Source organism: Nicotiana tabacum, chromosome 3 (genome assembly GCF_000715075.1).
Source record: "Nicotiana tabacum cultivar K326 chromosome 3, ASM71507v2, whole genome shotgun sequence".
Classification (NCBI taxonomy): domain Eukaryota; kingdom Viridiplantae; phylum Streptophyta; class Magnoliopsida; order Solanales; family Solanaceae; genus Nicotiana; species Nicotiana tabacum.
This window is the reverse complement of record NC_134082.1, coordinates 203,987,599-204,059,687: the sequence shown is the minus strand read 5'-3', so window position 1 is coordinate 204,059,687 and position 72,089 is coordinate 203,987,599. Positions and strand designations below refer to the sequence as shown.

The following is a 72,089-nucleotide window of genomic DNA, read 5'->3' as shown; positions in this document are numbered from 1 at the left end:
ATAACAATTCCTTTTCAATTGTAGCTAATCCATTGTATCTCTTTTGAGACTTTGTCGAAATATAAAAAAATAACGGATTTTAAATATAAAAATAATAAAAGGTTAGGACAATAGAACCTAATTGACTAATTCAATTGATAAGTTAATACCACAATTACTTTTTGCTATTTCTATGCTTAAAATTTGAAGAAAAACAAAAAAAACACAAATTTCTATATTCAGTATATGTAGAAAAAAGTGGAACATAAATCTTACTGCCTTCGGATTTTGTTCCACCAAGAAGAATGACAAGAGTACTGTCGGGCGTGTCTGGAAAGCAGCCCATGACAGTACTCGTGTGTTTTTGACTGAAGGGAGTAAGAAATTTATCATAAACACTTCTCACAACTTGATGAAAAAGGTAAAACACATAAAATAATGTGAGAGTATAGTTGTAATTGTAAGAATATAAATATGAAAAGAAAAAAAAAATCAATCCCAAAAAAGTTCACCTTAGCAATGTCCAAAAGTCTCATGCCTTTCTTGGTCGGACCAACCCAATCGACGATTTCCGATAAGTCTTTCGGCATTGGAAGAGGTACAAATATTTTTTTTGTAGGCCTATGGAAGGTTCTCCACCTTAACGACAGAAAATAGGATTGATCAAATTCTATTGAATCTGATTCATAGTGATCATTTATCAAAGAATGACTCTGGCTATTAATTTTCTCGATCAACTAACCGAACTCTTGAAGACAAGGAAAAAGACTGATTCACAAAGTGGATCATCTGATCTTGAAATAGGTCATCCCAACTATCCCGATCTTTTATCTGTTCAATTCTTCAGGTATTTGAATCATACGATTCTAAGGAGCATCTGTACGTGGCTTTTTAATTCCGTCCCAAATAACGTTCAAGACTTCCGAGGTGAAAAATGACTTTTATCCCCTAAGTATGCTAATGGTCAACATCAGTAATAAAGTAAAGCTCTTTTTCCTTTTTCATAAAAATACTGTACTTTTTATATTATAACTCAATATTTTCTAATTTTTTTTACATAAACCTAAATTACTAAAAAGCGGGTTCTCCAAACTTTAAGGGCCTAAAGCCCTTGCTTCACCCGCTTGGGCCTTTAGTCGCCTCTGATATAAGACTATAAATTATGTCGGAGGTTATATGTTATTTTATGCGGGATAAATATGAAATAAGAATGGAAATATTAATAATACATGAATGAAAATAACTGAAATAACAAGACCGAACATCATAATAAGTGAAGTAACTTTTATTTTGTTTGAAAAGTAAATACATATTGTTAAATATATTAATTTCCAATACATCAAACCAAACATCTAACCAAATTAATTAATATTTGAATTATTATTTTGCACTATTAAATCTTGCATTATTAATCCTCGGATAACTGATCCTCCATAATTTGTATTTAAGCCAAACGACAGCTTATTGTTTGTATTAGATGGAAGAAATTCTTTTCGATGAGAAAAAACAGATATTTGACAAACTATACAATGTGGCCCAAAAGAAGAAAAAAACGAAATGTAAAGCCTAAATTGTCCTTTAAATTTAATTTGAAGTTGCATTAAGAGCCCGTTTGGCTTAGCTTATTTAAAGTAGCTGACAAGCATTAGGTGCTGAAAAGTATTTTTAAGTGCTGAACCTGATTTAATAAATAAGCAGTTACGTGTTTGAATAAAAGTGTTGAAATTGATAATAAGTAGTTGAAGTGTTTGATTAAAAAGTGCTGATAAGCTTCTTTTTTATGTTAAAATGGCTTAAATGACCTTATAACTGTTCACACTACTAAAGGTGTCATTTTCTTCAAAATATGAGATTCTAGATAGATTCAAACTCAAAATAATCTATTTATCATGTTATTTCAAATACAAAAATGATTAGATAATATCATTTTTTTATAAATATAATTTATGTTATGATAAGTATACAGTCATAAATTAGAATGGAGGGAGTATAAATTAACAATAGTTAAAGAAAAAAAAAGCTTAAATAATGTACAAATGTTATGAAAATAATTATATTGTGGATGTTCATTTAGTACTCCGCTATAGATAATCTTCCGGAAGAAGATTATCCATTTAGTACTCTGTTGAAGTTTATCTGCAAGCAGCTGATGCAGGCAGGTTGCAAGCAACTCAATGAAATGATTTGCAACAGCTTCTTATTAAACAGGCAGGTTGCAAGCAGCTCATGCAGACAGCTGACAAGCAGCTGAAGAAAAGCCTCGCAGCTGTTTCCTGAAAAGCCTCGCAGCTGCTTCATTTCTTCTATAAATAGAGGAATTTTCAGTTCATTATGTACATCAGTTTGGAAGTTCAATAATATATCAATCTCTCTCCCTATACTTGTCTTTGATTTATTTACTTTACAGTCTTTATTTTATAACACATTATCAGCACGTGACTCTGTCATCTCGAGCAAATACTTTGAAAATATCAAAGGTACGAACTTTCTTTTTGTAAATAATGTCAAATCTTTCTAAACGTGAATTTGTAGTATTGGATATATCGGGCAAAAGCAACGTGTCTTGGGTGCTTGATGCTGAAATTCATCTTGATATGATGGGTCTAGCAGACACCATCAAAGATAAGTTATGCGTTTTACTTGCTATGTGTGCTACTGCCATTAAAATAAAATAAAAAAGGTACTTAGGAGCCTAGTAAGTGAGCCATAATCACTGGACGAGATTCTGGAGCATTTTATGAATTTTAAAACACTATAATTTGTATATCTTTATGTTCCGTTTTTTACTTACTCGTTTTCGAATTAAGATTTTAATTTTACTCCAGAAGAGTAATATTGCATAGGAAACTATAAAGTGGATGACATTGTTAGATCCACTTATACTCCAGCAGAGTTTGCAAGAAATATACAACCACCAGAAGTGGTTATGTTTCGTATATCTCATTGTAACTAAATTTTTGTTAACCACCCGAAGTGGTATATGCCTATGACCACCAGAAGTGATAATTTAGGATTTCTATGGTTACAATTGAAGATAAGCTAGAGAAATATTCTCTATAGTACATGCATTCCCCGATTTGCTCTTGAAGTAGCATTATCGTAAAAGAGCTTCTAAGACATCACACGATTTGGTGTGATTAATGCACGTTCTGATAATTATGTTCCGTTCCCTGAAGGATGAGAACTTTTGATAAATGTTAATCCATTCCCTGAAGTGAATGTAATAATATTAATAAAGCTCGTAAATATGAACGCGCTTTTGATGTAAATGTATTACAATTCACCTCCAGAAGAGGTAATGTGATTGAGAGAATATATACTCAATTTTTCGTATTTTAAATTTGCTCCTGAAAAAGTAACACAATTGAAATTTTCTCCTGAAGCAGGAAAATATTATGAAACTGTGTCTTTCTGTGCTTAAACAAAATAATAAGCTATTCAAAATTATTTTTGAATCACATTTTCATTCCCTGAAGTGAATGAAGAAATACCACAACTTACCTCCTGGAGAGGTAGAATAACAAAGGATATAAATCTTATTTTTGTGGCATAAAGATCATTGTCACACGTACCCGTTGTACGTAAAATATCTTGGAATATTTATTAAATATCATTCCAAGGCAAAAGCATTCTTATAGAATGTTTTCTACTACAACCACATTAATATGTGTTGGTTAGTTACCGAGTTTCCCGAAGGAAATAACAACTCGTGTATCTTTCCCTGAAGGATGTAATGACTATATGGTTACCGTTTTGATATACAATATTCAGATGTTAATGACATTTCTCCCTGAAGGAGACATTTGTCACAAAGTTGGTGGATACCAAAAGTGTCTAAGCAATATTTGATAGTACAAAATGTATCAACAACTCCTGAAGAGCTAACTGTTTGTCTAGAAGACACATGACACCAGTAATGTCCGATAAATATTAGATTGTGGATAATAAATGAAGTCTCTCGAAGAACTTACATACAAATATGTGAATTATTATATGACTATGGCCAAAACATATGTTGTAGTAAACCTGAAGTTTACTAATACAAATGACAATCATACTGAGACTAAAAATGATTGGAAGATTGAAAATCTTCTTGTTTCCACAATCATAGGGGGTAAAATAATATGTATGTGAGAAGTTACCCGCCTTATTTTTCAGTTTGTACTATATCATGTATCTTAATAAACCAGAAGTTTACTAATACAAAAGTAGCCACAGTAAATCAGAAGTTTACTAATGCAAAAGTTTATGTCATAGTAAACCAGAAGTTTACTAAGAGATAGCGCATGCCATGATAAACTTGAAGTTTTCATTTGCCATTTTTAAATGAGCTATTTGAGAATTCAGATAAGCATATACTGAAGAACTAGAAAATTCTTCAAGAATTCTCATGTGTTGCTTGTTCTCATAATAAATTGATTATACCAGCTAAAGTTGGGACTAAGACCCCTGATTCTGAAATATATAAAAGGTGAATATGGGCCCGTTCACCTATCATGTGAACCACTTATAGATGCATATATAAGATGGTTACATGTGTGTTCATTGTCAACCTGCAGTTTGGCATTTGAAAATGTTTTTCTCAACTAAGAGCAAAACTTTCAGATTATGAAATCAAGACAGTACATCATGATATGTTGGTTTGCATCCAAGCTGGTTTAGTATCGAATACCTCTTATTAATGGTTAAACCATTGCTTATTAGAACAAAGCTTCATATGTTGGTCTAAGATTTTCTAAATTGCATATAACAGCACTTGTATGCATCAGACCAACAATATATGATAAGTTCTCCCATCACAATTGGTTTAGGATCAGAAACCAAATATTTTTACTATCTTTTAATGTGTGGTATATGATTAATTTCTCTACCACAATGCACAAAGATATGTTTCCCAAAGAAGATTGGGAATATATGTTAGTTTTCTAACATTTGGGGGATGGAATAAACAGCTGAAAATATGCTATATGAATCGAATTATCATTAATATGATCCTCACTTAGAAGATAATTCAAGTCAAATGCCAGAAGCAGTTGTTGATCCAAAATCAAATATCATATTTCAGCTGCAAATGCTCCTATTAAAATTAAAGTCCCTGAAGGATGGAGTTTACTGTACGCATGAAGCATGGTAGACCAATCGGTTCCAAAGGTAACAATCCTTTAAAAGGATAGGAGCAAATGATCAAAATGATCATAATAAGGAGGAAATAAGCTCTAGAAGAGCTCACGACATAACATTTCATGAAACTCCAGAAGAAGTTCAGATACCTGAATATAAAGAAAGTGATGAGATCTCAACAAGTTATGTCGCTTGCGAACCGATACAAAATGATCGTCGACGATATATTTGATACAATATAGTGCACAATACTATAAAATATTGTGAGGATTGGACCAGTAGTCCAGACACCTGAAGATGTCATGCCATTTAAATGCGAGTCATAACCTATATGACTCATTTGATCAAATCTCTATAAAGATCCCTGAATGATTTAAAATGCTTGAAGCATATTCAAAATCTCATGAAATATACTCAATCAGATTACAAAGATCTTTGTACTGTTTAAAGCAATCTGGGCGTATGTGGTATTATCGCCTCAGTGAATATTTGCTGAAAGAAAGTTATATAAGTGATGTTATTTGTCCATGTATAAAGAAAATGGATTCAGAATTTGTTATACTTCTTGTTTATGTTGATGACATAAATCTTGTTGGAACTCCAGAAGAGATCCAAAAGACAATTGAATATCTTAAGAAAGAATTTGAGATAGAAAGATCTTGGGAAGACAAAACTTTGTCTTGGTATGCAAATTGAACATTTAGCAGATGAGATCTTTATCCATCAATTTGCCTATTTAGCAAGAGTCTTAAAACGCTTTTACATGGATAAAGCACACCCATTGAGTACACCAATGGTTGTTCGATCACTTGAAGTGGATAAAGATTTGTTCCGACCTCCAGAAGAGGATGAGGAACTCCTTGGTCCCGAAGTACCCTATCTCAGTGCAATTGAAGTACTAGTGTATCTTGCTAATGCTACAAGGCCTGACACAACATTTTCTGTTAATTTACTAGCAAGATATAGTTCTTCTCTTACACGGATTAAGGATCCGGTCTTACCTCCAGAGAGAATGATGAACTCCGTTGTACATAAGCTTCCTGAAGAAGCTTATCCATATGGGACTCCGTCGTAAATATGGTTATCTATTTAGTACTGTATTGGAAATAAGCTTCTTGAAGAAGCTTATCATTTCGGTAGTCCGTTATGGATAAATTTTACCCCCGACAGAAGATTATCTATATCTGGTACAGTAGCAGCTTACAAGCAACTTACAAGAAGCTTACACAGCAGCTTACAAGCAGCTTACACATCAACTTACAGTAGCATCTTACACAACAGCTTCATTTCATTCGAGAAAAATATGGTTTGGAATGTGACAAAAGATCCACAATTTTCTACAAAGACAATGTTGCATGCATAGCCCAAATGAAGGGCGGATTTATAAAAGGAGATAGAACGAATCACATTTCACCAAAATTATTCTACACATATGATCTTCAGAAAAATGGTGACATTGCTGTGCAACAAATCCGTTTAAGTAACAATCCGTCAGATTTATTCACTAAATCTTTGCCAACTTCAACTTTTGAGAAGATGGTATACAAGATTGGAATGCGGAAACTCGAATATTTGAAACAAGGTTTTCATCAGGGGGAGTGAAAGTTTTTCCCATAGGGTTTTTCTTGTAAGGTTTTTAATGAGGCATCTAGAAATGCGTATTACTAAATATATGTACTCTTTTTCCTTCACTAGAATTTTTCCCACTAGGTTTTTTCTATTAAAGTTTTAACGAGGCACAATACCTTTTAATGAGCATCCAAGGGGGAGTGTTATGAAAATAATTATATTGTGGATGTTCATTTAATACTCCGCTATAGATAATCTTCTGGAAGAAGATTATTCATTTAGTACTCTGTTGAAGTTTATCTACAAGCAGCTGATGCAGACAGGTTGCAAGCAACTCAATGAAATGATTTGCAACAACTTCTTATTAAACAGGCAGGTTGCAAGCAGCTCATACAGACAACTGACAAGCAGCTGAAGAAAAGCCTAGCAGCTGCTTCCCGAAAAGCCTAGCAGCTGCTTCCTGAAAAGCCTCGCAACTGCTTCATTTCTTCTATAAATAGAGAAGTTTTCAGTTCATTGTATACATCAGTTTGAAAGTTCAATAATATATCAATCTCTCTCCCTATACTTATGTTTGATTTATTTACTTTACAGTTTTTATTTTATAACAACAAAATATTTGTAGAGAAGAAATAAGCACATAATAATGTGTATGGTTTGTGGCAAACAAGTGAAAATATACGACTAAGAGTAGGAATCTTTTACTTGAGGCTAACAGTTAATACACGTCACATAGGTATAACAATATACAAAAGACAAGTGAATTTTATTGCCTCAAATTGCCGACGGAAGTCTGATATAGAGAATTGCAGAGACAAGGGCTGTTTAGGTTTTGAACAACTAGGAGAGAGTGAAATTATACCAGGAGTTTTGTTTTAAAAGAAGTATTTTAGGGATAGAATAGTAAATATTTTAGTCAAATATAAAGTATTTATAAGTTGAAATTTGATAAGTCGGGGGAGACCTACTTATGGCTTTTGGTTTATTTTTGACTAAGCACTTGACTTATAAGCACTTTTAATTTTACCAAAGGCATAAATAAAACGGAAACTGCTTATAAGCTGATAACCGGCTTATATAAGCTTAGCCATATAAGCTGATTTATAGCCCGTTTGGCCAAGCTGCAAAAATCAGCTTATTTTGAGAAGTGTTTTTTTTTAAAAGTACTTTTGGTGAGAAGCTGTTCGTGTTTGACTAATTAGTTTAAAAAGCACTTCTGAGCAGCAATTAATGTTTGACCAAACTTTAAAAAATTGCTTCTAAGTGTATTTTTCTCAAAAGTATTTTTGGAGAGAAGCTACTTTTTTCTGCTTCTCCACAAAAGCACTTTTTTACTTCCAAAAGCTTGGCCAAATAAGTCTATTTTTGGCCAAAAGTACTTTTGACAAAAAAAAAAAAGAAAAATTTGGCCAAAAATAAGCTTGGCCAAATAGGCTATTAAACACCCTCTAAATTGCTCTATATATTCATCAAATTTGTCCAGCTATGATTCCTTCTTTTTGACGGTCTCTGAACACATGATCGATTCAGTGATCGCTACCCAGAAAAGAGGGGGCGAATTCGAAGTTTCAAGGCCATAATCTGCAGAGAGGAAGAGCTAAACTTCTGGGCAGGGATTAAACGATTCCTATTTCCCTCGAAATTTCCTACTCAGACGTTTGAATTTTTGCTGTGACAATGCAGATGAGGTCTTACTGGGTATAAAACTAGAAAATTAGTGGAGTAGTAGATCAGTTGAAGTAACCGCAAGTACACAGAGTGCTCATTCTTTCTTATTCTTTAGTTGGGGTTTTCGGTATGAAAGTATAGATTATATTCAATTTCAAATATATCTTGGACATTTTGTTTTAAATTGCATGTACTTTGGTCCGTTAAGAGCCGAAGCAACCTATTAGCAAAAATAGGAACCCAATCAAATGTGAAGAATCTCTTTCTGCAAATAAAACAGCAAATATTTCTGTTTTCCTTTGCCTTTATTCAATTTTGAATTGAGAAGCTGATAATTAACTTTCACTAGCATCTCATATTTCAAATGTTGCATTTTGTACATGAAACAGAGGAGAAAAATGTACATACTTCTACATTATGAAGAAAGAGAGCACAATAAACTTGAAAATTTACTTAGTAAATAGTTGTCTACAATGCCTTCTTGGTCTTATCTGCTGCTCTCTGGCTTCATCACTAATAATTTCTGTAATAAGGTCTTTATATATTAAGCGCTCGACATCCAAAATCAATGCTGGAATCTCAGTTTGACAATTTGTCCAATCTTCCGACTGATGCCTCATATCTGCATTTAGAATACTTATCAATTCATCGTCTTCAGAGTCCATGCTAATCTTCTTAGCATTAAGGTGGTCTACGTCTGACTTCAGTTCCCTCAGAAGCTGCTGTCCACAGAAACGATCTCGTCCCTGCAATAAACAGCTTTCTGAAGCTAGTTTGTGGACAAGGATCTCATCGACTGTGTCAAAGACATTCTTTCTGTGCATTTTCTGATTAAACTTTATCCGAGCACTGTTTTTACTGTGTCCATATTCTGGCATGCTGTGTTCCTCAGTCTGTTCCAGGATATGAAATAGCTTCGGATCGATCAGATGGCCGGATGATTGAAGCTGAATGGCCATGGATACAGAGTCCACGTCCTTGAGAATGCCAGATGCCAGTAGTACCTTAGTGATGTATCTGTGATCAGGATTATGATTGTGGCTGAAGGATTCAAGTCGGTCCATGTTTGCTTCTTGGTCGGAGTCCAGTAGTCTGAGCTGGTGAACCAGGTCCTTGATACGCTCTAATTTCTTCTGGTTGGTCTCAGTGCCATGATCTATCCTCGTGCTGTACAGTGAATGATCCTGGTAATCTAGGTACCATAACTCATCAGCAGCGTCCTCAACTGTTCAGGTGGAAAGGATATAAAAAGATTATTATTAGTCAAAGCCTGCTTGTACACCAAAATCAATCGTGACATAATTCAGCTATGGTTTGCATTTCTCTTCCATGCTTTGGGTACATCAACTTTATATGTATATGTGTGTTTGGTCCAGCTTCTCTTATACTTTAAAATAAAGGCAGATAAACATGTAGATTACCCTCGTAGTAGGAGCTTGTTCTTACTTGAGATGTGTGCATCATGTCACCATTATCTGTCCTATTCTGACTTAAAACTCACATTCCTTTTCTATTTCATTTAGATATTTACTCTTTGTAAGTATTTGAACACCTAAATAACTCTTTTAGTTGTATATTTTCCAATTAAGTTTAGCAAAAGCCTACAAATTTGTAGGAGTGTTAGAAGCCTTAGCCAAATTATGAAAGTAAATAAAAGATATTAACATGTTTCTGCGAACTAACTATTGCTGATGCAAGTTAGAGAAAGAAACAGTTCAGACTAGCTAATCAGTCTATTTGTTTTGAGCATTCACATTATCATGTTTCAACAAAGCACTTTGTTAGATTTTCCTTTTCCATTTTGTTCCAAGTGTGTTGTATTACTCTTGGGAACCATGCTTTATGTTCTCCTCTTAGTGTTTATTTCTGGACAGTCGTGATTGTTTGTAGTTGGCATCAAAGGCAGATGTTTTACAGAACTAATGGTACCCATACCTCTAAATGCAGTCGTCTTCTTCTTCACAGGAGATGGTGAATCTTCTTCATAGAATGTGGTATCAAGCACTGAGACAGGACTTGGTTGTTCAATTGTACCAATTGCAAGTTCAGCCATTGGTCTGTCTTCACTAAACCTCACCATGTCACTCTGGATCCAAGAAAAAGTGAAAGTCAGTAATTGGTCATGTGTAGGATAAACAGATATATATACATGAAGATAAGTCACTCACTTTGTCTTTGGCGTCCTCTAGTCTTTTAGCATTAACCTTAAAGGAAAGATTTCTGCTTGTGACTTCTCCCTCTGCATGTGAGCTCAAACTGTTGTTGCTTTCTGATTGCACAGAAGCTGCATCACCTTGCTCGCTGAAATTTCTTGTGCCGCTGCTGATTTCACTCAATTCCTCATCAACTCGGAGCAGATTGTTGGGTTTTGCTTGCTGTCTCCTTTTTGAAGAGCCTGGTTCTGTGGATTGCTTAATCGATTGCCTTCTGACCCTGCTGAATTCTGGTGATGTAGTGGTTGGACAAGATTGCTTCTTCTGTTGTGGTCTTGGACTTACAGTTCCAGAATTCCTTCCTAATGCAGGATAGCTTCCTTCCTTTTGTTGTCGTAATGTTGGGTTTGGCACTGCCCTTGATCTTCCTTCTTTTGTCTTCTTATCCAAGGAAGGAAGACGCCAACCAGAATCTCTGACATTGTTCGCTCTAGGTGTCACATCTTTCCAAGTTTTCTTGTCAGCTGTATCCTCCCTGGATTGTTTCAGAGTCATATTCAAAGATTCTGACCTTTTTGGTGGGCGAGTTCCCTTTATGGTTGGAGATAGCAGGTCGCATTGCTGCCTTTTCTGCACTATTTCCAAGTTCGCGTCAGAGTCTGCCTGCTCTTCTGTTTGGACCTCTAACCTTGCTTTTGTCTTCTGCATTGCTTCAAGAATCTGTTTCAGAGCTCTGAGATCCTTCCCAGATTTTCTAAACTCAAGTTCAGTTATCCTTTTCTCCATTTCGCCATAGACAGAGGAAGATAACTTTGGAGTTTTGACCGAAAGTTCCACATCTGTGTTTATTGCAGATGACTTGTGGGAGGTTCTGTTGGCCTCTTGTTGCCTCCAGGGAGCAGGTTCTAGTGGAAGCCGTGAAGTTGACGCTGCTCTCATGATTGAATTGGTAGATTTCATTCGTGGGGAGCTGAAATCCTTTTCATTAATCTGTGGTGACCGTGTGACTTGATTATTCTTGCTCTTTTCAGCTGTTTTCGTTGTTACGGAAACAGAATCATTGGCAGGGAAAGACTTAGGCGTCACTGTCTCGGTTTCATTTGAGGGAATGGAATTTGGAAAAGCTTCCAATCCCATCAGCTTTGCTACAACACTGGAAGATCTTTTATGATCTCCTAAAAGAAAATTTGATCTGGATTCAGAGGCAGAGCTCCTGAAGGACTGTTCTCTACTGTCCAGTGACAGTCTGGGAAGATCCTTTAGCCTTATCGAAGGACGCATCGCTTCTCTTGATTCTCTTTCATCGTAAGAGAAACGTGGATGATCTTTTGGTGCATGCTTTAGCAGACCAACTTTATCTTCTTTTGAATTGCAAGGTGCTTCACGAAACTTAGCAGTTACTTGCCTTGTTCCATCAGATGGCTTCACACAGTTTGACTGCTGAAATGGCCTCGGAGAATCTATGTGCTTCATCACATGGACTCTACCTTCCACTTTGGTGATGGTTTTTACAGATAAACTACGGGCTTCCCTGTGCATGGAGTCCTTAACAACATCCCGGAAATCAGGAGATTGTCGGCCAGAATGAGATGAAGAACTTGGCTGCTTGTATAACTGGATTTTCGAAGGAGTTTCTGGCAAGTTACTTTGACTGCAAGAAGGTTGCTCTTGTTGTGAACTTTTACTTTGTTCAAGTTTTGGGGAGGCTTTGGAAGACTCACTTGAGAGTGCAACTTTGCTCCTGCTGGCCACCTCCCTTTGAGTCTTTTCCTGTAGTTACCAATCAACCAATCACACTGAGTAAGTTTGTTTTGTTTGTTAGTCTTGTGATGTCTTAAGGAAATACTTAGTTCAAAATCTTACCTTAGGTGGTTGCATTGTACATTTGGGCTCCATCCTATCCGTGGCACCTTCAGGACACATCAACCAACTGTGAGATTTTCTAATTTAATTTAACTAAAGGGTCTAAATATATATGATTTATGAAAGTTTTATGAAGATAACAGTGTATGCGGAAAAGATTTTTGGTGATTCAAAAGATTTATAGCCTGTTTGGCCAAGCTTCTTTTTGGCCAAAAGCACTTTTGGCCAAAAATTGAGATGTTTGGCCAAACTTTTGGAAGGAAAAAAAGTGCTTTTGAGGAGAAGCAGAAGCAGTTTTGGAAAAGCAGAAAAAAATAGTTTCTCTCCAAAAGCACTTATACACTTAGAAACAGTTTTTTTCCAAAAGCACTTATACACTTAGAAACAGTTTTTTAAAGCTTGGCCAAACACTAATTGCTGCTCAGAAGTGCTTTTCAAACTAATTAGCCAAACACGAACTGATTCTCACCAAAAGTACTTTTGAGAAAAACACTTTTGAAAAAAAAACACTTCTCAAAATAAGCTGATTTTCGCATCTTGGCCAAACGAGCTATTAAGCTAGTGAAAGCGCACAAGTATAGTATTATGCTTCAGTAGGAGAAAATCCAAGCTTCTGTATGCTCGACTATTTTACTGAAGTGTAGTATATCTGTATGTGGATTAGTAAACACGAGATTATTTTAAATGTTTATGAAAGTATACAAGAGGGCCAAAAGAACCAGAATGCTGGTACGAGTAGTAAGGCAGTAAGCATATGTTAAAGGTAATTGCTTATCTTAAGCAGTCGATTCTGAACGTTAAGGTGGCGTTTATTTGAAGTTTTCCAAAACTTGAAATTTGCAAATTTAGTTTTTTAGTTTTTGAAAGAAGTATTTGTTTGACTTGTTTTCTGAAGACTTGAAAAAATGAGTCTGGAAATCTTAAATTGATTTATTTCATCTACTTTATTTTGCAAAAAGAAAGTGTAGAAGCATTTTCTTTGCAAAACTGAGTTCACAAACTTAGTTTTTTGAAAACTTCAAAGGAACACCAAGTATTGCTTTATTGATTCCTTGAGTAACTTCTTATACTTCCAGCCTTTTCAAACCAATGAAATATACTATCTTGGAAATGAAAATTTACTTTGTTTTTCCCTCTTTTATTCCTAGTTATATCCATAATTAGTGGTTTGCTATTGCTATACATCTCTTCTGGGGGGCAGGTCCTCAAATTTTACCCTGTTTACATATTTACACTTTTTCCTAAGATATTATTTTCCCTCGTCCCATGAAAAATGATAGGATTGGACAAATTATTCAATTTTTGGAAAATAAAATTTACAGATTCAGAAACTTCACAACTACTACAGATCACAATTCTTTATAACTACGAATATTCAGGAAATAATCTTAGTCACAGGAATTATAATTTGACAAAGACAGTTCTGCACAAGGAGCTTAGAAGGAGAACACAACAAAATTGACATAATTCAGGTATTGATTTATTCACTTGCAAGATTGCAGATTAGTGAGGGAAAAGTACCTGTGAGTAGCCTTTTGTGATTTTGACCATGGAGACGTCTGCCAGTGAGAAAATGGTGTCTATCGAACAACTGAAACAACCCATTCATGCATCCAATTTGCTTCTGTAGATCTTTTTGGTGGTCCTCTGTTATAGAAGATAGCATTCTTGCTGACATTTTTTGTTGCTTTTCTCAAAGCCCAAAAATGGGACAAATCATAAGGCCTTTTGCACTTCCTATAAACAAGAAGCAGAGGATGTTAAAGGAAAAACGTCCATATTTCAGCAAATTAACAAAAATGCTGTCTGGTAAGTTAAGATAATGATAAGTGCAGAAATGCAGGGTAAGGCTGCGTAAAATAGACCCTTGTGGTCCAGCTTTTCCCTGAACCCAGGATAGCGGGAGCTTAGTACACCGGCTGGCTTATTTTGTTATTTTCTTGCATGCATTCATATTTCATTTATTACATTTTACCGGTGAAAGACTCACCAGTGCTGCAGTAAACTTGGGGGAAAAAGGAAGCTTTTTCAGGCACAATGAGAACTTAGAGCAGTGTTGACAGAAAAATGTAAGTTTAAATTGAGAATAAATGCACAGCTGCAGAGTAGGAGTTAACTGGAGAAATCTCCAGACCCAAGAGGAGATGTTTTTGCACAGAACAAAATGTTAGAATGTTTCTTGCCTCAGAAAGACAATGTCCTGCTCATATAGAAAGAGGAGTGTGTGAAAGTTGTAAATGTTAGTAAAGAAAGTGGCATATGCAGTATATATATAAAATATAGAGGCAGCTCGTAGCTGGCTTTGAATGACAGAGAAGATGGCGGGCAGAGTGGGATAAAAGAGATAACTACTTAATTACATTAAGCTTGTGTTTACACCAAATCATATTCCTTCTAAACTATATGTAGTCACAAATTAAAATGAAAATATATATCTTATATCTATTAATTCGATATAAACATAAACATAAATAAATATTTAGACAGAAAGGGGGTGGGTTGGTCTGTCTAGTGTGGGGAGAGGTGGGTCATTTTCTACACACTTTCATGTGGACAAAATAATGAGTAGAGAGGTGGGACTCTGATGGAGGTTTTGTGGGGGGGGGGGGGAGGAGGAGGAGGAGGGGGTGGTGGATAGACTGGATCTATCTTTTTCAAGTCACTACTAGTTGTAATACATACATGGGCATGTGGAGTTTGTCAGATAAAATGCAAAGGAAGTGGATTTATGTACTGGCAATGCCTCCCTGAAGTCTAAAGTCCTGTTCAATCTTACTTAATTTGACCTTATTGCCCTCCAACTCTAGGAACATGATCATAATCATGATGCTGCCATATGGCATTGGCAGATAATGCTTTCAAATTTTTTTGTTGGGTTTTTCATTTATTAGTCTTAAATATATTTGTTGTTCAAATTATGGCTTGAGTTTTCACAGGCTGGCTCTGCCTAAATATGTCTATCATGTTTTTATTTGGCACTCACTTGTTTGCCTCGAAATATTCCTGCTATTAAGTGATTATTAAAATAGTTGAGGTGCGTACGAACTAAATTCAATACCCATTGTTAAAAAAAAAGGAGAACAAGAGGAAAAGGGTGCATTGGTTCCAGACATTCAATCGAGTGGCAAATTAATGGACAAAGGGCTTTGATATGGATGTTCATCTTTTGTGTACGAAGTTTTGCAATGATGGTTTCCTTGTTCCTTTTCATAGTATACATTTCTCTTCAATTTTCTTTTACCCCATTTACCAGAACTGCTACTATATCTAAGGTCCTGTGTCAATGGTTTCTACTTCCTATTGCTAAGGTAAAATTACCGCTGTAAAAGTTTTCATGAAAAACATTTTTCTATATTAACTTTTAGTAATCTTCACACGTTTAGTATAGTTTAACTGGTTACTGTAGGTTATTTATCATCTTTTCGGAGTTGCTCATCCACACTGGAATATTAAAAATTACTTACAGTAACTTTTAAATGATCGAATGATGCATTGTCATTAATAAGTTCAAAAGCTATTGTATTATTCTACGAATTTCAATTCAAAACTGTAAATGGCGCTTCTTTTTTTCTTTTTGCTTTAGTAAATTGGCGCTTATTTTAAAGAACCCAACAAAGACCAATTAATATTTTGCTTTGCCATAAGGTGGGGGAGAGAACGGATCAAAGGGGAATATTGACTATTGAGTGCAGTCAGTGCTTGGTTTAATTTCCCAATTATTTTTGTTTTCATAGTTCTTTGCTTCTTCTTGACTATAGACATAAATTTATTAGTTATTCGATTAAAAAAATTGAGGGGATTTTTTAACTCAATGAAATGAAGAAAGAAGTCGAAATAACCCCGTAAATGATAACTTATGCATTTTTTTCTAATAGTAAATTTCAAATCGAAAAAGTAATTTACCTCGGTATACGTAAATTTGTCATTTTTTTCTTTTCTAATTATGATGTCTAATTAATTTTTTTTTTCTATGTCCTGTGCGCATATGCGTTTGTTCAAGTAATGTACAATGTCCAAACAGTACTACTAGTCAAATTGGTACTGAGTGATTTATCACTCTTTGGTGCATTGACCACCAAAACTAGAGTTGCAGCTATTCTCCCCAGCTCTTGAAGCTGTTCTCATTCAACGTATAACACATAAAAAAACACCAAAATTCAATTTTCTATGTACTGCTTGTCCAAACAGCTGGGTCTTTGGATTGCTCTTTTTGCTTTGACCACTAAAACTAGAGTTACAGTTAGTGCTCTTGTTCTTATTGAAATTTCAAAGACAGACAAGAGCGTTACACTTCCACCAGAATTTACTAACTTGGTATCTAATTTAATGTACTGTTAGTAGTAAGTATTTATTAGCTGTTATAAACGCGTTACAGAAAAATCCAAAAGGTTAGATGGGTGTGGTACTATAGTCATATATACTATACTAGTCAGTAGTCAATTACGTACTACAAGGTTTCAGTTCCATAGCTACTATTTTCTCTAATCTTTACTTGGCTAGCTGGTGTCTGTACTACAAATTTTGTAGAATTGTCATATGCCTTTCCAACACATTTAATCCTTGTCGAGTTCAATATTTAAATGCTTCTGTGCCTTTGTCACCGCTGTCCTCTTCCTAAGACAGTGACACTCAATTCAGGTTGCAGCAATAGCGTAAAAAAGAATTTTTATAAGCGGCGTCAATATTTGAAAAGGTAAACAAATGAATAAATTACTGTAATGACAAGCGGTGTCTTTTTTTTATATTTATACCCAATATTTTTAATTTTATTTATTTATTATACATATAAATTATGAAAATAATTCGACGAAGCGGTGTCACGTCTCATCGCGACACATTTAACGGGAGATATTGGGTTCGAGCCGCAAAAATAAAATCACTCTTTGATAGAGACTAGAGAGTGTTTTAACCTTCTTAGTACGCATACGCTAGCTAGCACGAATTTGGATTGTTGGGTCAGTTAATTGTAAATATCGGATGCTTAAAACAAAACAAAAAAATCTACAATCTTGACTCTCTTTTTTTCTTCTGAAATTCGTATTTGGGATATGCATCCTCAATCATTCTGAGAAATTTTATATTAACTCCGGCTCAATTTGTGGGACAATATTATAGAATTAAAATTTGATGCCATTTAATTTTAAAATCAATGCATATTGGCACTGTTTTCTGTAATGCTCGATTAATTAATTCTTTATGTTACTTATTTTTAGACATTTATTTATTAGGGATATCAACTTGATAGTTAACCCATCCTTGTCTAGTTTTAATAACCAAATTATTTCCTTATGTTATATTTTCATCACCGCAACAGTTTCGTGTAAAATATGGTAAGTACGAAAAAATTCAAGATTATTGAAAAAGTTACGAAGTGAAGAAGATTTTAAAAGTGTTTCTTTTTTTGATTGGTAACTTAAGAGTTGGTTATACAACTTCCGCGTCTTCAAGCTGTATCACCAATTATTTTAAGAAGTTTTTTAAATTAATTAGGTCCACATAAACATAACGACCTATCTGTTTATATATACTATATACTACTAAACATGGTTAGTAGATATTTCGTGCATATTCTATATTTATTAATTTCATCCGTGCAAATTCAATTATATATGGTCGGTATAAGATTTGGGGTATTTTATACAGAATAATGGACCCCTGGTATATTCATTTTCATTATTATTTATAGCATAAGACTATAAAAGTTGTAACGGACCCTATTGAGAATTTCATTTTTGGATGTTAGTATAGCTTGATCTTATTAGTCTTTTAGCTTGGAGATAATATTGCAAAAGTACAATGCCGTGTAGTATTAATCTGTACCCAATAAAGCGAACTATTATTGTTAATTTTGAGGTCGTCAAACTATAATAATTGAAACATACATGATCATCTGCTTTTCTTTTTCTTGTCTTAACCACAATCATATATTCCAATTCCTGAATTGGTAATCTTTCATTTGTGGTGGGATTAATTGACAGCTTAACTGAAGATAGCATGACTCTTACCTATATTGTAACATGGCTGCATGTTCTGTTGTTCTGGAATTGTAGGGTTATCCCTCTTTTTAATTAAACCTAATTAAAACCAAGCCCAACCCCCTCAGGCTAATTAAAGAAAAAAACAAAATGCAGCTAGAGTACATTATGCGCAGTTAATATAGCACTATTTAGGTGTAACTAAGGTTCCAATTTCATTAGAAGGGATTCCAAATGGAGTTCGATTAAGTGCGCGTTTAGATATAAGAATTGTGAAATTCTGAAAAAAAGTTTAAAAAAAAAAAATTAAGTAAAAATGATATTTGAATATTAGAGTTATGCTTGGACATGAATTTAAATTTTTAAAAATTTCGAAATTCAACTTCAAGTGAAATTTAAAATTTTCATGATAAAACACTGATTCCGAAAAAAAGTTTTCAAAAAAAATGAAAAATTTTGTATGGCCGCGGCCCTAAATTTTCTTTGTTGGAAAATTATGCTATGTTCTAGCTAGTGTAGGAGTAAACAAGTATCAAAATTGTTTTAGATCGCTAGGTTCAAATTTCAGTTGTGGCATTCTTCTTTTCTTTTCTTTTTAAAATTTTTAATTTTCCTTATTAACATGCACGACTCTGCCACTTTCCAGAATTCACCACACTCCGAAAATGTTTCAAAGCAAAGTAGACAAAGAAAATTATAGCAAAATCCGTATACCTAATTTCTTGAAAAAATCGAAAACCTTCGTAACCACTCAAAGTTCAAAAGAAAGACACGAGCTGCTAGCTTTACCTAATATATATAAATGGAGGAAAATTATTTGAAGATGTTAGATAGATATGCATGTGCGTAATTAAGTGAGATATTGCTTTATGCATTGTTTGACTCAAAAGATATCAGAACCTTTTTTAATAAATCAATTAAAGAAAATAAAGGGGTAAATCTTAGTTAAATATAATAAATTCCAGATCAAAGAGCTAACAGAATAGATAGTAGATGAATAGATATAATCGATCTTATTGAAATTCTACATTGTGGCTCCCATCAATCGATGGGAGAGGTAGCTTTACATGTTTTTCTGTAGATTACTTCTTTCCTATGGAGATTACAAGAAGAGAGCTTGAGAGAGAGAAAGGGAAGGAGACCGCCCCCTATCGAGGGTTTTTCCCTACTATATATAGCCAAGGCATCCTTGTCATTTTGGTCTGACGCTCTCTTACACTAAGTATGCCTTGGTCGTTCTTTAGACATTGCTCCTTCTGACTCGACGGGTGTCAAGAACGGGATGTAGAGTGGGTCATGTTATCTTTTACTGCCCGATCACTTGGGCGGGACGTTGGTCAGCTCGGCCGTGACAGTCAAATTTTGACCAATACAGTTAGTCTCTCTGTCTGTCGGGGTCGTCCCCTATCGGGCCCGACAGACAGATCATGATTGCTACGAATTCGAGTGAAATCTGACTTCTCGTTCCTTAGTTGCATTACTTGGGTTTTAGGTGAGATGGCGGGGTTCTTTCCATACCCGTGGACTGTTGCGGCTGTTTTGGAACCGAAACGTCGTTTGGTATCAAAGCATTATTTCGTGGGTTACCGCCATTATGACACACGTTCCTGGGGAACTGAAACGTTTCATGCCCTATCAGGTTCGATTAACGACTCTTGGGTTTCATGCTTGGGTGATTTATGTTTCTTATAAATATAAGGAACTTATCATTCGATTGACACACTTCTTTGCCTTTTACTCGAAAGAATTCTGCAGATATACTTCCTTTCTGACACTCCAAGTTTTTGTTTGCCCTTAGTTAATTGAAAATTTTCATGATTTCTTTCCATTGTCTTTTTGCCGCATCATCTGGATAAAATGGCTGGTGATTCCTCTCGCATCGATCTCCCTGTCACAATTCCGACACCGAAAAATGCTGCTCAAGCTATTGGAGGGGTAGATGCGGTGGAAGAGGAGGAGGTACCGTCGATAGTTAAGATTTTGCCTCGCCCTGGGAGAGAATTGACCGGCTTAGCAGTCGCGTCGGGGCGAAGCCGGAGCATGTCCCTTTTGTTATGAGAGAAGAAGACATTGCAGAGTTGAAAACCAGATGGGGGATCCCCGGTTACATCGATATGTGACCAGTGGTAGGAAACGACATAGTTCATTTTGACCGTCCTGGGTACTGCGTATTTTACGCCTACTCCTTCCTTATTGGATACACACTTCCTCTCCCTCTCCTGGTGGTAGACTTCTGCCATTTTTATGAGGTATGCCCCACCCAACTTTCGCCGTACTTGTACAAGTTGTTCCTTATGTTGCTCAAGTTTGCGGAACTCGCCGGTCGTGAGATCACCTTGGATCACATGCTCAATATCTTTGCCCCTCAGCTCATCTGCGGCATGATGCTTCACATGCGTCCTCGGGGGTCGAAGAGTCTGGTGGTGAAAATAGACGACAGGGCTAACCGTCATTTTTATGAGAATTATTTCTATGTGCGGACTGAGCACATTGTGATGGATCCGACGGGGTTCCCTGAGAAATGGAACTTTGTACGTAAGTCTTATGCTTCTAAACCCTTTTATGTCTTTGCAGACGAGAAATTGCCTCCTCCACCTGTTGAAAGTATCCGTGAGTGGGTGAGCATTAGTCTCCCTCATACGGCCGGGGTTCGCACGTGGGCAGCCTTCAATGACAAGTACAGGCGCATGCCTCTTTCTGGTAAGATGTTGTTTCTGTTCGTCATTTTTCTCCTTTCCCTCTTTGTATTTAATTCCTCACGTGCTGCTTATCGGTATCAGGGAGGGCGCAGAGAGTGAGGGCTCCTCTGTTACCTTTCCAGCAACCAACCTCATCTACTCGCCCTATCGCGGTACCCACCGCCCGACCTTCGTCGAGGGTTGCTTCAGTTAAGTCTGCGACCGTGGTTACTCTTGCGGGGGCCGCTTCTCGGGCCGAAGTTCAAACCCGTATCGTTTGCCCGACAAGTGAATCTCCACCTACTGGGGAAGAAGAGGGGCCATCAAAACGATGGCGAGCGGAGTTCGAGACAGCTCCCCAATAGTGATTCATCTAGACGACTATCCTTCGACGGGATCCGGATAGGGGGTGTCGCCGTTCCCCCCATAGGGATGGATCCAGCCGTTTCCTCGGCTCAATCAGAGATTCCCACCATAAGCAACCTATCGTGGCAGAAGGTTAGATTTCTAGGGCCGTTATAGTAGTTTCGGATGCACCCTCGTCCTCCGCAGTTGGTCGTGCTTCCTCTTTAACTGTTGAAAGAGGAAAAGGCGTGGTGGTCGAAGATTATGAATCTGAATCAGACCTCCACCCTGATGATGTCAGGATGTTTGAGGAGGGCATTACCCACTCGGTAGTTTGTGCAGGAGGCCCGGCTCGTATTTTTGATATCCCTTCTAATGTCAATCTCCTGGGGAAGACGGCGGATCTGGTGCTGCAATTCAACATGCTATGCTCCGCATCCGAGAATGTGGCCCTTCGGACTGTTCCCGATGCTGACTTGATGGACAAGGTGGCCACTATGGGCTTAAGGGTATGTTACACTTTCTTTCACTTTTCCCTCGTATTTCTTGATGATAGGATTCTAACCCGTCTTTTCATTTTTCAGACATATATGGTAGAGGTGTATAGCATTCGCATGGCCAACATTCGGGCCCAGATTTTCTTGAAGATGCTGGAGAAATATCGTCGCTATCGCAACAAGTGTCGCTAGATGCATGAGCAGCTGAAGGCAAACCCCGATGATCGGGCTCTTGGTGAGGAGTTAAAGAAGAGGGACCAGGAATTGATGCAGGCTATCCGCGGCAAGAGTGTGCTTAAGGAGCAACTTCGAATAAAGGATGAGGAGCTCGAGTTGGGCAAGGGGGTCGCCGTAGAGTATGAGTATCTGCAGTAGAAATTGAGGTTGATGCAGTCGGAGATGGATCAGAACCTTATCAAGGTCGAGGCCTTAATCCGTCGTCATTCGATCGAGGTCGAACTTTTCTTTTTGGCGAAGGCACTTGGCCTTAAAGAGTGTTATTACGAACTTATCAAAATAGTAACCCATCGTCGTTCGATCGAGATTGAGCTCTTCTTTTTAGCGAAGGCCCTTGGCCTTAAAGGGTGTTATTTCGACTTATTGAAATGTTAACCCGTCGTCGTTCGATCGAGATCGAACTCTTCTTTTTGGCGAAGGCCCTTGGACTTAAAGGGTGTTATTTCGAACTTATCGAAATAGTAACTCTCCGTGAGTCCCAGTTTTTGGAGAATCAGATATCTTCTGGTGGAGTCCCAGTTCGTTTGACATTGCTTGCATCATAGGGTGCAACATCGGAGAATATGAAACGTTGTTGTTTCGCTTAGGTTCGTTCTGCACACACATTGTAGTTTCCTTGTCTGACTCCTGCCTTCCGGGTTTGAGGTGTCACCGGCGGGCGGTATTTCGGTTGTTTTGTAGTAGTTTCTCGTTCTTTAATTGAGACTTTTCTTTACTCGCTCGCCCACGCGGCATTTGTGTTCCTGCTTGAGCAAAGAGCAGAAGTTGAGTTAAAATGATACTTTCCTTACCCCCACCCGGTGGTTCGATGAAGGAGAGCAGGTTTGTAACGTTGTTCGTCTTATTTGGCATTCCGATGGTTGATGGGGCGAGGATTTCTAAATTCAGTGATTCTAATCGGCTCTCCCCCCTACTATGCATGCCTTTGTCCCGCGTGGGTTGGGTTTTGCCTTAGCGCTCTTTTCTGTGAGTAATCGTATTTCTTGTCTTTGATCTGGGAGACACTAGGAAATTTCACTAAGAAATTCCCATAGACGGCGCCAAATTGTTTGACCCAAAAGATATCGGAACCTTTTTGTATAAATCAATAAAAGAAAATAAAGGGGTAAATCTTAGTCAGACATAATAAATTCCAGATCAAAGAGCTAACAGAATAGATAGTATATAAGATGAAATAGATATAATTGATCTTATTGAAATTCTACATTGTGGCTCCCATCAATCGATGGGAGAGGTAGTTTTACATGTTTTTCTGCAGATTACTTCTTTCCTATGGAGATTACAAGAAGAGAGCTTGGGATAGAGAAAGGGAAGGAGACCGCCCCCTATCGAGGGTTTTTCCCTACTATATATAGCCAAGGCATCCTTTCCATTTACTTGGTCCGACGCTCTCTCGCACCAATTGTGCCTTGGTCATTCTTTAGATATTGCTCCTTCTGACTCGACGGGTGTCAAGAATGGTATGTAAATTGGGCTATGTTATCTTTTACTGTCCGATCACTTGGGCGGGATGTTGGTCAGCTCGACCTTGACGGTCAGATTTTGACCAATACATGCATGATGACTGCTTATTAGGTTACATAGTACGATGAATGCGCACCTACATTTGAAAGTGATAACTATATGTAATATTTTCACATTTTTCGTTGATTTTTTGTGTCCCTCTCAAGACACTCTAATGTGTTTTGGATAATAATGTATTGCTCTGGTTCACTTTGTATAATGCGAAGAATTTATCGGAAATAGTCTCTCTAACTTCATAAAATAAGGGTAAAGTTTGTGTATATACTATTCGTCTCAGACCCTAATTACACTGAATTTGTTATTGTTGTTATTGTTCACTTTGTATAATATAATGCGATCCAGATTACATAGTTATATCCAGATGGTCAACTCTTTTCTAAGGCACTAAAATGGCTGACTTTTATTATCGAAGAAAAGGAAATAACAAATATAGAGAGGAGAACTAGGCCAAAATTTTCTATCAATATATAACTTGATTTAAAAGAGGGCCCTCATTTCTATATTTAGATGAAGAGCATTTACCTAATTTATGTTCTAAAACAGTTTTCAGTAAATAATTTGTAGCGTATTTCTTAATTTTCGTTTTAATTCTTATCATTACTAAAAGAATAGAGTAGGATTAACATTTGAGTTGATCTTGGATGTCCAAGACGTTTTTGAGCAGTTTTTCCTTGATCATACCAAAACTTATCCATAATATCTATTCATTTGGCGACGTGGTTGCTTATACACTAAGAGTAGTGTACATATACATTCGAGATCGACAAAATTAACTATATGTATTAATATTAGTAGATGCAACAGTATTATACATATACATGTCATGGATTAAAATTTTGAACCTGTCTCTATCTATAACTCATTTTATCCTAATTTATTTGACAATATTTGGATTTCGAGAGTTTAACACATTATACTTTGACTGTAACTTTTTAATATACCGTTTAAATATTTTAAACGTAATTATTGTGACTTATAGAATACTTTTTACATAGTTTCTAAATATATAAATCTTATTTCGAACTTAAAAATTTTATGTTCAAATACACGGTCAAAATTACGAAATTTAAATATCCAAAAATAAAAAGTGCCACATAAAAAAAGTATTAAAATTTAGTAATGAGTAGGAGTATGTAAAGAGGGAACTAAAAGGAATGATGGTGATAGTAAAGGAGTGTATGCAATATCACATGCAAAGATGGAAGAGAAGGCATGAGGGATGTGGGAGTTTGATAGAGCAATTGTTACCCTACCTATTACCTAAGTATCTATCTATATATTGTCATCTCTCTTTCAAACTCTTCTCTTTATACTATGTTCCAAGAAACCTTCTGCCCCATTAGTCATCCATGATTGCCCACATGAATGCCCTACTTATCACCTTTCTACCATGTGCAAATCTTAATTCTTTATTAACATCATTAATTAATGAATGACATCTACCCTTTCTTTAATAATAATTCATCCAATTTGATGGATTCCTTAATTACACTTGTTAACTAAGCAAGCACCAGTAATGCGGTTAGTGATCAATAAAGTGAGTATAAACTTTAACATCTTTTCATTTGGCCAAGTTTTGATGCGCAAAATTACTCGCGGCTGATAAAAGGTAGCAAATAATCAATAAAATAGTTAAGGTATGTAGCAGAGGCGAAAGTACATAACCCTAAAGGTGGTCAACTGATCACTCTACGTCGAAAACTACGCTCTCTATATAGGTAAAATATTAGATTTTAATGGTATATAACATATATTAAACACCCTTTATCGGATTTTTTTTTACTTATTTCAAATTTGAACACCTTAAATGAAATTCCTGACTTCGTCACTGCTACACACAAACTAGCTAGTTTGGACAGCATCTTTATAAGAACAATACCATGTTAACTTATTCAAAGAGTTTCAATTAATATACGAACGACTTTTCATTTCAAGGAAACTGTTTCACATTCTTTTGGGCTAAGCAAAAAGGTAGTGGCGAAAAATTATTAAACAAGCCATGCTTCTAATAGGGTTGGCATTTGAATGTGTATAAAATATTGTACTATACAAAGTCAAGATTCCATGTTGTTATCACAAACATGATCACATGAGAGAGGGGGAAAGAAGCAAGAAAGTTAATAGATCTGAGCTTGGCCTATAAGGAATCCACTTTTAGTATTTTTCAAATTAACTTCATAAATGAAGTACTAAAATAATTCATGCCTATGTATATTGTTGGACAAATTTGCCTATACAAGGAATTGAACTTAAAAGTAATGCTACGTCCATCAAATACACCTTTGTTTCAATTGTTCACCCTCCCTACCTACCCCCCCCCCCCCACCACACACACGCACCACAACCAACAACAAAAAAAAATCCACCCCCCTTCAAATTGTATAATTAACCACATATCGATTAATGCTATTCAAGTTAGAGTTAGAACCATTATACATGTCAGTGTAATAAATTATTTATATTATTATATCACTTAAAACATAAATACATCATATAAAAATTTACACTATATGGATCATCAAATGAGAAGGTCTTAGTGCTCGATTTGGTTCCCATATTAGTTCTTAAATTTTCTACAAAACGTATATATCAATGGCCCATCTGGCCGGTTTCATATACTAAAATCACATTGATCTCTAATTATACATTAACTAGGAAAAAGTTTCAAAAAAAAAAACTATACTATCAAGGATGTTATATATATATATATATATATATATATATATATATATATATATATATATATATTATTCTTTTCTAAATGCCTTTAATGCATATTTTTAATTCGTACTTCCTGTTTTACCATTTTTAATTTTTATGCTTCAACTCCATTTTTAATCCCTGTATTATTGATCCAATTATATTTTGTTCGCGAAGGCGAGAAACAAGTAACCCCTTAAACTTTAATTTATGATCTCCCTACATACTTGAAGATCTTTTTAGAATCACCACGGGAGAAAAGAGACTTGTCCTTGTAATTTTTATCATTGGAATGATAAATTTCTCAAATAATTGCAAGGTTGACTTTATTGACATACGGAGAGGCATGTTAGATGAATCAAAGTGAGTGAATGAGTTGATGAATTTCTTCATTCATAAGAATCAAGCAAATCAAGTGGGTGGATTAACGAGGAGAAATAGTCCACCAATGGACCATATGGGGTGTTACTTGGACCATGTAGCTACATTTACGGTCTTTTCTTTAACAGTTGGCCACCTTTTAAAAAGGAAAAGGGTTTAAATTAGTCCATGGACCATAAAAATTTGTAAACGTTCCTTATCCACTTCCAACCAAGAAGTTGTGAGTTCGAGTCATCCCAAGAGCAAGGTGGGGAGTTCTTGGAGGGAAGGATATTGTGGGTCTATTGGAAACAACTTCTCTACCCTAGGGTAGGGGTAAGGCCTGCGTACATACTACCCTCCCCAGACCCCACTAGTGGGATTATATTGGATTGTTGTTGTTGTTGCCCTTAATTACACTTGTGGTCTATTTACAGGGGTGGATGTAGAGTATGGCAGTCAGATTCATGCGAATCCAGTACTTTTACAGCGGAGCATAAATTTATGTGTAAAAATTCATTAAAATTGCAATAAATAGTAAGCTAGAACCTATAACTTTAAAAATACAATGGGTTCAATATTAAAAATCTTAAAAGTTGAACCCACAAAATCTAAATCCTGAAGTAAAAAAAACTTTCCGACAAAAGGTGTTTAATATGTATTATATACCTCTAAAACATGTATTTTACTTATATACACAGTGTAATTTTTCGACGAAGGGTGATCAACTGACCACCCTTATGACTATGTGGCTTCACCACTGCTTGTTGTTAACAAATTATTTTTCGCATTTATCTTGTCCTTTATTACACTTGTGATCCATTTATACCCTTGTTGTTAGCAAATTGTTTTCGTATTTGTCTCGCTATTAACCAACTAGCTCTAACATGAAATAGATGGACAATTCATCCCACACATCCGCATACTTTGAAAAAAAATATAAATTTACCTATCAACTTTTGACTATAGTTTAAAATTATCCTCGTATCAAAGTTTCTTTAAGATCCGAGCAAAAATGAGTCTTTTGCTTAATAAAGGGAAAAATATTAAACCAAAATTCAATTGACGTAATAATTGCTCAATTTGAAAAGTGCAGTTATAAATTGACCCTGCTTCCTTTCTAAAATTATATCAATATTATTTCTGATCCAGCAAAGTGGAAAAGAGAAGCGGTAATCACAGACCCACCAAGTGGTTATTTGTGTAAATAGCCACCATGCATATGAGGGTGCAATCAAAAGGAGTATGATCATTGGGAATCCGAATTTAGTGATCAAAGTGCACATGCAAAGCACTCCAAATTCCAAAACCCAAAGTGTCATGTCATATATCCATTCCATACTGAAATCCATGTTGGTGAAAACCTTCCTCCCATATCTCCTATATTTTGGGATCTGCGCTTCTGCAAAAAACAACTCACCTTACCTCCGTGAATATTTTCAACTACACTTGTTTAGTTTTGAAATTCTTAAATTATTACTATTTGAAATGTGCCAATTGGCTCTTTTTTCAAATCTTCAAGATGTTCATCTTCCTTTAATCAATGCTAACTCACATGATCTTAGTATCTTACCCACTGCCAGTGCCACGTTCTATTTTATTCAAATGATATTCCTAGACATTTTACTGTTTTAGTATTACAAATATAAATCTTAGGGCGTCAGGAATGAGGTCATGTTAGTTTGAAATTCAAAGTGTAAACCATAGTTTCAACTACTATTGTACCGAAGATGGAAAATGATGAAAACGATGAAAACTATGTGTGTGACATCAATGATTGATTGCAATGGCGGCCAAAAAAGTCACTATGAAGGATAAGTGAACATTGCAGAATTATATAGCATTTCTTCAATAATTTGGACCATGTCGATGTTGCTATTGAAGGATTGCGTATAGGTGTTCGTAACACGCAGCGAAAGACAATAACAATCCTAGGCAGATCTTTTTATGTTTAAAATTTATTTGCATGTCAATAGATCAGATCTAAGACGTACCTGGTGAAGAGAGTCTCGTTTCAAAATTTATTCGATAGTGCGAAGACTCTATGCGTATCCACACCGAGACTGATCCTTGCTATCAACTCTTTGATCAATGAAACCCGCGAATAAATTGAACGAAATATTGTGTTGAAATTTTTCACAAAAATTTCAACTCAATGTTAGAAGAACAAGAAACACTTTTCTTGCAATTGTATTTTCTCTCTTGGCTTTGTATTGCACTCTCACTTTTACAAAGTGGGTTTTCTTCTCAAGAAAAAAAATTGTGCAAATTTTTGTTCCATCACATTTAAAAAGCATCACCTATAAACTCTTTTCCTATTTGATTGAGGTAATAATTTATTTAGGGTAAAAATTTATTCCAAAATAAATCACAATCGAATTGTATGGAAATTCGGAAATCACGTTTTAACTAAACGTGACTGCCGAACCAATCCAACTTAATGTTGGAGTTGGTTGGATTCAATTCATACGTCCTTTTATGGACTTTTCCTATCCAATTCCAAATTGGTAAATTAATTAATATTTTATATATATAACTTTTATATAAATCAATATTAATTCATATTATATATATCTCAAATATATTTCAACCAAGAAAAATAATTTATTTTCTATTCTAAATAGAAACTTCAATTTGTTCACAATATTAATTATATCCTCTGTGCTAGCAAAGAATATAATAATATTTCATTTGGACTAATAACTAAATTTATTTAACTAATTAAATTCTTTAATTTAATTAACAAATAATAAAGTAACTAATCCTTTAGCAAAGATCAGAACACTTGTTAGTGTGCGACCCCATAGGTTCAATACTAAACCGGTAGTAAATTGATCACATCAATATACTAATCAAGGGTGGCGTCTAGCAACACTCCTTAACGACCGGATAGAATGAAGTATACAATTTACTCTCACGAACCAGTAGAAGAATAATGTAGTAATTCCTCCTGTCCTTATAGCTCTGGATCACCCTAGGATATGGTTCAACTGTCAAATCCTAATAGGCGACCAACTGTGTGTTCATGTCAGATATAATCGATCATTGAATGACCTAAGAAACTCATTTCTTCTTTCATTCAATTGCCCTGGCCAAGGTCTTAGTTTGGTCATTTATAATTCATGACAACATGGAGCTTAAACTCATTACCAAGAGTAGACAGATTCCATCTTGATCAATCACGAATTCTACAAGTATTTAATCGTACCCAATATCCTTTCAACTATCGCCCTGGGGCCATAGGTGTCTGGTATCAAAGCACAATAAATAACTTGTCAATTACTATGACGATCTTAGGTCAAAGGAAACTCTTACATCACATTCTTCAAGAGAATATCCTATTGACAGTTTATGGTAATTCTAACCATTAGGAATTATCCAATGAGTCAGTTCAATGATCACATCTCTATATGCATCATCTATCTATGTGATTTAGTTAATGAGATCAACTAATCTTTATCCAATAAAGACGATCACATAAATATTGATCTAACCGGATTACTAATGTCCAAATTAATAATCGTACGATCAAGAACAAATTTAGATTAAATTGTAAGAGACTTTGCTCTCATTATCATGATCTCTATCACGATGACAAATCTCAAAATTTAATCAAGGACCTTATCAAATTAATCAAATAATTAATAATAACTATGATATATAAAAGAATATCAAATGCCACATATTTTTATATCAAATAACATTCACAAAAATATGTTCAAATCATCAAATATGAGATTGGATTTAGGGCATATCTACTATATCCCTGACAGCTATACCCTTTGAATTTTACATTATTATTTAACTATATGGTATTCGAAGTTTATTTTGCCTGAATAATCTAGATTTGTGCTGGATAATACAAGAGTAAAGCGAAAGTTCTCTATTTTTATGGTCCGAGAAGTTTAATTAAAAATAATGAAATTTCAATCATCTCGTTACATCCATTGAGGGTAACAGAATTCGGAAACTATATCTAAAAGAGTTCATTCCTTAGCTCTTTTTTCCCCCTTTTACTCTTCTGTTATTTTATTTGACACATTTTTGCTATCTTGCACCCTGGAAACTATATACCATGATTCCGAGGATATGAAAAGATTATAGAGTATAATGTTCGAACCAGGGTCTTGTTTGTTGAGATCAAACAATGTTAAGCAAAAATAAAAATAAAAATAAAAATAAAAATGTGCCCTGGCCCTCTCCCCGTTATCGAGGGTTAGTAGGTGAATCTAACTAACATTCCAATCATGTCCGAAACATTTACACAATCAGCTCATCTAAAAAGCAAATTAATATTGATCAGCAATGTGAGAAATCAATAAAAAAAAATAGCATATTATAACAAATTAAATTAAACTGATTATATAATTATTTTTTACAATATATGCCAATGTATATAACTTAAATCCATAAAATAAATTTGCTTTATCAATTAACATAAATTGATTTTCAGTACGGTCCACCCAAATCATAGCCAGCAAATTGCACAACGTAGAGCCCATCAATTGGAAATTTATTGAGGCTCATAACAGGGTTCTATTAAATCATTAGTTAAAGGAATATAATAAATATTTTTGGAATAATAGCCCTGGTGCTCATTCCTTCCCGGTTTAGTACATACAAGTACACAACTCCTCTCTTTTTTGTTTTTGTTTTTTATAATAATATAAGAGTGCATACGGCTCCAAAGGAAGAGGAAGAATTATTTTATTTTTAGAAGTAAGCTTGCTATATTCCAAAAGGAATTTTTACATTCCTATTCCATATAAAAAACTATATTACCCTCAATGTTTAAGGTTTGATTTAATTATATTTAGTATATCTAATCCTCAGTGTTTAAGGTTTGATTTAATTATATTTAGTATATCTAATTACCAATTCTATACCATAATGTGTTTTAACTGTACAATTAATGTACCGTATATCACTCCTTAATTAACGCTACCGTATATTCCTCCAAATCCCCCCCCCCCCCACGTTTCTCTCTCCCAAACTCACACCCTCACCCACGTATCTCCTCACACCCACGTTTCAAACCCATTATTCCCTCTGCTAAAATCAGAGAAACATATGTAACACCCTTCCATTAACGTTTAATTTCAAGCTTTTTTCTTCTAAAACCAGTCAAAATTGAAGTCCAATCTTCAAAGTTCATACACACATTTACTTTCAGCTTCAAATTTTCTCAATGAAGAAGAACAAACCTTCAAAGAGACAAGAGAGTAGCAATTCCACCATTGACAACCATTAAAAAGCTTTGAATTCAAATTTGGGTTTTCAAAAATCATTATTTGTTTTGATTGGGCGTTGTTGTAAATAATTGGGAATATGTTTTGGAGTTTATATCTCAATTTTGAGGGGTTTTGGTGAAGATTTAGACTTGGTTTTGGCTGAATTTCAGATTGAAATTCGTCGAAAAAGAAGAAGAAGAAGACATGACATACATTATATTGCAGCAATTGTAGATAAATTGTAGATTGTTTTTTGCAGAAGATTTGTAGAAGTTTTAGTCGTTTTTTATTTGTGTAAACAGAAAACAAAGTATCTACAATCAGAATACAAATAATCTACAATTTATCTACAAAATATCTACAAACTGGGTACATTGAATTTTAATATCCCAATTCTCATTTTAATTGTAGCATAATTGGCATTTTCGACATAATTGTGTTTTTTGCAGAAGATTTGTAGAAGTTTTGGTCTTTTTTGATTTGTGAAAACGGAAAATAAAGCATCTACAATCAGAATACAAATAATCTATAATTTATCTACAAAATATCTACAAACTAGGTACATTAAATTTTAATATCCCAATTCTCATTTCAATTGTAGCATAATTGGCATTTTCGACATAATTGCGCTTTTTGCAGAAGATTTGTAGAAATTTTGGTCGTTTTCGATTTGTGAAAACAGAAAATAAAGCATCTACAATCAGAATACAAATTATCTACAATTTATCTACAAAATATCTACAAACTGGTTACATTGAATTTTAATATCCCAATTCTCATTCAATTGTAATTTAATTGGAATTTTCGACATAATTGCGTTTTTTGCAAAAGATTTGTAGAATTTTTTTTCCTTTTTGATCTCTCAAAGAGAAAAAAATAATTAGAGATATCTAAATAAGGAATTTTAATGTTACAATGATTCCTTATTTTAATGAAATATCTGGCAGAATATTTACTTTCATAATTGTAGCGCGTCTAAATAGGAATATTTGGAAGAATATTTAGTTCTAGATTTGTAGCGCGCCTAATTAGGAAGGAATCAGCTCCTAATAATTGGTATTTAATGAATGGTATAATATTTGTAGAATAACTATGAATATGACGGGTAAATATGAAACTATGCACATTTTTGGTAAAAATGTTTCACATATGATACAGGAAGGAAAAGGTCTCATTCCAAAATCCAAATTAACATGCTAGACAAGTTAATGTACTATGACCTACTCCTTTAGAGAGCTAAGTAATCAATATGATACATGATTGAATGGGCTCATTTCTTCCTCCCTTCCCATTTTTGGCTGCTTGTAAAACATCTTCCCTACTTCCACAAAATTATAGCAAAGCATGATAAGGCCTTAGGCCCATGAAAAATCTCCTTGTTCATATAGATAAGCATAAACATTTACAACGTGGCACCCTATCATTATGTATACACTTTCTTTAAAAAATATGGTATACATGGATAGAGCAAAGAAAAGATAAAACGAGAGGAGATTATAAGGTGAAAAATCGAATCTTCACCAATAAGATGAAAGTACATATAGTGAATCAATTGGAATATTTAGAGTTCCCCACTCTATCATTTTGTATATATGGCAGCATATTTCTTGTTTTTATCTAGCCAATTGATACATTATCAACCAAATCCTATTCAAATTGTGCTCACTTTCGTAGACATATCTCCTAGTTCATATGCCTTTTCTTCTTCTTTTTTTTCTTCATTCTTTCATCTCGAAAGGAAAAAAGCAAACGAGTATCGTCAATGATGTGTCTCTAAGTAGAGTGGAGATATGAGAGTGGATACAACTTCAAAGGAAGAGGAAGAATTATTTTATTTTTAGAACTTGAACCTAAATACCACTTTGGGTATGGGGCTTTTTTATTTACTCCTTTGCCGAGTAAGTAATCAATATGATACATGATTGAATGTGCCGATTTCTTCCTCCCTTTCCATTTTTGGCTGCTTGTAAAACATTATAGAGGAATTTTCATAAAGCACTATAGTTTAGAGTCTTTTAACTATAGTTTATATAATTACCATTTGTAGCTATTGTTTAATTATTACTAACTTGTATCACTTGGATTCAAACGTGCAACGAATACAATATGTGTTAATTATATTTGTTCGCGTAACCAATACAACCTATATCAATTGTATTTATTCGCGCAACGAATATAAAGAATACAGAGGGGTGTATATAGAGGGGTGTATACAATGAATACAACATGTATCGACTATATTCGTTTGCTCAACGAATACAACTAATGCGAAATACAGAAATACAGAAAAAATAAAAGCTCTTGTTCTGAGTCGAACTCAAGACCTTCGTTAACTAAGTGGGCACTCTAACCAACTGAGCTACGAGAGCTTGTTACTCTCTTATTTCAGTTCAAAACAATTAATCTCTTATTTCATGGATTTGCTATAAAATTCAAATATAGCTACGAAAGGTAAATTTACTAAAAATATAGCTATGAATGATAAATATAGTGTAAATATTTGATATGTCACGTAATTTTTTCTACTTGGACAAAAGTATAGCAAAGCATGATAAGGCCTTAGGCCCATGCAAAATCTCCTCGTTCATAACTTTATCGACTAGAATATATATAATACTATACAGAGGGAAGGGGAAGGGGAAGGGGAAGGGGAAGGGGGAATGGAAAAGGGATTACAAACTCGTAAACAACAAGGAACCAACTAAATTATAAAGATTCCCCACCTGATCAGAATATTAATTTGGCAACATGTCTCTTATTTTTATTCAACCAATTGATTAACAATATCAACAAAATCCTATGCTCACTTTTGTAGACGTATCTCCTGGAGTAGTTCATATGCCCTTTTTTTCTTTTCTCGTTCTTCTTCTTCTTTATTCTCTTTTAGCTTCTAAATTCAGAGAGTTTTCACAAATTTCTCCAGTAATCCTTATGGAATTGACATTAGCAGGGTATGGAGGAAAAGATTTTAAAAACATTATTAGCTTATTGATGGTTTTTCTGCTGTCTTTCGTCCCTCAAATTAAGATTGCATTTCAATAAGTTATCCAATTTATATAAAATAATCAATGATGCCCAAATGAATTAGCACTTAGCAGTAATTGAATTTAAAATTCTTATCGATATATTTAACTCAATGACGAAAAAATTTTAAGATCATTTTGATACTCTAAAGAATTTTATAAAGAATAATTTAAAAAATAATAATTTGAGATATGTTTAATTGAACAACACAGATAGGTTTTGTCAAACCGTCAAAATTTACGAACAATTTAGTAAGATAGGTAGAACTAAAATGCACCAAACTTATGAACAACACAAATTTTAGTGATTCATAAAAAAATTATGAACAATTTAACTAGAATGATAGAAAAAAATGCAGCTTTGTCAATGGGCTTTCTTTATACTCCATCCTAGTTTCACATTCTTTTCTTAAAGCTTTTGCGACTTGCGACCAACATTCGAATATATATCAAAACATTTTTTAATTTCTTTTTATCCCCGTTTCTCAAATTTTTGTTTTTTCCATTCTATTTTTGCTTGTCTCTCCACTTCATGACCACTTTAATACCTTTAATACCTTTGGCTATGAGCATACAAGGAAGAGTATAGAAGAGTATGACATATTACAAAGGTGAAAAAGAGAAGTAACGCAAAATTGGTGTAGGAGACGTACCGTCAACGTGTTAGTATACATTGCAATTTCTAAAAAGTTTGTTTATGCTATGTAAGTGAAACTTATATTTGAAAAGGCACACCAAATAGTATTAGAAACATTTATAACAAACTTTATGGGATAACTAATAATATTATCACACCTCCTTTTTCTCGAGGGATAGGGAGTCTTTTCAATTAAAGTGACATAATCAAAATGAGATTATTTATTTATTTAGAGTTGTCACTTGAAATAATTTATGGTGTCTCAAGTCACCGATTTATTTTAAATCCCATATCGAGAAAATTGACTCTTATTGATGGTCTGCGAATACAGAAGACCGGGTAAGGAATTCTGTTAACCCGGGAGAAGGTGTGAGGCACTCCCGAGTTCCGTGGTTTTAGCACGGTCGCTCAACTATTAATAATTGGCTAATTATCTCATTTATTACATGTTTAAATCCTATTGTGCATTTTTAACTTTCTAACCGCTTTTAATAGAGTTCTAATTGCTTTTAGAATTTATGGAGTTTATTTAAATAAGTCGCGATGTCGCGCACTTATTGATTTTGTACACATTGTGACGCGTCACGTGAAACTCACCTGTGATCTACAACATGCTGATTTTATTATTTATTCGAAGTTGTAGTCGAGTCGCGTGAAACGCGCACTTGAATTAGGATTTATGTGTCGTGACTGTCACACCTCCTTTTTCCGCACCCGCGGGGGCGCAAGGGGAGTTTTTTCCAATTAAAGGACAATCGAAACGGGATTGGTTTAATTATTTCAGAGTCGCCACTTGGAAGATTTAGGGTGTCCCAAGTCACCAATTTTAATCCCGAATCGAGGAAATGAATGACTCTATATTACAGTCTGCGTACCAGAAATCCAGATAAGGAATTATGTTAACCCGGGAGAAGGTGTTAGGCATTCCCGAGTTCCGTGGTTCTAGCACGGTCGCTCAACTGTTATATTCGGCTTATTTATCTGATTTTTAATATAATGTGAACTTATGTACAAATTTTAACTTTTAACCGCTTTATTATTATTGTTTTTACAAGAATGTGAACATTGCTTAAAACACGTCTTTAGACTGCGTCACATGAAACGCACCCACAATCCGGAACGCATTTTATTTGATGTTTTGAGATTTGGATTTGGGTCACATGAAATGCACACCCGAGTTTAAGAAAATAGATTATTAAACACGCGCCTAAAGAGACTATCGTGTTATTATTTTGGGAAGGCCGTGAAATTCGCTAAACGGCCCTCCTGAATTCTAAGTAATTTAAAACAAGTATTTACTGAGGGCCCCACAATTTGTATTTTTATTCGACGAGGCTCATCTCATTCTTATTTTTTGAAGGAATTTGCAACGTCGTGGAAATGCGTCTCAAACCACGTCACAATCAATGTACCCGTGATTAGAGACACATTTTGATTTCGTTGAGATTTGGATTTGGGTCACATAAATGTGCACCCGAGTTTAGGGAGATAACATTATTAAAGGCGCGCCTAAAGCAACTAGCGCATTATTATTTTGGGGTAGGGCCGTGAAATTTACTAAATGACCCGTCCCGGAATCTAAGTATTTAATACATATATTTTGCGAGGGCTCCGCAATTTGTACATTTTTTATGTGGCGAAACTCGTCTCGTTTTTATTATTTGAGGGCAAACTTAAGGCAACTACGATTTTCTACCAATGAAATCATCCGAGGTTAAACAAAAAAACAACGATTCTAACAGGTAATAATATCCAGGGTAAAAATGAAAAATAGAATAACCTCGTTCATATGCTCACATTTACTTTAAGCATGCAGTAACTAAACATAGAATAAACATTTTTAACACAACAACAAAAATTGCATTGTTGACATTCATAAATATCGAATATTCTCATTTATTGCCTTGAACCATAATATGCAAAATGAATGAAATGAAACAAAGGACGAAGAACACCAACCTTCGAACCTCGACAATCCTAGAACGACAAACAGTGCTTCCTACGGAACTCGAACCGGACCTCACTCGACGAGGAATAATGATGAAACCTCGGACAAACACCTCGACGTACCGGACCTCGACGACCCAAAGTCGACCTCGACGGAAAACAGAAAACTCGGCAAGGCAGGATCGCGGCAACCCACAACTGCTCGCGAAAGACGGAACAACGTCGACAGCAGTAAGGTCGACGCGGGGGGGGGGGGGGGAGAGGGGCTACTGACGGACCTGTTTGATGGTGGGATTACTGGTTGACGGGGGTGGTGTTTAGTGGTGTTGTTTGGACGATAGGGAGTAGGAGCTCGTAGGGTTTTGGGTGGTTTGTTGCCGGTGGTGATGGAGTAGGGTTTGTTAGGGCTGGGGGGTGCGACTGGTTATGGCATGGGGTCGACGGGTAGGTACGGGTGAAGCAGGAGGCGGAAGCAGTTGCGACGGGCAGCTGGGACGGTGGTGCAACAGCTGGGGTCGCCGGATTTAAAGGGGTATTGACGGATTGGTTCATGTGAGAAGGATGAAGCGCAATGGGGTTTGAGCCACCATTTTCGTGTGGATGAAGTTGTTTTTACGACTAGTTTGAGGGAACTAGGAAGAGGATGAGTGGTCGTGAGGGGGCGGTGACGGGTGGTGGAACGGTGGTGTTTTTTTTTTGTTAGGGTTCCGGTCTTCTTCCAAACGAGGAAGAAGATGAACAGTGATGACGAGGGGGGGAACTGGTGGTGATGGTTGAGCTGGGAGGAGGAGGGTGGTCCGACGTTGGTTTTTTGTTTTCACAGTAGGGTTTTTGCCTATTTTTGTTCTTCTTCTTTTAGGAAGAAGACGGAGGAACAGTGGCCAGCCTCAAATTTTTCAAAAAAATCAAAAGTCCCCCCTTTTCCATTTTTCTGTCCGTGTATATTAGCCCATTTGTCCAGAAAAATGAGCCCCACGCGTGGTGGGGTTCGAGACTTATGTCCCCCACGCGTGGTGGGGTTCCCCATGTGTCCTGGACTCGGTTTATTATGGGCTAGGTCCGAAAATTAGGCCTAAAACCGGGTAGTTTGAACCCGAATATTATTCTTTTGCCCGGACCCGAGAAATAGGAACACGACGTTGCTTAACTAGTCCTATATAAGCAAAATAGCTACTAAAATAAGACTAATTTAAAACAAAAACTATATTATTATTTTCTTAATATTTTTCAAGATTTAAAATAGCTACAAAATATTAATAAAACTATTTTTTTGTAATTTTCGTTTTTTTAAATATTAAGATAAAATATGAGGTAATATTTTTTTGTATTTTTCAAAGTTAAAATGACTATAAAACCTTAATAGAACTATATTTTTTTTTGTAATTTTCGAAATTATATAAAGTACAAAAAATAAAGTTCAATTTTTGTATTTTTCAAGTTTATGAGAGATACATAAACTAAAATTTATATATATATTTTTTTTGAAAATTTTCTTTTTGCAACGAAATAAAGTAAAAATAGTTAAAATAGCTATACTAGACCCAATTTCACATATTCACGCTAAAAATGTGAAAATTCTCGGGGAGGGTCAAAAATCACGTGCTTACAGCTGCCCCTCTTTGACTGGAAACACGAAGAGTTTTTACGACAAAGAACGACTAGACGTGTTTTTGACCCGACCATTACTTGGACGAACTACACTTAAGGAAAGGGAGGGAATGTGACCGAGCCCTGGTATCTGAGCTGCCTACATATCCTTGGTTATACAGGAATCAGGCCACGTGTAGTTCGGGATATGAGAGAGATAGTGAAGTGTACCGAGGTGAAGGGCCGATCGAGGTGCCGTTCCGTTGAGGTTCCGGTCCGCGGTCCTGTCATTACAACAAAAATGAAAACTGAAAAGACTAACTAAGCCTATCAGCTACTAGTTACAAGGATTCCTATCTCTAAGTCTTCTGAAACTTGATCTTGAGTCTTGAATGGTGCTTCATACAGACTTTGGACTTGAATCTTGATACTTGCTAGTTGTAGGCGCTAGCTCTTGTTCTCCACTTCCGTATTTTGGGCTCTTCTCTTTCTTTTTCTTCTTTTTTTTTTCTTGTTTTTTTTTGTTTTTGTGACCAGCTTCTGTTGATCATCCCAGACTATTGATTCGCGTTCTTGAGGCGAGCTTCTAACTTGGATTGAATGCTGGGGATTTCTGTTGTAATCCTTCTGCTTTCCAGTGGGTCACTGCTTGATCTTTGACAGGCGGACTCCTGACTTCTTCGATCTTTGACATACCACAAACTCCGTTCTACAGGCGGGTCCCTGACAATCAAAACAAACAAAACAAACAAAATTTCCTAACCCAGTTTGCACTGGGGAGGTTTGTGAGTCGTTAGCAAAATCGTAGCCCACTGATACTACTGATGCAGTGCTGAGAGTGAACTAAACACTAGATTAGGATGTATTCCCTTGTTATACAGGTGGGCGCCTAACTTCAATGCTTGAAATGTAAGGACTGAAATGTATTCCTCTCGTTATTCAGGTGGGCGCCTGGATTTAGGAAAAAGACTCTTTTTTTTCAAAAATGTTTTTTTTAGCATCTTAGGAGAAAGATTCATCAGACTAAGATTTTGATCCTAGGAGAAGGCTCGTCAGACTAAGTCTCTATCTTAGGAGAAAAATTCGTCAGACTAAGATTTTGATCCTAGGAGAAGGTTCATCAGACTAGGTCTCTATCTTAGGAGAAAAATTCGTCAGACTAAGATTTTGATCCTAGGAGAAGGTTCATCAGACTAGGTCTTTTCTTTTTGTTTTTTGGTTATCTTAGGAGAAAGATTCATCAGACTAAGATTTTTATCCTAGGAGAAGGTTCGTCAGACTAGGTCTCTATCTTAGGAGAAAAATTCGTCAGACTAAGATTTTGATCCTAGGAGAAGGTTCATCAGACTAGGTCTTTTCTTTTTGTTTTTTGGTTATCTTAGGAGAAAGATTCATCAGACTAAGATTTTGATCCTAGGAGAAGGTTCATCAGACTAGGTCTCTATCTTAGGAGAAAAATTCGTCAGACTAAGATTTTGATCCTAGGAGAAGGTTCATCAGACTAGGTCTTTTCTTTTTGTTTTTTGGTTATCTTAGGAGAAAGATTCATCAGACTAAGATTTTGATCCTAGGAGAAGGCTCGTCAGACTAAGTCTCTATCTTAGGAGAAAAATTCGTCAGACTAAGATTTTGATCCTAGGAGAAGGTTCATCAGACTAGGTCTCTATCTTAGGAGAAAAATTTGTCAGACTAAGATTTTGATCCTAGGAGAAGGTTCATCAGACTAGGTCATTTTTGTTTTTTGGTTATCTTAGGAGAAAGATTCATCAGACTAAGATTTTGATCCTAGGAGAAGGTTCGTCAGACTAGGTCTCTATCTTAGGAGAAAAATTCGTCAGACTAAGATTTTGATCCTAGGAGAAGGTTCGTCAGACTAGGTCTTTTTTTTTTTTCTTTAACAACCACTTAGGAGGAAATGCATCTCCTACGGGTGAAACTAAAACGAACTTAGGAGGAAATGCGTCTCCTAGGGGGTAAAACTTAAACTTAGGAGGAAATGCGTCTCCTATGGGTAAAACTTAAACTTAGGAGGAAATGCGTCTCCTATGGGTAAAAGTGAACTTAGGAGGAAATGCGTCTCCTATGGGTAAAACTTAAACTTAGGAGGAAATGCATCTCCTATGGGTGAAACTAAAACAACCTTAGGAGGAAATGCATCTCCTATGGGTAAAACTAAAACAACCTTAGGAGGAAATGCATCTCCTATGGGTAGAACTCTAATGATTTCAAGCTAGGAAGTGCGTCTCCTATTAATGAAACCTTCGCTTTCTTTTTTTTTTTTGAATTATTTACTTACATGTGTTGTCCTCCCTCGAAACTGTTGGGGATTATTTAGACGGGGATGACTTTCCTTTTCTTTTTTTTTTTTTTTTTTATCTTTTTATTCTTTTTGTTTTTCTTTTTATTATTATTTTTTTTTAATTCCTTTTTTGTTTTGTTTTTGCATAGCTTCTTCCTTCAAAGACTACCTCCCTTGATTTACACACCTGTTGGGGGGTAAAATGTTATCAGCTGGGGGTACCTGACTGCCAGAAAATTTTCTAAATGGAAGGAAAATTTTCTGCCCCAGTTTAATAATATCCCTTGTGGCATGCGTTTATGCATCAATGCCATTTCCTTTACCTGTTTCAAATCGAACAAAATTTGTTAGTTTAAAACATGGTGGTTGGCTGTGATACTCCTATTGGGATTGCTTTCCCTTTCTCCTTCATTGCGCTGTGCTCCACGACTTGTTGGGGATGATATTATGTGCTGGGGATAATCCCTTCCTGCTGGGGATATCCCTCTTCTTTTGTGGCATAGCTTGGAAACTGGCATTTCCTCGACCTTTTAGTCTAGTATGGATTTTGCCGAATCATGCTCACTGCTCTCCTTGCTTTGTTCACGGGCCTTGTCTTTGAGGTTTATAACCTTGGTTTTGGCAAGGATATCCCTCTTGACGCTCGTCAATCCTTTTGTCAATTCCCTTTTGCTGGGGATATCTTTATTGACACTGGCCTCGCGCTTGTTCCTTGCTGACTATACCATTTGGATGTACTAGTCAGATCTCATCTTGAAAAGCTGATGGCATATTTGAAGTCATTTCATACTTGTTCTGGCCCGACAGACTCTATTGGGGAATTTTTCTATGAAAGGAGAAAGATAAAAGAAACAAAATAAAAGACAAAGGAAACGAATGACTCTTTTACAAAAGAAACTATAAATAAAAATCTATCAAACGCAAATACCGACTCGAATGGCCATGACATGCGTATGTGGCCTATCCTCTGCCGTCAATCATCTTTTAAGATCTTCAATTGGCGATTCCCCCTCTGACTCTCAATCTTATTCGACTTGTAGCGCCCGAAGGGTTTTCACTATCAAGTCTCTCTCATTTTTGGGTTCTTCTCTCAGCTTTCATCGCCTTATGGTGCCTGTGAAGGTTTTCACCAATAAGACTCTCTCATTTGTATCACTTTCCAGCTGGGGATTTGGAGTGTCGCCGGTATGACTCTTTCTGCTGGAGATTAGAGTCCTTTCTGCTGTGGAACAGAATGTTATGTTCGCCGGTAAGACTCTTCATTTGTCTGACTTGGCATCTTTTGAAGACTGATCGGAAGGTCTTTCTTTGGACCGTAATGTGGGTTTTGGATAGGGCTAGAAAGAAAGGGTATTAAAGGCTCAAAAAATGCATTAATTTTGGGTTATTAATTACAACCTTCGGAATTAGATTTATTTACATCAAACACAACTTTTGCCCCAGTTTCTTGCTTGGGGATATTTTAATTGATTTTTTCATTTTTCAAAACTATGACCGAGCCGTGAAGCGCCTACGTATCCTCTTTGAGGAATCAGGTCAAACGTAGTTCCCAATTCCTCTTTTTCATTTGACTTTCTTTTTTATCAATTTTCTGTTATCATTTCTCTTTTCTTTTTTTCTTTTCTCATTTTCTTTTGTCGTTTTTTCTTTCTCTCTTTTTCTTTTATTCTTCTTTGTCCATTTTGTTGTTTTCTTTTCTTTCTTTTCTCTTACCCGCCATGCGTGCGTATTTTATTCGTTGCTACTAATTCCGAACGAGGGGTATGAAAGAAAATAAATAAGGCTCAAAAGGGGTAACGAAGGATAAAGTGTTTGGGTAGCAGAACAAAATGCCTTCGTCATTCCGGTCTTCAAAACATGCCAAGTGCAAACAACACAATTTAAATTTGTAGTCTCTTCTGATGGTGCTGGACTTGACAATTATATTCAACATCTGTTTGTTCATTTGTCACTTCTAAAGCACCGTTGGGCGACACTCTCATTCTCATTATTATGAACGACCCTCATGCCAATTTAGGCGAATCTTTCTTTAACGGTTTTCTTTGTGTTTAACTTGCCCCAGTTCCACATGACTCGGGCTTCAAATAATCCCAAACCGTTCTTATTTCCTTTGAATGCTTTGATCACCTTCCCAGGGTTTTATGATTAACTTTTAAGATTAGGCCCAAACTGGGTGCATGTCATGTCCCTAGAATCGGCATTGAACGAAATGATAAAAGGACTAAACAAAAAGACGACTGGAACTTAACAAAAGACCGGCTTTGCATTAGACTACCAGCGAAATGGTTTGAATAATAAAACAAACAAAACAACCAAAATAAAATCCTAACACAACCTCGACAAAACTTAAACAAACTGATATGACAAAATGGAAAGATAAGAAGGTTTGACGCAAGAAAATATTCGGATTACAACTCTAAGAATAATCCGGACAACAGAAATGACAACAAAATAAGCCACCACCAGCTTCTCTTTCTTGTTAACCAAGGAACGGAGCGTCCTCCCATTTTATCAAACTTGGCATCGTAGACACTGAGCTTTGCATTAATATTGCAATGACCATTGCCAACTTCAATATCATTACCCTTAGTCAACAAGTTCCCGATAGGATTTGAGTGTTTCTGCCATCAGGCCCAATCCCCGCAGAGTGTGTATCATGAGATGCAAGTGAAGGACTCTGAGTGTCATTGTCCGGCTTACCACAAACCAACCACCTTAACTTTATTTGCGAAACAACCAGGTTAGAATGGACTCAGTCGGTCCTCATTATTAACAACATCTTTTTCTTTTCTTTTCTTTCTTTTTTCATTCTTTTTTTCTTTTCATTTTTCATTTTTTTTTCATTCTTTTTTTTCATTCTCTTTTTTTTTCATTCTCTTTTTTTTTTGCTTCCTTTTTTTGTTGTGGTCGAATCTTATGGAGATTGCCTACGTATCATGACCCCGCATGAATCAGACCTTGCGTAGTTCGGACCAATAAAAGATAAACAATAATGAACATTTTTTCTTTTCACTTTTCATATTAAAACAAACTGGGTTTCAAAGGTTTAAAGATGACCTACCAACTTGAAAATCAAACAACCCGCCTATTTTAATCAAAAGGTTTACAAACTTCAAAAACAAATGGCCAACTTCCTTCTTCCATTTGCTAATTTTAACCAAATGATTTTTTTTTTGCAAACGTGGCCCTTTCCAACTCTCACATGAATTTTGAGGCCGAGGAGGATTATTTTATGACGCTTTACAAACTTGTCCATTCTTTTACGAAAATAACCTTTCGACAACTGAAAGATACTCTAAGGCTATTTCGGCAAGAACGGTTTAAGACGCGGCCGAAGCTGGCTCGGCTTATTATGACAAAATTTGAACGGTATTCACCTGACCGTCGACTCTTTTTTTCAAATTATAATAAAAACTTGGTGTTGCAAAACACGGCCCTTCAGCGTCTCGGGGACGAAGCTTTTTTAAGGCTGTGTGGGTCCATATCTCAAAATGACCCAAAGGTGGTTGTTTATGCCAAGTCAGCCTTCCGGCGTCCCTTTCGGGAACATTCGACTAATTATGACAAAACAGCATCACCTGACTTATTTATAACTCTTTTTTCATCGTTTTTCAAATTAGAAAAGTCAATATTGCAAACACGGCCTTTCAACGTCTCGGGGACGAAGATTTTTAAGGCTGTGGGGGTCAACTGGACCAAGTCTTAAAAATGACCCAAAAGTGGCTGTTTATGCAAAGTCAGCCTTCCGGCGTCCCTTTTGGGAACATTCGGCTATGTCTTGATAAAACAGCGTCACCCGGCTTCTTTATGAAATTTGACATATATATTTTGCTATATTTTTTTTGTAAAAGGGGAAGTTGGACCTCACCCGACTTATTTATGAAAAAAAATCTTGACATGTTTTTTTTTAATTTATTATTATTATTATTATTATTTGTTTTTGGCTTTTTAGCAAAAAGGGGGGGTTGGACCCGATGAGGGTTGCCTACGTATCTCACATCCGGTAAGAATCAAACCCGCGCAGTTCGGGCCAATAAACTATTTTTTAGAAGACCCTTTTCCATTTTCTATTCTTTTTTTTATGGCAAACAAACAAACTATTATTTTTCATTCATAACAAACTAACTAACGTAAAACATAAAACATTCCTTCTTTTTTCATTTGTTTTTCTTATTCTAAAGAAAAAGAAAATGTTTTTTTTTTGGAATTTTTACCTTTAATAAAAGAAATGCTTAAAAAAATTTTTTTTGAATTTTGAATTTTTAAAGAAGAATCAAAATATTTTCGTCTTTTGAATTTATTTATTTTTTGCTTATACATATATTTATTTTGGAGCAAATAATAAAATCACGTTCAACGCCCGACTCTTTTTATTTTTATTTTTTTGCAAAACAAACTATTTTCTTTTCTATATTTTTTTTAAAAAAAAAACAAGACGGAACAATGATGATTTTTTTCCTCTATTTTTCCTTTGCTTTTAATATAACAAACTAATAAGGCATTTTTTCATTTTCTCAAAATTTCGGCAGAGTTTCGATACTACTTGGACATTGGTTTTTTCCTTCTAAAAATAAGTAGCTATATCTCTACACTACCATTTTCTCATCTTTTCACGATTTTCTAATTTGTGGAAAATGATGACAACATACAAAATCTTTTTGAATTTTCCAATGCTCTTTTCTATTTATTATTATTTTGTTATTATTTTCAAAAATGTGGCATGGGGGACATGGGGGATTCCAAGACTTCTTGGATTCCACAAATGTTCCCCATGTGCTTTTCCCAAAAATGAAGCGTGGGGGACATGTGGAATCCCAAGACTTCTTGGATTCCACAAATGGTCCCCATGTGTTTTTCCCAAAAATGAAGCATGGGGGACATAATGGATTTCAAGACTTCTTGGATTCCACAAATGTTCCCCATGTGTTTTTCCCAAAAATGAAGCGTGGGGGACATGTGGAATAACAAGGCTTCTTGAATTCCACAATGTTCCCCATGTGCTTAATTAACATAATAGCATGCTTATAAAAAATAACGCAACTTTCTTATTTAACGTGATCAGCATGATAAGGAGTATCATTTGTCCGCAAATATCATTGGTCCGCCAAATGACCCATTCACCCTTGCATAAATACAACATGTAGCACATAGGATGTCAAAGATGGTCTATTATTTTCAGGTTGCTTGTCCTAGACGGACCCAACCCCTGTGTTGAGTCCCCTAAGTCAAATGCACATGATGCAAATAAACGTTCCTACTAGGGATCCGGCATGTGGCTTTGTTATACTAAGTTCATAACCTGGGTATTTGTTCTAGACCTGGCTTACCCGAGCGGACAACTCGAGCCGAGGATGGGAGCTGTGTACCAGTAACCAAAAGGCCATCCGATTTTGCAACTCCTCCGAATCCTCGTTCTATTTTGGTATATGACACTAACAGAAAGAAGCCACGACCAGCGTGCACTCCTCAAGAGAGAGAAGAGAGGGGTTTCGGCACAGTTTATATATACAGTCCAAATAATATCAAAGCAGTAAAAGCAGCACTTAGCACATTAGACTCAAACACGTAAAAATCAGATAATAAATAAAGCCAAATAATAACAATTATTCTAAGCTCGAATTCTTAACCCTGAACCAGTGGTTCTGGGTGATTATCCCCAGCAGAGTCGCCAGAGCTGTCACACCTCCTTTTTCCGCACCCGCGGGGGCGCAAGGGGAGTTTTTTCCAATTAAAGGACAATCGAAACGGGATTGGTTTAATTATTTCAGAGTCGCCACTTGGAAGATTTAGGGTGTCCCAAGTCACCAATTTTAATCCCGAATCGAGGAAATGAATGACTCTATATTACAGTGTGCGTACCAGAAATCCAGATAAGGAATTCTGTTAACCCGGGAGAAAGTGTTAGGCATTCCCGAGTTCCGTGGTTCTAGCACGGTCGCTCAACTGTTATATTCGGCTTATTTATCTGATTTTTAATATAATGTGAACTTATGTGCAAATTTTAACTTTTAACCGCTTTATTATTATTGTTTTTACAAGAATGTGAACATCGCTTAAAACACGTCTTGGACTGCGTCACTTGAAACGCACCCACAATCCGGAACGCATTTTATTTGATGTTTTGAGATTTGGATTTGGGTCACATGAAATGCACACCCGAGTTTAAGAAAATAGATTATTAAACACGCGCCTAAAGAGACTATCGTGTTATTATTTTGGGAAGGCCGTGAAATTCGCTAAACGGCCCTCCTGAATTCTAAGTAATTTAAAACAAGTATTTACTGAGGGCCCCACAATTTGTATTTTTATTCGGCGAGGCTCATCTCATTCTTATTTTTGAAGGAATTTGCAACGTCGTGGAAATGCGTCTCAGACCACGTCACAATCAATGTACCCGTGATTAGAAGACACATTTTGATTTCGTTGAGATTTGGATTTGGGTCACATAAATGTGCACCCGAGTTTAGGGAGATAACATTATTAAAGGCGCGCCTAAAGCAACTAGCGCATTATTATTTTGGGGTAGGGCCGTGAAATTTACTAAACGGCCCGTCCCGGAATCTAAGTATTTAATACATATATTTTGCGAGGGCTCCGCAATTTGTACATTTTTTATGTGGCAAAACTCGTCTCGTTTTTATTATTTGAGGGCAAACTTAAGGCAACTACGATTTTCTACCAATGAAATCATCCGAGGTTAAACAAAAAAACAACGATTCTAACAGGTAATAATATCCAGGGTAAAAATGAAAAATAGAATAACCTCGTTCATATGCTCACATTTACTTTAAGCATGCAGTAACTAAACATAGAATAAACATTTTTAACACAACAACAAAAATTGCATTGTTGACATTCATAAATATCGAATATTCTCATTTATTGCCTTGAACCATAATATGCAAAATGAATGAAATGAAACAAAGGACGAAGAACACCAACCTTCGAACCTCGACAATCCTAGAACGACAAACAGTGCTTCCTACGGAACTTGAACCGGACCTCACTCGACGAGGAATAATGATGAAACCTCGGACAAACACCTCGACGTACCGGACCTCGACGACCCAAAGTCGACCTCGACGGAAAACAGAAAACTCGGCAAGGCAGGATCGCGGCAACCCACAACTGCTCGCGAAAGACGGAACAACGTCGACAGCAGTAAGGTCGACGCGGGGGGGGGGGGCTACTGACGGACCTGTTTGGTGGTGGGATTACTGGTTGACGGGGGTGGTGTTTAGTGGTGTTGTTTGGACGATAGGGAGTAGGAGCTCGTAGGGTTTTGGGTGGTTTGTTGCCGGTGGTGATGGAGTAGGGTTTGTTAGGGCTGGGGGGTGCGACTGGTTATGGCATGGGGTCGACGGGTAGGTACGGGTGAAGCAGGAGGCGGAAGCAGTTGTGACGGGCAGCTGGGACGGCGGTGCAATAGCTGGGGTCGCCGGATTTAATGGAGGATTGACGGATTGGTTCATGTGAGAAGGATGAAGCGCAATGGGGTTTGAGCCACCATTTTCGTGTGGATGGAGCTGTTTTTACGACTAGTTTGAGGGAACTAGGAAGAGGATGAGTGGTCGTGAGGGGGCGGTGACGGGTGGTGGAACGGTGGTGTTTTTTTTTGTTAGGGTTCCGGTCTTCTTCCAAACGAGGAAGAAGATGAATAGTGATGACGAGGGGGGGGGGAACTGGTGGTGATGGTTGAGCTGGGAGGAGGAGGGTGGTCCGACGTTGGTTTTTTGTTTTCACAGTAGGGTTTTTGCCTATTTTTGTTCTTCTTCTTTTAGGAAGAAGACGGAGGAACAGTGGCCAGCCTCAAATTTTTCAAAAAAATCAAAAGTCCCCCCTTTTCCATTTTTCTGTCCGTGTATATTAGCCCATTTGTCCAGAAAAATGAGCCCCACGCGTGGTGGGGTTCGAGACTTATGTCCCCCACGCGTGGTGGGGTTCCCCATGTGTCCTGGACTCGGTTTATTATGGGCTAGGTCCGAAAATTAGTCCTAAAACCGGGTAGTTTGAACCCGAATATTATTCTTTTGCCCGGACCCGAGAAATAGGAACACGACGTTGCTTAACTAGTCCTATATAAGCAAAATAGCTACTAAAATAAGACTAATTTAAAACAAAAACTATATTATTATTTTTTTAATATTTTTCAAGATTTAAAATAGCTACAAAATATTAATAAAACTATTTTTTTGTAATTTTCGTTTTTTTAAATATTAAGATAAAATATGAGGTAATATTTTTTTGTATTTTTCAAAGTTAAAATGACTATAAAACCTTAATAGAACTATATTTTTTTTGTAATTTTCGAAATTATATAAAGTACAAAAATAAAGTGCAATTTTTGTATTTTTCAAGTTTATGAGAGATACATAAACTAAAATTTATATATATATTTTTTTTTTAAAATTTTTCTTTTTGCAACGAAATAAAGTAAAAATAGTTAAAATAGCTATACTAGACCCAATTTCACATATTCACGCTAAAAATGTGAAAATTCTCGGGGAGGGTCAAAAATCACGTGCTTACAGTGACTATGGCACGGGAACCATACCCATAGTCCCAATAATTTATTTAATTAACGCGCCTAAAGCAAACTACGATGTTCATGATTGTTTTCCTAAGTTTCGGATTATCGTGAGGCTTAAGAGTTATACATTCTTCTAACTTAACACCATTTATGGCCTATTTTTATTCCTCGCCTAGAAAGAAATAACTCTAATTTTTCCATCTATCCAATTTAATAACTTACTTAAATCACCACTTCAACATGCTAAAATTAAGGCAACATAATATAACCATATAAGTAAGAAAACTAAATCAAAGTCCATAACGTATTTAACAGTAATCGTCCAACCAAACTTACATGTATTCAACTGAATTAATCGTTAAAATCAATATGTAACCCAAATAATACGCAATCAGTACACAATTAATACGAAAGAGATCAAGTATTTTCCATAGAGCAAATGGAATCCTTCACGAGCAAATAGAAATACTGATATATCAAAGTAAATGTATACTTAAAATGTAAACAAATACTGAAAAAAATGGATTCGAATGGACCTTTATATTGATGAATAAAGCTGAAAATTTGCAACTCAATCCGAATAACAAATCAACAATCGTTGGACTGAAACGCCGAAATTGCGAACCGGAACCTCGAATCGGCACCGAAACTCAAACTAGGAATGGACTTGGAGGGAAAGTGTTACCAATTGAAATGACCACTGTACTTTTAGGATGAAGGAAAGGGACTTGACGCTGGCAGCTGGATTGATCTTTTTTGAAGAACACTTCAATGGTGTTACAGATCTAACAGAAAATCATATGTTGCGACTAAATGGAGAAAGGAAGAAACCAACTAGAAGCTAAGTGTATCCTTAATTAGGTGAAGTAAAAGAGAGTATTAGATTTTAGTTTACTCATTTTTGTCCCTAATTGATTGAGAAGAATACAACTTTTGCTCTCCGTTTTTCCTTTTCAATCGTCCACACTTTACTGTATTCCCCAAGTTGTAGTTCCTTTTTTTATGAGAGCTCGGTCCGGCTCTCTTTAGAAATTGTTTGGCTGTCGTTTTTTCTCTTAGCTTAAGAGATTAAAAAGGTAGGTTAGGGTCTAGTTATAATTGGGTTTAAATATGGGTGTAAGAATTGACATGGGCCATTAGATTGGAGGGGAATCGATGACTAAGATTAAATCTTGCATTTTAAGTGAAGAGTGGGCTAATGAATTGAGAAGAAATGACATTTGTTTTGTTGTGCCACTAAAATCGGAAAATGAGCTCCCAATTGGCCCAAATTCAATTCTTTCTTATTGAACAAAAATAAAAATAAAAATACTACCAAAATATACTAATTAATAAGAGAAGAAATATTATAAAACTATTTTTGTGTTTTTAAACTTATGTTATTAAAATTAAAAATTGACTGAAATCCTATTAAAATAAAAATAATAAATATTTTTAAAATACTACTTTTAAAAATTGTGCGGGTCAAAAATTGCGTGCTTACAAATGTAACTCCAAAAGGCACTTATAGAAAATTATTAAGAGATTGTCGTGTTAATTGAAAGCTAATTTCTCTAACCTTACCCTTACTTTATATTACCAAAATGTAAGTGATGAACTAATCAATTTATATAGGTAGTGACTTGATTTGATACGTTCGTCAAATAACCCGTGTACTGACAAGATTTATTCTTCAAAAACTATTAGTTAGTTACGAACTCATTTGTTTTTCATAAAATAATAGTTAGTCATGAATTGATTTGCTTTTCTATTATTTACTCTTGTCGGAATACATACTTGTAGTTGTATACTACTGCATATAACATATTAAAGCTTGATTTATGCTGAGTGCCAAGCTTATTTCTGTTCCAATGCTTAATATATAGTTGGGGGATTCCTACAACCTTATTCTTAATGTAAAGCTTCAGAAATATGTTTATAGACGAGCACTCGCATATAAAGCAAAAGACAAGATGTTTTGAGTTGTGAAATAATCGTAGCTACCAGCTGTCGTATACCATATAATCTCTGGGAAGAAATCTATTAATATGGAAAAGGAGAGGCAAACCAATAATACAGCTCCAAGTGTCAATCCGGGAGATCGACACGTGTTAATGTTTAAGACAACACTCCAATAAGATTGGAGATTCAAAAAAATTACAAAATAAAAAAATAATTTGCAGCTTTTAAACCAAAAATATGTTTCAGTTAATTCCCTTAAGATCCCACGTTAATTTGTACCAATACAAAGCATTGATATGTTTCAGTCATTTCCCTAAGACTTCACGTTTGTGTAGCCATCTCAGCCCCAGTTTTTTGGGCTCCCATGTTTCTTCATCCATGATCATCTATTCAAATTTTTGGACTCCCACGTTTCTTACTCCATAACTTAGAAACTGTCTAATAATGTCTCAAATATATGCTCCCTCTTCTATTTTCTTTTCTATTCTCTACTCCCTTTTTTCCTCTACTCAAAATATAGAAGTTTGCAAATATGGCTACAACACTTCATGAAATCTATCAAATTTCAAGCAACTCAATGCAATGGAATCTCAAAGTTAGAGTCGTTCGAATGTAGGAAATGCCGAATCGTTTCAATCCTGAAAAAACATATCCGATTGAGTTGATTTTACAAGATGCAAAGGTAACATATTCAACTTCACATAGTTCTAAAGTTTTTCTTCTTTTCTGGTTTTATGGATAAATTTTTCACAACACAAAGTAGTAATTGTGAAAAATTATATGTAACTCAGTACTCTATTTGTGTTAAAGTTATATTCACAACAGTACTCTATTACTGTTGTATTGGTTTTACTTTTGAGCTTTTTCCTCTTCTGTTGTTTCCTCTTCAGCATCTTCTATTTCACTGGCTAACTTCACCAGATCTTGGATGAGAATTTTTCTCTCCTGTTACAATATATACCAACTAACAGTTAATACTTTGTGGGAGAAATGATATTATTAAGGATATCGATCATAGACAAATAATATAGCATCCTCTGCCCAATTTTTTTGCAACATCTTCTATTCTGGGACATTTGACATTTTTAAAATAACACAGCAATAATTTAAAATAATATTCGCAAGTTTGTTATTAAGATGGTTAGGACGTACATAACGAAACTTGACTCACATATGAAACGATTATGTGCGATTTACGTTTCTGTTTCTACATATATGCAATTAATTAGCAATATGATACATCCTAATAATGAAACTATTTTTTTAGGGTGATCGTATCCAGGCCTCGATTGGGAAGTATGTAATTAAGTTTTTTCAGACCAAGATACAGGAACTCAGCTTATATCGCATGAACTACTTTGTTGTCAGACCAAACAACTTAAATTTAAAGAATACGATACATAATTTGAGGCTGACATTTACACAAAGGACAACAGTTGAGGAAATAATTGATTCTTCACTTCCTATGAATATCTTTAACTTTCGTCCTTTTGATCAGCTAACAAATCAGAATGATGTCGATGAGGCAGAACTAATCTGTAATTCTTCTCTTCCATTATTATCACGTTTTACAAAATTGTCTAACTAACTTTTATATTTGTAGATGTTATTGGTCAGATTGTGATATATGAAGATGTTAAGACCCACAAACAAGGAGATAACAATAGTGTCTTTCTCAATGTTACACTCGAAGATGATCAGTAAGTTATTTACTGATACAAACTATACTTTTACAGCTTAATTGTTTATACTATTTTGTTAATTAACGATTACCGTGAAACTTATAGGAAGAACAAGATTACGGCAACGTTATGGAGTGAACTTGTGGATCAAATTCAGCCTCACTAAAATGGAGCTATAGACGAACCTTTGATTGTTGTTTTACAATTTATGAAACCTCAAAAATTTCGAGGTTTACCAACTTTATTCCTATATTTAAAATTTAGTATAAAAAAATAATATAATTTATAATTTTTGATTTATCTTATCTACAGGTAACTACTCAGTGCGTAGTTGTTGGTACTCTACAAAACTTTGGATTAATTCTACTCTGCCGCAGTATGTTGAGTTTAAATCTAGGTTTGTAAAGGGTGTAATTTCTTTTTCCCTGTCTACTTACATAATGTTACTAAGATTTATCACTTTTACCACGTTGCGATTTATGCAGATTAGTTGCAACATGTCAAGCTAACTGTGAGCGGATTACTCAAACAAGCTCTCAACAAAGTTATTCTGTCAGAGATGAGTTAGCCAAAGGAATTGTATTGTTTAAAACTATTACGGATTTAGTTCAGTGTACAGAACTGAGTTAAATTTAGTATTCAAGTTATATTTACTTTATGTTTTCCCAGTTTAACTTAGAACAATATTTTTGTTCTTAAATAGCAATGTACCTACTGAATTGCTGTAAAAGTGGTGAATTTGGAACTACAACGAGGATGGTCATACTTGACATGCAACAAGTGCACTAAAAAGGTTGAAAAAATTGGGAACAAATTTTTTTGTAAGAAATGCAATGAAGAACAATGTTCTGTTGGTCACATGTAATTTTCATATCATATGATTTTAAAATATATAAAAAGAAAATGCACAACATTAAAAAAATTGGACTTGCAAGTATCGACTTCAAGTTTGTGTTATTGATGGAACCTCTTTTATCTCATTATTGCTTTGGAATCGCGAAGCTATGCAGATTATAGGAAAGTCCGCAAAAGAATTGAAGCAAGGATTAGTTGAGGTATACTAATCAACTTAATTTAGTTGTCAATTATAACTTTTCTAACCTATGAAATTTGGTGTAGGCTTCTATTGTGGATGACGACCGTTCTTATCCAAGTGAACTGGATGATATTCTTTATAAAAGATTCATGTTTAAGGTTATTGTGAAGCCATCCAATATTAAAAAAAAAGACCAAGTCTATATTGTTGTGAAGATAACTGATGATTGCAATCTCTTAAATGAATACTGCCACTCTTCACTCAAAGACACATTTAGTATAAATATCTTCTTAGCAAATTCCAAATACATTAACGACAATTAAATTAAGTTGTCTATCAATATGTTACCTTCATAAATTAATGTTTATTTTATGATACTTTTCATTGTAACAGGAATCAGAGATTCCTGAGGGACAAAGTTCAGGTGGAGTGAAGCTATTTGGGGTAATCATCCAAAAATTAATAGTGTTTATTAGTTATTTAGTTTTTAAGAAATAGTAAAAATTATACAATCAAGACCTTTACCGCTCTCCAACTGCTTCTACACTTTTTCTATTTTTATAGGATTTTATGGCCGAAAGTCAAATTACGTCTACTTCACAAACTCCCATCAAAAAGGGCATATCAGAAAGTGGATCATCTGTGGTAGAAGATGGTGATGATTGGAAAGCAAAAGTATCTCCTTTGAAGACGTATGACAAGAGAACTAGACCTCCAATAAGGCATCCAGAGTAGTAGCAGATAACGACCTTAATTGTCAACTTTCTAGCAACAAGGTTCGAAAAGGAATTAAAAAAGTAAAGAATCCATAATTAGCGGTACTGGAATGACTTTACCTTTAAATTTTATTTTTCCTTATCTAAGTAGGTTTTGAAAGGAAGTACTGATAGTCGACAATCATTTCTTAGTTTTCTCTTTCAGTTATTTTTTTCTGAATATGTTAGTTATTTGAACTAATCGAATATTGAATATATTTGTTGGTGAAGTCAAGATTTCAATTCAACCTTTCAATATTTGTACGATACATATTCGATAGTCGTTAGCTCATACTTGGGACTGTCCGTGAAACTTTAAAAATTTGTTGCATATTCTGTTACATAGCTAAGTATTGCAGTCGCTAAGAAACAACTTTATAGGTTGGTTTTTTTGGATTTAATAGATGAGTTTTTGGTGCCTTGTGAACTGCTTTTATGCAGTTTCAAGTGATTATTTACATGGCTATTCTTTATTTATTATCGTGGTGGGTCGATGGAGTTTAAGGGTGGTTTTAATGGAAGTTTAGAGGTGATTCATGGTTGGTCTGCAGCAACTATGGTGGTTTTAGAGCTGCATTTTTAAGGGGTTCAGGTGACCTTTCGGATTTATTTTGTGTGGAGATTTTCGCTGCGTTTTTTTCATGGTTGATTTGACAAAATCTTTACAAAGTTGCTGCATATTTTGTTAAACAACTAAGTGTTGCAGTTGCTAAGAAGCAAATTTATAGGTTGTCGTGTTGTATCGATGGAGTTTAAGTGTGATTTTAATGGAGGTTTATAGGTGATTCATAGGTGGTTTCCAGCAACTATGGTGGCTTTAGATCTGCATTTTTAAGAGGTTTAGGTGACCTTTCTGACTATTTTTTTTTTGTGCAGATTTTCGCTGCGTTTTTCTTTTGATTTTCATGGTTGATTTGACAACAACTATGGTAATTGGAACTCTATGTATTTAATGATCGGAGCAAGTTAAGAAGATAGCAAAGATATTTACATTTGCATTACTTAAACATATTTACATGCATTACCATATGCTCTAATTCACATGGAAAATGGAAAATATCGTGACAGCTTCACAATCCCAAGCAACTTAACTTTTGTTTGTAGTTTGCCCAACTAACCTCTGCTTTGCTAATTTGAGAATAAGCCAACTCTTTCTTTAAATCAAGAAATTCTGCTTCCATTTCTTTCTATGCAACTAACTTAGCAGATAATGTATTTTTCAGATTCAATCCTTCTTCCTGAATGGCTCTCTTTTTCATCTCTGCTTCGTTTAGGCTTTCCTTCAACTCTAAAATTTGACTTATGATGAATTCGTAGACGTATCAAGTTCATTGAGATGTTGTTTCAGATCATTATAACGGTCCTAACCTTTAATGAGCTCGTCCATCAGGATTACCTCATTTAAGTCCCTTTTACCTCATTAAATCCCTTTTATCATGTTTGTATTATATTTTACAGAAAGTGAGTGTGTCTACAGATACCTGATTGAGCTTCATGAGACCATAGGATGTCTAGAATCACTTATTCTTTTGAATCTCAGAAATTGCAAAAATTTGTAGAGACTTATTCACTAATTTTGGCTCATTGTTATTGTTTTGTGACTTGGTAAGTATATGTCTAATTTCAGAAAAGCAGAATTTGTGCAAATACTTCGACGTCTAAGCATTAGGTTCTCTAGAGGAAGCACAAAATACAAGGGAGCGACGATGCACAAATATGGACAATGGGAAGCTCAGTTTTTGCACTTTCTCAGTAAGAAGTAACTAACCGCTTATATCACTATAGCTTAGGAATGTCATAATATCAGTGACATAACTGTTAAAAAGCTTGCTTGATATATTATCATATTATTATACATATTTTATAAAGAAGAAAGAATATCGTGTAATTGCATATATGTTGTTGTATATCTATCTAGGACTGCTTGACAATGAGATGGAAGCTGCAATGTCTAATGACCCTAACTTGACTCTCCCACTCCCTTTTCTGTTATGTCGTTTTTGGACCAGGGCGTACGATAAGACTGCTATAAAGTGCAACAGAAGGAAGGCAATTACTAATTTTGAATTGACCACATATGAAGGGGAATTAAGTTCAGATGTCGATAATAGAGGTAATATACTAAGGCTTTACCACAAAATTTTACTACTTTATGATTTTTTACCCTTTTTAGTTATGTAATTATCATGTTTAACAATATGTTTTTTCCATTTGTGTTAGGCTGCCTTCGTAATCTATTGAACTAGGGAATAGCCCCATCTATTTTAGCTAATGATCAGAATGACATCACATGAAAAATGAAAACTCTAACAAAGGAACATTGATAAATTTTTTTTATTAGTTACACATCCTTTAGCAAATTTTTAGGAACTTAATTCCCTTTGGTAAAGTTCCAAATCGATTACTAACATCCGATGATTGTGCTATAACCGAGCTTTGGTTACTTGACCTGTAGCACCAGGTGTTCATCAGTTTAATACAAAAAGTCATGAAACAAAGAGAAATAGCTTGACGCTAAAGTGAAATAAAAATGATATTACAGCAAGAACTGAATATGCCCTTTGAAAGTACTCATGAAGGTCTATCGTAAATGAATCAACAACTCTTGTGTTAGATTCATATGATACCACATATTTACTATGGTGGTATACAACTCACTGTCTGGAAGGCTGTAGGATGAACAGACACATAGGATTTCTGTAGGAAAGACACATGAAGTGGGAAACTTTACCTATACTGCTTTCATTTATGGGTATTGTAAAATGGAAAAATTTGATGCTTCTTATGAATTCTTGCGTATAGTGAATGACAGTAAATTGTACACTAACATAGGCCTTTTCATGGTTACTATTGTTTATCATTTAAAGTTCTTATGCTATGATTTGTAAGCTTTAGTATTCTGTTTTTGCTGTACTATATATGCTTTTTCATATATTGTAATTTAGCATATGACTTGGTGTTTTGACTTGTATGGTCCTCTTACGATTGTGTAAATAATTTGTTGAATCTTCATCTTCACTTTTACCTTCCGCTTTTCTTTTCTTGGGAGAATAAACAGTGTCGTAAAAGTAAACTTTATAGACTAGAAAAATAGCTTGACAATATTACATGGTTCCATTTTGTTGGTATCTGAATGTGTAATCTGGCAAATCTCCCTGGGATTTTTCAGTCAAACATTTTTTTTTATTTTTAAATTATCTATCTATATTTGCAGGCAATCACTTTATTTAAATGGTACAGTTGCAGAAAGATGGACTAGCAATCATCCTTTCACTTTTCATTGGTTGCTTCTAGGTATGACATAGTAGTTAGAATAAGTTTTATTAGTAAATATATAATCGAATTATTTGAATTAAAAATCAAACTGTTATGGTGTTAAATTTTAATATTAGTTTCATGGCATAATTCAGAATGAACACATTTGTTTGGAATAAAGCTGACACATGAGAGGGACTAAAAGAAAATAAATTTTTGCAAATTTTATATCTCCGAAATTCTATAAAATACATACACTCTCTTAATCAGTTAAATAAGGACACATTATAAATATAAAGTGTTTAGCAATATAGTTATTTGATATAGAAATATCAAATCCTTTCAAACAGAAACATAGCTATTTGAAAGTGTTTGGCTACTTTATATTTATATTGTTATTTCCCAAGGAATGCTGATGTTTAGAATGTTCACTCAGTTCCACAATTTCATGGAGGCATATATGACTCGCAGTAAGAAAATAAGTGACTAAATACTATTCTTTCAGCGTACTATTCTTTCAGCGTTGGTTGATCATATCCTTGATGAAGAAAGGACTGGAAAGACAATTGCAAAATATTGGATGGTTTACTGGAGATTCATCTTCTCCAGTAAATCACATCTATTCTTTAATATCGGATAGACTCCATATGCTACTAGCAGCTTTTGTGGTTACAAGATTATGACCAGACTATTGCCTCCAATAGAGCAGACTATAATGAAGTAGTTCTTATCCAATTCAACCCTGATATTTGAGGTATTTAATAATTCTATTGATGGTAATTCCAGTAAGTTGGTCGATTTATTTGATCAATTAATGTAGAAGCATACTTTAACTCCTTATGGATTAGTAGGAGTATTTATTTGGTCTCTCTTTAAAAAAAAAATTTGTTGTCGGGCAACTTATTAAAAGGAAGTAGCAAGCCGTTGGATATATTAGCAAAGTTAGATGAGTTAGATAGTTTTTCGCCTTACGAAGAAATTAAACTTTTTTTAGGTTGATTCTTCTTCTTCTTCTGCTAAGTTTTTAACTCATAATGAGGAACAACCATTTTACCGATCAAAAACAAGACCAAATATTTCACGCTCAAGCCCATTTTTAACAAGTCACTTGGGATTGGTAGTCCTTGCCAACAATAATATAGAGACAGCCCGTTGAAATTCATCTATTTATTTTTCGTTTTAATTGTTTTGATTGCGATACTAAATTTAATCTGCAATATATATATATATATATATATATATATATATATATATATATATATATATCTTTTCACTTTTTTTTTGAATCGATACGTATACTAGTAAGAGAAGAAAGGGGCAATGGGCCATGAATTACCAGCTAGTACGTATATTTCTACTTTGTTTTTCCCCTCTCTTCTTTTTCTTTTGGTTGGATTGAATGAATGGATACGATTGAAATTGGTTGAAAATACCTAAACAGGGATATATACAAAATTTGAGCAAGATTAGCAAAAACTAAGAGAGAAAAAATATATTTCAACTTTATTTTTCTTCTCTCTTTTGGTTGAATTTAATGAGTGGGTGTGATTGAAATTGGTTGAAAATACCTAAACGAGGCTATATACAAAATTTGAGCAAGATTTGAAGTGATTTAGATTGGTTTCAGGTAAAAAATCAGATCTAAAAATCCAATTACGACATGTGTATATCAGATTGTATATCGTATATATCAGTGTATATCATACACAGGTTTTTAAGGACGTCTGTGTATATCACTTTGTATATCATGTATACAACACAATTTATTTATGGACGCCCATGTATATCACATTGTATATCGTACATATAACACAAATTTTCATGGATATACACAGATACACATAATATACATGAGATATCACTGATGTACATAGATATACACGAGTTACAATTTTGGTATATACATGTCCAATGTGCTATACACTGTGATATACAAATATTACAATATTTTTATTGTGATATACATTGATATAAAGGCAGCAATAACTATATATATAATTTTATATTATTGATATACAAAGAATAATATTATTTATATACAAAGAATGAAAATAAAATTTTAATATACATGTTGATATAGACAAAGAAGAAGAAAAAAGTTGTGATATACATATTACTATTAGATTTTCGATGGAATGGTTGAGGTGACTTGCTATTAAAAAAGGGATTTTTACCTATCTATACCATATATCAAACCTTATTACTCTCAATGTTTAAGGTTTGTGTTTATTACATTTAAGCATACCAAATTACCATTTCTATACCATAATTCAAATTAGGGATATAATTAAGGGTTCATTTATATTAGGCATAATTATAGGACTGTATCTTCCCACTTTCTCTTTCCTTTCATCTCAACTGTTCACAACACACACACACAACTCACGATGCTCATATGCTTCCTCTCGTTGATCATCCCCAATTGCCCACCACCGTCGAAGAATATCATATTTTCAGATTCACAAGAAAATTTTAAATTCTTTGATCCAACCGCTTGAATTCCCACTGGAAATAATAATGGCAGAGAGTTCGAAATTCTTTGACCTATTTTTTTTTGGACAGTGGTTGAAGGTTACTGGTTAACACAGTTGATTGAAATTCGAAGAAGAAGATGAGGAAGACATATTTCCAGAATTTGTAGATATTTTGTAGTCAAATTGTAGTCAAACTAGAAAAATTGTAGATAAATTGTAGACTGATTTTTGCAGAAGATTTTGTAGAAGCTTTAGTCGTTTTGGATTTGTAAAAACAGAAGATAATGCATCTACAATCAGAATACAAATAATCTACAATTTATCTACAAGATATCTACAAAATAGATACATTGAATTTTAATATCCAAATTCTCATTTCAATTGTAGCATAATTGGCATTTTCGACATAATTGTAGAAGATTTGTAGAAGTTTTAGTCTTCCCAATCTACAATTTATCTACAATTCTACAATTTAACTACAATTTCTGGAAATACGTCTTCTTCTTCTTCTTCTTCGAGTTTCAATCTAAAATTCAGTCAAAACCAAGTCTAATCTTCACCAAAACCCCTCAAAATTGAGATATAAACTCCTAAACATATTCCGAATTATTTACAACAATACCCAATCCAAACAAATAATGATTTTTGAAAACCCAAATTTGAATTCAAAGCTTTCAAGCTTTTTAATGGCTATCAATGGTGGAAAATATATGGAAGAACAGATGAAGATGAAGATGAAGAACAGAAATCTCCTTTCCGTTTGATTACTGGAGCTTCAGTAGCTTGCGTTTTTTGAGAATTGTAGTTGAGTGAGAGAAGGGAGATCTCTTTCCGTTGAGGAAGGAGAGAATTACGCAGCAATTCGAATTTGATGTTGACAGAATCACACGCAGATCTAGTGCCTCATTTTAGGGCTTTTTTATGGCAAAATCTACCTATTTTTGGATTGGTATATAATTTGTAGTAAAAGTGTGGACTACACGGGTAAATAACAAATTATGAACATTTTTGGTAATAAAATTTGATATATGGTATAGATAGGTAAAAATCCCTATCTATTGTCACACCTCCTTTTTCCAACCCCGCAAAGGGCGTAGGGAGTTTTTCCAATTAAAGGACAATCAAAACGGGATTTATTTATTTATTTCAGAGTCGCCACTTGGGAGATTTAGGGTGTCCCAAGTCACCAATTTTAATCCCGGATCGAGGAAAAGAATGACTCCATATTACAATCTGCGTACCAGAAATCCGGATAAGGAATTCTGTTAACCCGGGAGAAGGTGTTAGGCATTCCCGAGTTCCGTGGTTCTAGCACGGTCGCTCAACTGTTATATTCGGCTTATTTATCTGATTTTAAATACAATTATGAACCAATGTGCAAATTTAACTTTTTACCACTTTATTATTATTTTTTTTAAAAAAAAAATTGTGAACATCGTTTAAAACATGTCTTTGGATTACGTCACATGAAATGCACCCGCAATCCGAAACACATTTTTATTCAATGTTTTAGGATTTAGATTTGGGTCGCATGAAATGCGCATCCGAGTTTAAGAAGGTAAAATTGATTAAATCGCGCCTAAAGAGTTTAACGCGTCATTATCTTTGGGGAAGGAAGTGAAATTCACTAAACAATCCATCCCCAAATTCTAAGTAAATTTTTTTAAAAATAATTAAATAAATAAATGAGATTGGAGAATCCTGTAAATTTTTGTATTATTTACATCTATTTATTTTTTAGCGAAATCCTTCCTTATTTTAAGAATATCCTTTAATGACTACCTTTTTATTATTACTAAGTTTATTTATAAATATAAAATCAATATCTACATTCTTGAAAATGACATATTAAATAGAAGAGAAAAACAAATATTAACAGAAAGTAATAAAAATTATAATCATAAATACAACATGGAATTGTCGAAAAATAAAATAAAAAAAAATAAAAAAAATAAAAAAAAAACTAATTATCCCATAGTTGGATTAAAATTCAAATTGTTAGTAAGACTTAAGCTTATTGAAACTAATTATTTACAAATACTGAAAATTGAAAGAAAGAAAAATAAAAACTTGATTACTAAACCATATTTCTAACTTTGTTTTAATTCACATCATGTCCTAATACTTGTTCGCAAACTAATTCATGTTATAAATGAAATTGACTACATGATTCTGATTAACTTATCGTTGACGAAAAACCTTATGAATAAGGAACTTAGTTAATTTTTTTTTTGCCAAACTGATTCAATAACGCCATTTTTACGTTATTTCTTCTATTTTTTGTTATTAAACAGTTTTAATTAATAATCAGGCTTAAATATATTTCCTAATAATCTGGTTAAGGCGTTATTTAATATGTCGCTATAATATGCCTAGTTATGCCAAATGACAGTGATTTACAGAATAATAATACATGAATAACCTAAATACAATACAAAAAAATTAAATTAAACTAAATTAAAAATTTAACACTCCATTCTTCATTTCATCTTACAAAATGTCAAAATTACAGTTGTGTACCTGATATTGTCAATATAAGAAGAAGAAAGTCAGCAACGTAATACGTAACACAGCAACAGCAACAATAACCAGCAATAACCAGTCAACGAAAATCCCAGTGACAGCTTTGAAAAATTCAAAATAAAATCCAGGAATGCCAAAAATAACGGACAGAAACCAAGGGAAATTTTCAGATTTTTGAAAGGCTAATTAATCTTCAACCCTTAATTTCTACACCTGTATACCAGAATATTTATCAGGTGTGTACTACTTTCTCTTCTAATTTTCAATTTTTCTTTTTTATTTTTCTTTGTATGTTTTTCTTTTCTTGAGAGTTTCAATGTTTTTTTCGGAATAAATGTTCAGCTCCTTTTTTTCTCTCCTCTCTCTTTTTTTTTCTGTACCCTTTTATTCTGATTTCCAGACTTCTTATAATTCATCCCATAAATCTTTTAATCAATTAAAATCAACCCATTTTCTCTACCAAACCCATTATCTTCCCACTCATCCCCATTATATTAAATAAACATATCACACCACCCCATTTCATTTTGTCCCCATGCTTCTTTTAAAATAATGCAAGATTCCCCTTTAAATTAAATCTTGTCCCCCCTTTATATTAAATAATAATATCACAACCCACCCCATTTTATTTTGTCCCCCATGCTTCAAATAAACAATTACAAAATGTACAATTCCTAAACTACCCCTTCCGACCTTACTGAAATTACCAAACTACCCCTGAACGTATTACAAATTTACCAAACTAACCATCAGCTATAACACATCAATTAATCAAACTTAACCAAAATATAGACAATATGATCAATTTCTAATCAATGTTCAAACAACAATATGAACACAGATGAACATCATAACAATAATATCACATGAACATGATTTTAACAACATTTCAACAACAAATCACATGAACACAAATTGAACAACAAAGAACAACTAAAATTTGATTGAACAATATTTTAGCAACAAACAATCCTATTTTCGGATTCAACACCAACAACAAACAAAGTATGAAGATTTCTAAATTCAATCATATTGAACTTAAAATCAACTCTAACAACATTACAACAAACAATTCTTATATTAAACTTTAAACAAGATTATGAGAACAATTCAAGCAATAATAATAAATGGTAAACAAGAAATCAAACTATACAAAATTCGGATTCAAGAACAATCAAACAAAGTATGAACATGGATGAACTATTTTAAACAACAAACATGACGGATTAAACGATTAAAACAATATATTCCTTTAATACAACTAAATTCTTTAAACAAATAACAAGATCGACGAAGAAACAATTATGAACTTAAACTTGAACTTAACAATATTAACAATTTCTAACAATACATAAACACATGAAACAAATTGAAGAAATAGTTGATTAAATTTCAATTTGAATCTAACAAACATCAAACTAACAAATACTTAAACAATAATACAAACATGAAATAAACATGAAAACAACTAATTAAACTTCTATTTTGAAATCTGAAAATTAATTTAACGAAACATATGAACAAACTAAAATTATTTCAACTACGGACAAACAAAACAAACATTGAATCATTTATCGATTTTGAATCCGAAAAACAACGAACAACAAAAAAATATGGACGAAATTTGAAAACATAAACCAACTAACCGATTCGAAACAACGACGAATAAACGAAGAAGATGGAGAGGAAGGAGCAGCAGTCCGCAGATGGCCATGGCAGCATCAAAGCTTGCTCGTCCATGGCGGAAACGTGAGCAGCAGCAGTTGCTGCGTGATCTTGGCCGCGACGGAGACGAAGAAGAACAACGCAGCAGCAACAAATGGAGCAGCAGCTACGGCAACCATTGATTCAATGTTTGTTCCTGAAGAAGCTGGACGCGGAGCTGCTCACGTTGATTCAAATGGAGAAGCTGCCGCGAAACAGCAACGTCGGGGAACTGGACGCGGCGAGAAGCAGTAACAGGCCGGAACGCAGCGGCAGTGGTGGAAACGGGCAGCAATGGCACGTTTGAACGATGAGGAAGCAGCTGCGGCGAGCAAAAGGAGTTGAAGAAGAAGCCGCGATAGTAGCGGCGTGGCGCAGGCAGGTTGTTTGTTCGCCGTTGGTGCTCGCGACTGTGGTCGGAGCTCGTGACTATGGTCGCGCTGGCTGGGGTTCGATGACGAGGAACGCAGCCATGGCTGCTAGAGAAGCAGTGGTCGTCCATGGATGTCGAGCTCAAGCTTGAGCTCGACGAAGAAGATGAAAGCAAACGCGGGCAGCCATGGCGCAAAAACAAAAACGACAATGGTGAAGCTTGAGGGCAGCCATGGTTATGTGGTGAAGGGGTGGTTGTGGTGGAGATGGTGAAGTATCCATTGATGGAGCTTTGCTTAAGGAAGAAGAAGAAGAAGAAAGATAGAAAGGGGGGGCGGGTGAGTTTTGGTCACTTTTAGGGTTTTCCTTTTATTTTTTGTTTTGTTTTGTGTCTTTGAAATGCAAGATAGGTTTATTGGGTCTTTTGGGTTATGGACTGGGTCGACCCAGTTCGAAATGGACTGGGTCGTAGGGAAGATTGGGCCATTTTTTAGGCATGTGGCTTGAAATTGAATAAGAGGCCCAATTCCGACTTTCTTTATATTTTCGCTCTCTTTTCTTCTTTTATTTTTCTAAAACTAAATTATAAAAATACTTAAACTATTATTAAGAACTAAATTAAGTTATAAAAGCGCAAATTAACTCCCAATAACAATTAACGCACAATTAAGTATTAATTAAGCATAAAATTGTATATTTGGACATTAAATGCTAAAAATGCAAACGATGCCTATTTTTGTAAATTTTTTATTTTTGTAAAACAAATTTAATTATTATCAATTGTAGAATTAAATCCTACATGCAAAATGCGACATATTTTTGTATTTTTTATTAATTTAGCAAATAAACACGCACAGACAACTACAAATAATTATTCAAAATATCACAAAATTGCACACCAAAGAAAAATCATTTTATTTTTGAATTTTTTGGGAGTAATTCTCATATAGGGCAAAAATCACGTGCTTACAGCTGCCCCTCTTTGCCCGGAGACACGAAGGGTTTTCGTGCAAAGATAAAGCGAGCGATTTTTGCCCATCCGAGTACTCTGTTGAAGCATTTTTTGAAAAAGATTTGACCGAACCTTTGCTTCAAAGGTTTCCTACATATCCTGGGCTAAACAGGAATCAGGTCAATGTAGTTCGGGAAGTCTTGGTAGCTGGGACTACCATGGGATTGCAATGTTACTGCTGTTGCATGCTACTTTTACTGTTTGCTGACCTCCTTATTACACAATGCTTAAAAAAAATAAGAAGCTAGACTAAGCTAGAAATTTCAAAATCTTATTTGTTTTCCCCCTTGCTCCGGTTGCCTTGCTTTTTGTCGGTTTGTGTTTCCTCTGGTGCATTTTTACCAAGACTTCTGGCCCTTGGCTCTTTTTTTTTTTTTTTTTTTTGAATACCAGTTTTCGTCATTTTGTTCGGTCCGCTGGGGACATGGCTTTCTTCATTAAGCTTTTTGGCGGTTCCTCTGGGGACACGATTATCTTCATCAGATTCATTAGGTTGGACATGATTTAATGTTCACACACCGTTTTTCAAGACGCGTCTTTTCTTTCTTTTGACTCATGCGCTTGAATTTGCGCTGGGACTTCTTGTTGCCACCTTCTGCCTTCCGGTGTTGGGATTTTTATTGTTTCCTGCTGGGGATTCTTGTTGTAACTTTCTGCCTTCCGGTGGGGTTACTGACTTCAAAATCTGCAGTATAAGACTGAAAAGTATTCCTCTCGTTATACAGGTGGGCGCCTGGACATGAAATGGAAATGTATACCCGCATTATACTGGTGGGCGACCTGGAAATGAAAAACTGAAATGTATGCCCGCATTATACTGGTGGGCGACCTAGAACAGAAATGAAAAGACAGAAATGTATTCCCGTATTATACTGGTGGGCGACCTAGAACATGAAATGAAAAGATAAATGCATGCCCGCATTATACTGGTAGACGACCTAGAACATGAAATGAAAAGAGAAATGCATACCCGCATTATACTGGTGGGCGACCTAGAGCATGAAATGAAAACATAAATGCATACCCGCATTATACTGGTGGGCGACCTAGAACATGAAATGAAAACATAAATGTATACCCGCATTATACTGGTGGGTGACCTAGAACATGAAATGAAAACATAAATGCATACCCGCATTATACTGGTGGGCGACCTAGAACATGAAATGAAAACATAAATGCATACCTGCATTATACTGGTGGGCGACCTAGAACATGAAATGAAAACATAAATGCATACCCGCATTATACTGGTGGGCGACCTAGAACATGAAATGAAAACATAAATGTATACCCGCATTATACTGGTGGGCGACCTAGAACATGAAATGAAAACATAAATGCATACCCGCATTATACTGGTGGGCGACCTAGAACATGAAATGAAAACATAAATGCATACCCGCATTATACTGGTGGGCGACCTAGAACATGAAATGAAAACATAAATGCATACCCGCATTATACTGGTGGGCGACCTAGAACATGAAATGAAAACATAAATGCATACCCGCATTATACTGGTGGGCGACCTAGAACATGAAATGAAAACATAAATGCATACCCGCATTATACTGGTGGGCGACCTAGAACATGAAATGAAAACATAAATGCATACCCGCATTATACTGGTGGGCGACCTAGAACATGAAATGAAAACATAAATGCATACCCGCATTATACTGGTGGGCGACCTAGAACATGAAATGAAAACATAAATGCATACCCGCATTATACTGGTGGGCGACCTAGAACATGAAATGAAAACATAAATGCATACCCGCATTATACTGGTGGGCGACCTAGAACATGAAATGAAAACATAAATGCATACCCGCATTATACTGGTGGGCGACCTAGAACATGAAATGAAAACATAAATGCATACCCGCATTATACTGGTGGGCGACCTAGAACATGAAATGAAAACATAAATGCATACCCGCATTATACTGGTGGGCGACCTAGAACATGAAATGAAAACATAAATGCATACCCGCATTATACTGGTGGGCGACCTAGAACATGAAATGAAAACATAAATGCATACCCGCATTATACTGGTGGGCGACCTAGAACATGAAATGAAAACATAAATGCATACCCGCATTATACTGGTGGGCGACCTAGAACATGAAATGAAAACATAAATGCATACCCGCATTATACTGGTGGGCGACCTAGAACATGAAATGAAAACATAAATGCATACCTGCATTATACTGGTGGGCGACCTAGAACATGAAATGAAAAGAGAAATGCATACCCGCATTATACTGGTGGGCGACCTAGAACATGAAATGAAAACATAAAATGTATTCCCGCATTATACTGGTGGGCGCCTAATTGGTAAAGAATAATTTAAATTTGTTTCCTCGATTCTCCGAGAAAATTTCCACTTGTGGCAGAAAATTTTCTGCCCCAATTCTGGCGATCTTTCTTATGGCGTATCTTTAGGCCATCATCAACACTTTATTTTCCTGTTCAAATCAAAGAAAATTTAGTTAGTTTTTTTTTTTTTGAAATATGGCGAGTGGTCATGTCTCTCTTGATGGGGATGGTTGTTCCCTTTCCCTTATTCCTGTTCGGCGTTCTCAAAACTTGTTGGGGATGATGTTATTTGCTGGGGATAACATTCTGCTGGGGATGGTTTTTCCATTTATCCCTTCACCATTTTGTATCTCAAAAATTTCTGGAGGTTATTTTGCCGAAGATGGATTTTCCTTTCTTCCCTTCCCCTTCTGTGTTGTCCGACCACCTCGGAGCTTGGTCGATATTCGGTCGGAGTACTCTGGGGATCGTCTTGGAACTTGGCTTACAATTTCTTCAACATGTTTTTTTTTCCGGCTCTTCCCCGTACTTTCCTTGCCATTTTAGGACAGTATTATTCGGCCTAGCAACCAACGTCTTTTGTCTTATTGCCTTGTCTCTTGCCTGCCCTTTTCACATTTTATGTTGTACCATTTTGGCAACTGGTAGTAAGCTCTGAAAGACCTTCCTTAAAACATAAATTTCTAGAAAAATTCTTTTAAACAAAGAAATGAAAAGATAGAAAAAAGAGGAAATCTTTCTGAACAAATGATGGGGAAAAAAATGAACTTATCTGGGTGATATAACCGATTCCAACGATCATGTTGTGCATTCCGGATTAATCAACCCAGTCTATTTGTGTCGATCAAACTTTCTGATGTCTTCACTTGCTGGGGATAAATAGGTGCCCAATTATTCGCAAAATGCGGATCTTTTCCGTCAATCTATCTTGTCGCCTCATAGTGCCCTTCGCGGGGTTTTCACTAACAAGGCTCTCTCATTTCTCACAACTCCCGTCGCCTTATGGTGCCTGTGAAGGTTTTCACCGATAAGACTCTCTCATTTTGTATTTCTCAGCTTACGTCGCCTTATGGCGCCTGTGAAGGTTTTCGCCGATAAGACTCTCTCATCTTATTTTCTCAGCTTGGGATTGGAGTGTTGCCGATAAGATTTTTCTCTGCCGGGAATTCTTTTGGCTATCAATTCTTTCAATTCATGATCCTCATTCAGTCAGGGACCGACGTTTTATTCTTGGTTTTCATTTGCCTATCTTAACACCTCTCGGATACTGATCGGGAGGTCTTTTTTGGATATCAATATAGGTTTTAGAAGAAAAGGATATAAAATTCAAAATAACTTTGATGGGTAAAGTATTACAACTCTTGGAATCAAACTCTTTTTTTTTCAAAATTTAGAAACATAATTTCTGCCCCAGTTTTCTTACTTGGGGATTTTTCTTTTGATTTTTTTTTCCTTTTTTTTGTTACCTTATGACCGAGCCGTGAGGCGCCTACGTATCCTCTTTGAGGAATCAGGTCGAACGTAGTTCACTCTCCTTTGTTTTCTTGCGACCTTCAAAAAGTTTTTTTTTTTCATACATTTTTTCATTAATGATTCCAAAAGAGGGGTATAAAAAGATAAGTATGGCTCAAAGGGGTAAAGCAAATGTTAAAAGTGTTTGGATAGAAGAAAGAATTGCCTCCGTCATTTCATTATCCGATAAGCACTAAGTACAAACAAACAAATACACAACAAAAGAAATTACACATAATATCTTTTGACTGCCTCAGAATTGATAGCCATGTCGACGCATCTTCCTTCAACATCTGTCAGACGTAAAGCGCCGTTGGATAATACTCTGGTCACAATATACGGCCCTTGCCAATTCGAGGCGAACTTGCCTTTTGCCTCAATCTGATGTGGGAGGATCCGTTTCAATACTTGTTGCCCTACTTCAAATTTTCTGGGGCGCACCTTCTTATTGTATGCTCTTGCCATTCTCTTTTGATATAACTGGCCATGACATACTGCGGCCAATCTTTTTTCATCCATTAAACTCAGCTGCTCTAGTCGGGCTTTGACCCATTCATCATCGTCAATCCCGGCCTCAGCGATAATTCGAAGGGAAGGAATTTCAACTTCTGCTGGTATTACTGCTTCGGTTTCGTATACCAACAAATAAGGAGTCGCACCTATTGAAGTACGAACAGTAGTGCGGTATCCTAACAACGCAAATGGTAGCTTTTCATGCCATTGTTTGGATCCTTCAATCATTTTCCTCAATATCTTCTTTATATTTTTGTTGGCTGCCTCAACTGCTCCATTCGCTTTGGGCCGATACGAGGTGGAATTACGGTGTGTAATCTTAAACTGTTCACATACTTCTCTCATCAAGTTGCTATTAAGATTAGCACCATTGTCCGTGATTATTATTTTTGGGATCCCAAATCTACAAATGATATGGGAATGGACGAAATCCACCACTGCCTTCTTGGTTACAGACTTGAAAGTTTTGGCTTCAACCCACTTAGTGAAATAATCGATGGCTACCAGAATGAACCTGTGACCATTCGAAGTTGCTGGCTCGATAGGCCCAATGACATCCATGCCCCATGTTACAAATGGCCATGGTGCGGACATTGTGTGCAATTCCGTTGGTGGAGAATGAATCAGATCTCCGTGTATCTGGCACTGATGACATTTTCGTACGAAACTGATACAATCATGCTCCATAGTGAGCCAATAATATCCCGCTCGCAGAATCTTCTTTGCCAACACATATCCGCTCATATGGGGCCCACAGACTCTAGCATGTACCTCTGTCATCACTATCGTGGCTTGACCTGCATCAATACATCTCAGCAATCCCAGATCTGGGGTTCTTTTGTACAACATTCCTCCACTGAGGAAAAATCCATTTGCCAGTCGTCGAATGGCTCTCTTTTGGTCTCCGGTTGCCTGCTCCGGGTATATCCCTATCCTGAGGTATTCCTTGATATCATAAAACTATGGCTCGCCATCCATTTCTTCTTCTATTATGTTGCAGTAGGCATGCTGATTACGAACCTGAATATACAATGGGTCAACATGGATTTTGTCTGG

At 35.3% G+C, this 72,089-nt stretch overlaps 1 protein-coding gene and 1 long non-coding RNA gene across 3 annotated transcripts; one reads left to right on the top strand and one right to left on the bottom strand.

Moving 5' to 3' along the window:
- Positions 1–8,653: 8,653 nt before the first annotated feature.
- Positions 8,654–14,764, bottom strand: LOC107810763 (protein LONGIFOLIA 1). The gene is made up of 6 exons (XM_016635587.2): positions 14,344–14,764; positions 13,875–14,090; positions 12,354–12,400; positions 10,506–12,260; positions 10,273–10,423; positions 8,654–9,562 (listed from the first exon to the last, which is right to left on the bottom strand). Exons 2-6 carry the CDS (start codon positions 14,029–14,031, stop codon positions 8,787–8,789), a joined length of 2,886 nt encoding a protein of 961 aa, XP_016491073.1. The 5' UTR covers positions 14,032–14,090; positions 14,344–14,764; the 3' UTR covers positions 8,654–8,786.
- A 40,619-nt stretch (positions 14,765–55,383) lies between these two features.
- Positions 55,384–59,744, top strand: LOC107810762 (uncharacterized). Of its 2 annotated transcripts, none has more exons than XR_001653716.2 (5): positions 55,384–56,266; positions 56,965–57,096; positions 57,347–57,450; positions 58,552–58,631; positions 59,098–59,744. It is a non-coding gene; the product is annotated as an uncharacterized LOC107810762 (long non-coding RNA). The 2 variants fall into 2 exon arrangements; XR_001653717.2 differs by having other exon boundaries at positions 55,388–56,266; positions 56,965–57,089; positions 59,098–59,742.
- Positions 59,745–72,089: the final 12,345 nt, after the last annotated feature.

Coding starts and splice junctions, on each gene's coding strand:
- LOC107810763 (XM_016635587.2), bottom strand. CDS start 14,031: ATGTCAGCAAGAATGCTATCTTCTATAACAGAGGACCACCAAAAAGAT. Junction 12,401..13,874: donor TCACAAAAGGCTACTCACAG/GTACTTTTCCCT, acceptor TGTGTCCTGAAG/GTGCCACGGATAGGATGGAG. Junction 12,261..12,353: donor GTACAATGCAACCACCTAAG/GTAAGATTTTGA, acceptor TGGTAACTACAG/GAAAAGACTCAAAGGGAGGT.